The sequence below is a fragment of the Dermacentor variabilis genome, chromosome 4, assembly GCF_050947875.1.
Source record: "Dermacentor variabilis isolate Ectoservices chromosome 4, ASM5094787v1, whole genome shotgun sequence".
In the NCBI taxonomy this organism is placed as follows: Eukaryota; Metazoa; Arthropoda; class Arachnida; order Ixodida; family Ixodidae; genus Dermacentor; species Dermacentor variabilis.
The window spans coordinates 86,946,887-87,018,975 of NC_134571.1; positions in this window are offsets into that span (position 1 = coordinate 86,946,887).

A 72,089-nucleotide genomic window follows, 5' to 3' on the forward strand; every position below is an offset into this window, starting at 1 on the left:
CATAGCTCTTAGGCAGCGTGGTAAACCACCCTCGAGAACACCAGGCAGAAATGAACTTCCCAATGAAACTCACTCATCAGGGTGACGTCCAAGCAGGTGGCGACGGATAAGCAGACGAGCATCATTGCGTTTTCAGGAAACTTCTGCAAGAATACCGACTCATTTATTCTAGATGCCAGTTGGTGCACCTCTTCATTGCCGTCAATGCCCACGTGTGGCGATATTCATATTGAGGATACTCTGCGATATGCATTACCAGCTATATACTGAGCCACTGCGACGAGTAGCTAAACATTTGCACGGCAAACGATGATGACAGAAGCAACGTTATTAAACAATCTACCGCTCCTCAGATGCAGGTTTACGCCTTGTAAAAATACACGCTTTACTATGACGTTCTTGTGAGCCAATCGTATTTCTCTTGTGTTGCTGTCATTTTGAATGTTTGAAGTTAGAACTATTACTATACTATATAATCACGCATTGTGCATTTTATGCACGTTACCATGTAGTTGCCTCGTACCTAGGGCAGGCGAGGCTGGTCAAGAGGCTGTTATGCACCTTTTCTTCACCAATACCCATCACTTATGCACGCACATGTAATATTGTGGTACAATGTTATCGCTCCGCACACCCTAAAGAAAATACGTGGTCCTTCGGCAACAGCGAACTAAAGAAGCGAAAAAGTGTAGTGTCACACGATTTTCTTATAGCTGAGGGCTCGTATTACAACTTCATGACGGAGCATGGCATTGCAGTTATTAAAATACAACAATTCATATATGTGCAGCGCAAGTTCGTCATTCTTGTGTGATGTTATGTAGCTTTGTGCTTTTATGTATTTGTAGATTGCAACGTTAAATCTTTAACTGGCAGCTCAACATTATTGTTAACCTTAAAAAAACACCTACAAACACTAGACAAAAAATGTTAGTCTGTGGCTTTCAATTTATTTTAATTTATGTACCTGCTCATTATTAATATAATTATCAACAATGGTATTCACAAAAATGTCGACCGGGAGCAGCAGCAGATGTTTTGGTGACAAAACTCGATGACCTCGTCGTTGTCTTCTTAGCGAACGTGGTGGTCACATTATCATTAATGTGAATTTTCTTTTGCTGTGTTTAAGAGAGCTTTTACTTTCTTTTCATAGATGTGCGTCTCAAGATACACATATACCTTGTCAAAGGAAGTACCAAACACAATTTTTCGACCATACATTTTGCCTTTAACCCACTGGTGAACAATATTTTCTACCCACTGTATCTCACTTAGTTTTTCAGAGAAACCCTTTCATATTTCATTTGGTATGTATTTGAACAGCAGGAAGAAGATTTAAAATAACAAAGACATTCTAGGCAGATCTTTGTTATCTTGCCAGTCTCGTCTACAAAACCGTCAGTTCTTTCTTTCCGACCTTATTGAGTGTCTAAACAATATTGGTAAAATATTAACGCAAATGTCTTACTCAAATTGTTCGCAGATTATTGCATTATCTATACCCTCATCAAGAAAAAAGTCAACATTTTCCCATAATAACGCTAACATTGAAGCACCTAAAATTTACACTTGACTGCGCAAATACCTTTGCCTGTTACGCACTGTCCGATTCTACTGCTTTATTTTGGCAACACATCGTTTGGGACAGGAAGTGAATCGGTCTTAATGTCTTTCAGTTTACACTGTATAGCAAAGACGCTGCCATAATATAGTGACGTCATGTATAATTAATTGCGCGACTGAGTAGTGGCAGTGGCTCAGAAAGCAACCACTTCTTGAATTTGGCACTTCGCGCGCTCGGTTTCTGCTTTCTCCGGTGCGGCAACTAATGACCTGTCGGCTGTTCAACACTGGCGTTAATGCATCCGTTGTGCGACAAACTGCGCCTCGCTTGTTTACTTACGCTCGTACGAAGACTGCTTTATTCTTATCGTGGATGTACTCTTTCATGCACGGTCTAACGCCGGCGTTATTTCGTTCTATGCCCGTCTGCGCGGGTGAACTGAAATAGGAGAAGCTTTCATGGTGCGCGTGTTGGGTAACACGTTGGGTGCCGCTTACTTATTATCAAGGCGTGGGGTAATTAATTCGCACAAGGATGCGACTGGGGCGCCACAATCAACCAAGCTCGTGCGTACTAAGATGATTATACTAAGATGATAATATATATATATATATATATATATATATATATATATATATATATATATATATATATATTATACGTTGAGATAACGAAGCTGGTGAAATGGGCACTTTGTTTCGTTATATCAGAAGTTTGTTTATTTATATTGGTTCTTTGACGCAAAGAAGTACAGTGGCCGAAACAATATTCTTACGGGGTGGGTGCCGCAAAATTGACCGAATTATCGAGCGGCGATGGGAAAAAAAGCATATTTCAACGAGAAACAAAGTAATTTTGTTGAATTTTAGAGTCGGCGAAGAAAGATACTGTTTCGTGCCGTGTGGACGATATCTTCACATCGGTGGTACACTGTAAAAATATTTACGCCCTTAAGGGTGTTTTCTTGTTGCACTGTAACTCCCTTACCGTTAGGGCCTTACAAAAATTTATAGAGGACGACAGCTGAGCTCGAACGAGACGTGCGATAACAAAAGACATTGTTGAAAACTATGTAATCATTCTGACAGCCTTGGGCGCATAGAAACATCCGACAAGAGAGTTCCCTATCTCCACCTGTAAAATTCTCTTGTCGGATATTTCTGTGTGCTCAAGGCTGTCAGAATGATTACATAGTTTTCAACCAAGTCTTTTGTCATCGCACGTCTCGTTAGAGCTCCGCTGTTGTGCTCTATAAATCTTTAAAGGCCCTAACGCTAAGGGTGTTACAGTGCGACAAGAAAACACCCTTAAGGGTGTAAACATTCTTACAGTGTACGGAGCGAAGCAAGCCACGCTTCCGCGTCTACTTCGGCCCGCGGCTGATAGTGTTTCCCCGCGTTGGGACGACGCTATCATGAAAAGTGCCGGCAGCGGGCAGCCAACGCCTCGTCTGCCTTTCGCTTCAACGCGTCTCGGAAACTCGAGATTACGCAACTTACATTACGACATTGTAACGACTACAATGAAATGCCAATGATGGAACGACCACAATGGCCATGACAATTACTTTATGACGGCGGAATAACGATTGAATGACAACGACGGCGTGTTGGCAATGTGATGACGATCTTCGAATCACGATGACGGCGTGACTACGTCGGCGTGATGACAATAGGATGAAGAGGCTGAAATTACGACGATGACAAGACAATGGCGAATCGATGACGATGGCTGACAATGGGATCCCGACGCTAGAATAACAACGACGAAAGGACCATGATGGCGCCACCACGAGAGTATGACCAGATATTTCCTGACGATGACTGTGTGACGAAGACGCCTTTACGACGATGGAAGGACTACGGCATGAAGATAACGGCATGACGACACCGGAATGAGTATGGCGGAATGATAACGATGGAACCACAACGACGGCATGGAGGCGACTGTATGCGAACGACGCAAGGCGGGCTTAGAATGACGACGATGGAACGTCAAAGAAGGAACGGCGATGACGGAATGATAACGACGGGATAATGACAATGAGATAAGGATGTTGGAGTGACGATGACGGTGTGGCGATGTCGGTGTGACCACAATGGCCTGACAGCGACAGTGTAACAGCAATGAAGTAACGATGCTGGAATTGTGACTACGGTATGAATACGACAGAGTATAACGACGCCATGACGACGACTGCGCGAAGATATTGGGATGGCGCCAGAATTACGACGACGGAACGTCCATGACGACATCACGGCGACGGCAACATTTCAGCTGTCGCGACGCGCCAAAACTTTCGCAGACATGAATGAAGTAAAAAGACGAGGAGAAGCCCTGACGTCACTATTTGTGAAGCCTCGGTGACGACGGAAGTTGGCTTTACTCTGCCATCCTGTCGCGGCGGACTCTCCTCTTTTGTTTACATTAATCGCCTCCTGTACGCAACCCCGCCAGGCTGCGTCCCCCCCCCCCTTATTCATCTAATTTCGTAAACGAGACGCATGATATCGTTAACATTGTTACATCTCGTCATCCTACAGTACCTTTATTTTTGCTTGGCGCTTTGAATCTACCGAATATATTATGGAACACCGAATCTCCAACTTTACACCTTCTTCGTCATTAGCCAATGAGTTCTTAGACACGTGCTCTGTCTTTTCATTTTCCCAACTTGTTACTCAACCCACGCGAACTACCGAACTACCTTGTATTAGCATCGCGGCCTGATCTAGTTTCCGACATCACGTATTTACCTGGCTTGAGCGACCATTGGGCACTTTCATCTGACATAAATATTTTGCGACCAAAAACCGGTAAACAATTCAAATCTCAGTAAAACTGCATTTGGGCCTAGTTGGTACATAATTCTGCACTTAACGTCACAGCGCAATCACCTAAGACCAACCACAAAAAGTGCGTGTCGTGTCGTGTCTTATTGTGGTTCGTCTTAGGTGTTTGTGCTGTAACGTTAAGTTCGGAATTCAAGTCTTTTCGAAACTAAAAAAAAATTAAATTATGGGGTTTAACTTGCCAAACCACTTTCTGATTATGAGGCACGCCGTAGTGGAGGACTCCGGAAATTTCGACCACCTGGGGTTCTTTAACGTGCACCTAAATCTAAGTACACGGGTGTTTTCGCATTTCGCCCCGATCGAAATGCGGCCGCCGTGGCCGCGATTCGATCCCGCAACCTCGTGCTCAGCAGCGCAACACCATAGCCACTGAGCAACAACGGTGGGTTCTTTTCGAAACTACGCGAAAGGAAATTTTGAAGCCATCAACGCCGAATTATCTGATTTTCCAGACGTGTTCTTAAACACCTTCGACAGCCGTAGCGTTCAGACCAACTGGAATATGTTTGCTGCAAAAATTGCTGAACTAATAAACAATTACATCCCACTGCGCACTCTTGGATGTAATCAAAACGCTCCATGGTGTAACATCCGTCTCAAGCGCTTATCTAATTAAAAGAAACGTCTGCACAAATCAGCCAAACGTTCACCTCGCATCAACCGGTGGACCAAATACAAACTGGCGGCAGATGAGTATGTAGCCGCACTTAAAGAAGCCAAGGATCACTTTCTTCGTAATACGTTGCCATCAATGCTTAAAACCGGCACCAAGAAATTCTGGCGGGTCATTAACGCAAAGGCGGATGACATCATAACCTTGACTGACAGCTCTGGAAATGTTATTCCAGCTAATGAATGTGCGTCCGCACTTAATGATGTTTTCATGCACAACTTTTCATCAACTAAATGATGTTTTGATGCCCAACTTTTCATCAACTACAGACATTATTCTTCCATCCACGCATGACTACGATTACCAAGCAATGTTTCCCATAATCATTCAACCAGCAGGTGTCGTATTAATTATCTCATCTTTAAATATTTCTTCGGCTCCAGGACACGATTTGATAAACGCGAAATTTTTGAAAAGCACTAGCTGTCACTCTTACATTTTTCTAGAAATGACATTCGAACAGTCGTTAGGCAAGGGTTCTTTGCCTGCGGAATGGAAGGTCGGGAAGGTGATCCCACTCGATAAGTCGGGTGACAAGCATTCTTCATATAACTACCGCCCTATCTCGCTCATTTGCATTCCATGTAATATGTTAGAACATATACTTGCCTCCAATCTTGCTAGCTTTCTTGAAACTAATTCATTCTTTTCACCATCGCAACATGACTTCCGCAAGACATATTCATGTGAAACACAACTAGTTTTATTTACGCATAAACTAAGCGTCATTCTTGACCACTCTTCAACTACCGACTGTACATTTTTAGACTTTTCGAAAGCATTTGACAAAGTGTGCCATAATCTTCTAATGTTTAAGCTGCATCGAATTAACATTAATCCCAGACTGCTTGCATGACTTGAGTGCTTTCTTTCTAACCGTTCACAGTTGTCTTTGCTAATGACTCAAACTCACAGCCAAGCAGAGTACAGTCGGGCGCACCTCAAAGGTCGGTTCTTGGTCCCCTCCCTTTTCTTAATTTACATAAATGATCTAGCCCAGCACCCGCGTACTTAGATTTAGGTGCACGTTAAAGAACCCCAGGTAGTCGAAATTTCCGGAGTCCTCCACTTCGGCGTGCCTCATAATCAGAAAGTGGTTTCGGTACGTAAAACCCCATAATTTAAATGATCTACCCCCTTGAGTTTCATCTAATAGCCATTTATTCGCTGATGATTGCGTAATCTTCAGGGAAATAATATGCGACACATATATATCTTCACCCGCCGTGGTTGCTCAGTGGCTATGGTGTTGGGCTGCTGAGCACGAGGTCGCGGGATCGAATCCCGGCCACGGCGGCCGCATTTCGATGGGGGCGAAATGCGAAAACACCCGTGTGCTTAGATTTAGGTGCACGTTAAAGAACCCCAGGTGGTCAAAATTTCAGGAGTCCTCCACTACGGCGTGCCTCATAATCAGAAAGTGGTTTTGGCACGTAAAACCCCAAATAAAAAAAAATATATATATATATATCTTCTGTTCCATCCGACTTTAACGCTATTTCTACTTGGTGGCAATCATTGTCAATGGAATTAAATATAAAAAAAATGTAAATTTGTGCGCGTGTCCAGAACTTCTAACCACTGTCCTTCATACTACGTTAATAATCTCCCCTGAGACCCTGTTTCATCCTACAAATATCTTGGTATCCATATTACCATGTACGCTTCTTACGTAATTAAAAATGCTAACTGCATGTTGGGATACCTAAAACACAATTTCACTAAGGCACCATTTTCCCTAAAATTAATGCTATACAAGACACCAGCCTGCTCAAACCTTGAGCACGCCGCAGCAGTTTGGAATCCCTTTCAGAAAAAACCTAATTCACTCATTAGAAATGGTACAAAATAACTCTGCTCGTTTCGTTTTTTCTAATTATAATTAAACTGCCAGCACTTCTGTAATGAAATTAAACCTTGATTTGCCATATTTAGCCTCTCGCCGTAAAGGCCTTAGAGTTTCACTTTTTCATGAGATGTTTCATCATCCTTCCATTCGCGATGAACTTATCCCCCCCTCCTCAATACATTTCATCAAGGTTAGATGGTAACAAAGTTGGCCTTTCATTATGCCAAACCGATGTCATGTCTCATTCATTCCTTCCACGTACATCTGCTGAGTGGAACCGCCTACCCGCCTCAACGGCTACTATTGTTGACCATCAGCACTTCATGGCAGTATTAGGTACCATTGTATAAATAGGAGCATTTCATTCATGTTTTTGTACTATCAATTGCATCAATGTCCTGTATTACCGTAACACTGTATTACGGCACTGTATGCACCGTATTTCATTTTATTAACCAGCACTACAAAACACTTGGATAACATCGTGTAACCGAGAGAGCCATCTATTTCTGTACTACTAACCATTTTGCTGCACTGTACATTTTTTCTGTATTTGATGTAACCACTCCCCTCTTTAATGCCCCTGGCCCTGAGGGTACACGAAATAAATAAATAAATAAATAAATAAATAAATAAATAAATAAATAAATAAATAAATGTGTCAGGGAATCGAATTTCTGTGGTACGCGCCACGCGGTGCGAAACAGTACGCGCGTACTCATGCGGATATAGCGCGTTGAACGCGCCCGCTACCCGCGACCATCAGCCCTGAGCGCTCGCGACTTCCGCTGTGCTGTCTGCGTTGCCCCCTGCGGCGCCACCTGTTTGACGAGAGCGCACAACGAATGCAACTTTCTTTTCACCTTTCCCGCGTGTACTGCGTGCCCTGCACTACTCACTCGTATTGACAAGGGATTCGTCGAAGCAGCAACGATACACTGCCGTACGCAGTGATGCGTATAGGGTGCGTATATAGAGTGCCTATCACACAGGCTCTGGCATAGAGGCAACTCAGCGATGCGCAGAGTAGTACCACTTAGCGGTTTTAAAGGGAGCCGACATTGGCGTGACCTCACCGAACACCCTCTGTCAATGTTTCACTTCAACCTGCGGAAGCGCCTTCGGGCGCGCTGCGAAGGTGCTGCGATGGCGCCAAGCTGAACAATCAGTTAAGAAAGGCTCACACTTTAATAGAAGTTGCGTGCAGTAGGAAATGAAATGTCTTGCTTGTTTTTTTTGCCGGTTCCCATCTGAGGCGTGCATTTTTGTTCAAACTACAACATAACGATTTCACGAAGTATTTCGTTTTAGCACGAACAGAAAAAAAGAAAAGAAAGACAGCAACCAAGGAACCTGCTTTCTACGTTTCTGAATCAGAAGCTGGCTTCAGAAGTACCTAGAAAGAAAAAGAAAGAAAAGAAGAAAGAAAGGAGAAAACGACACTCAGCAGAAGTAAATAAAGTGCAAGCTTCCCTCACGTCCTTTAGGATATTTCAAAGCCCTTTGTTGTGTGTACTTTCCCGGCTAGAACTAAAGAGAACTGGCGTGCACTGTGAAGTTTACGCGTCCGTTCTCGAGAGGGAAAATCGTTGTCTTGAATCTCTCCCTCAGTGTCGTGATTTTCGCTGGAGGCACGAGCGCCTGACTCGGCAAAAGGTGCGCCATATTTTACACGCGCCAGTCACTGTAATCAAGCGGAAGTAGGGGCGGAAACTCCAGTACTTCTCCCACGCAAGGACAAATTTGGCTGAGGCACGCTACATTTCCGGTCTGCTTCCTGCAAAGTCACCCGCTAAGCTGACTCCGGGGAACGCAGTATTTTTCTGTCTACGTGCGTCGGTTGTGCGAACTCGCGTCAGTCGTCGGCATTTATACGCAAACTTTGCTGTTCTACCCTCTGTGATGTTTCGTCGCCGCCAGCCGTTCGCTTATTGCAGAGAGAGGGGGAAGGCCCTCGCTTTGTCCTGTGGATACTCCACTTTGCAAGTATACCTTCTCTGTAGTTGCTTACAAAACAAGGAAGGCAACCGTTACAATTCCAGCTGCTTTTGCAAGGCCAGTAATTTTAGGCACTACAGTTTTCCCTCTACACCTCCGATATAAACCCTGAACTGCTGACGGCCTCAGGATCCCCAGCAGGCGAGTGATCCCCTTCAAGCGCCCAAGGGGGCATGGTACACGGAACCAGCTTCGAGGCGGGCCGCCATCTGCTGCACTCCATGCAGCACTCATCAAGGCCACCAAAAACGAGGAGAAAGCGGGGCCTTCCACGTCTCCTCTATGTGAAGAAGCAAATTTGATGAAGAGACCCCGACACGGTGAGGTGAGCACAATCCTATCGACAGACGATGTTGCCGAAGAGATGGACCAGGCATGTTATACGGCTGTCGCGTACGAGAAACAAGGACAAGCTGGAATTCCAGTTGTCTCCCAGCCAACGCAACCTGAGTGTACGCTGTGGAAAGTAAACCCGAACACTCTAGCATCATCGATCGTGTCGACAGCATAAGAAAAGGTCTCCAGTCATCGCCTCAATAAGGATGGCAGGCTTATGGTGAGAGTGTCGTCGCTTACGGCCGCTGATTGCCTGCTTACTGTCACTACGTTAGGAGGGACAGCCATGCAAGCTCGCGTTCAATCTTAGCATTTAACCACTTATGGACGTATTAAAGGTGTCCCTGTTGAGTACGCTGGCAAAGAGTCGCAGGAATACCTCTCGGTACAAGGTGTCCTGTCAGCTCGTAGGCAAGTTTCCTAAATCCCTAACGAGGAAGGAAGCATTACAGAAGCACGTTGAAGATCAGTGATTCTAGAATTCCTCAAGGATTATGGCTTCTAGCGCGAAGTGAAACACGGACACAGAAAGGAGCAGACAGGACGAGCGCTCGTCCGGTCTGCTCCTTTCTGTGTCCGTGTTTCACTTCGCGCTAGAAGCCAAAATCATGTTGCCGTACGAACTCGCCCAACTGTCTATCCTCAAGGATTCTCCGATGTTAAAACGTGCGTTAGTTGGATTCAACAGCTACCCTGTGACTGAGTACGTGGGATCTGCAACGCAATGTTACGACTGCCACGGTCACAGTCATATTGCAATATACTGCAAAAGTACTATGTGCTGCAGGGTATGTGCTGGACCCCATTAAAATAATATTCCACTTCTCGGGCTCAACCACGATGTGCTAGCTGTGGTGGACCTCCTCCGACGTAGTGCGGATGATGCCTGAAGAAAAGAGCAGCTACGGTTTCACATGCAGTCAAACAAGTACAAGGAAAACCCCCATCGCGGCGAGAGCCCCCGCCGAATCCACAGCTGGTATTTACGAGCTCGACGTCTGTAGACCAGAATGCGGTCCCCCCCCCCCCCCCCCCCACCGCGGAGCGACACCGAAAAAAAGCGTTGTCGATTCTGACACACCACAACATGGGAAAACGTTGAGAAAGACCTATGCTTCATCTATTCAGGATTCACGAGAACCTGCCAAGTCTCTGCACAAGACCTCCCAAGACCTAATGTCTAATCAACCTACCACCACACTCCAGAACACCAGGCTAGTTCATATACATGCTTCGCCCTCGACAAGTGAAATTTATATCGCAAATTTGATTGTACCTATGCTATTCAGTGCAATCGAAGCTCCCCTTCGCACTAATCCCGCAGTTAGTAATCTCCCAGAGGTTGAGGCTGTCATGGCTCTTGAGCCCCTAGTGACAGCCTCTTACACGTGAAACCGCATTTATTCATTGAAGCAACGATGACTTCTTCGGGCGCCTCAAGGCCAGCGGTTACGACAAATGGTCGTCTAAAATCCTGTACTATTCTTTAATGGAGTGCCCGAGGTCTGTGTTCAAAGCTCTCTGATTTTCAACACCTTATACGCAATTACAAATTTCCTTTTGTTGTAATATCCTAGTCCCGTGTAGACCAGACCTACCGGATAAGTGGTTATTATTTCCTCCATCCACAGCGGACGAATGGTAATAGCCGGCTACTGGTTGGTGTCCGCAGCGACATTCCTGTAGCCGAGACTGCTGTTTCCCCCCATAATAAAAACGAGTACACCTGCGCAAAAACAATCGTTGGCAAGCAGACGTTTACTCTAATAGCTGCATACTTGGAGCCAAGGGCAGTATTTGATGTGCCAAGACTGCAAAATTTATGCTCAACAGCTGGTCCACACATTATCTGTCGCGACTTTAACGCCCATAACATATTTTGGGGCAGTATGCCCACCCGTGGACGAGGATATAGGCTGGTTAATTTACTCGCACACCATCGCATTGAACCATTGAACGATGGTAGCATTACTTACCTGGCCACGAACCAGCTGCATTGATCTGTCCTTTGTCTCAAGGTCTTTTGTCCGAATGTTTAGCTGTGCGCAGACATCGAGACAAAGGGCAGTGACTACTACCCGATTTCGATATCGGCTTCTGGTTTGCAAATGCCTTCAATAAAGGTAAAAATTTAATGCACAGACTAGGATGCACTTAGAGATACCTCTAGCCGAGGTATCACAGCTGCAACTCGAGACAGCGAACTCGTGCAGACAGTAGCCCATTACTTGAAGAAAACATCGCGTACTACATTCCGCCACACTGATATTCCTACTAATGACGAAGAGTATGAACACCTTAGCGCTATCTGAAGACGTGCGGAGTGGAAAGCACAGCGACCTAAGGACCTTAAGGTCTGCGTGCTTCTCGACGAGCACAGCGTCGAATAAGACGCTATCTCACGAAATTGTGTCGACAACGGTGGAAACATTTCTGCGCGACGCTGGATGTACGTAAACCCGTGGCTGTTATATGGCGTGTCGTCAGACGATTTCGGATGCCAGCCCAGCAGTTATACCCTTTCACCGCGCTCGCATTACACGAAAGACCAACCGTGAAACAAACTGCAGAAGAATAATGTAGGCTTATTTTTGGATCTGGGCATCGTGGTACGTGCAGCGTGTCTTCGGCCGACAGACATCCTCCGCGAACGTCTATGGATACAATGGTCCTCCCCTTCAGCATGGAAGAATTTTCAGCGGCTATATCTGACACCAATAAAAAGTCTGCTCCTGGCCTCGACAAAGTCAGCTATCAAGCTATAGCGCACCTCTTCAACCACTTCCTCCCCCCCCCCCCCCGTCTCCGTCTGCTGGAAATGTACAATACTTCGTGGATAAGTGGTGCAGTGCCTGCCGAATGGTAACTCGCTAAAGTTGTACCTGTCATCAAGCAATGGAAATAGCCGACTAGCTATGCATCTTTGCGACCTATCGCCCTGCTCAGCTGTGTTGGGAACCTAATGGAAAAAATGATTCATAACCGAATGACATGGTTCCTTGAAATGCGAGGCATCTATCCCAAAGAAATAAATGGCTTTCGGCAGAATAGATCAGCACTGGACTACATAATATCCCCGATTTCTTCCATAGAAGAGCATCTAACTACTGGACATATTCCAATCATCATCTTCCTTTACATCAAAGCCGCCTTCGAATCTGTTTTACATCACTCATTTCTTGAGGCTTTTGAAGCTTTAGGCCTTCGAGGACGCCTTTATACATGGCTATACAACCATCTCGAAGGACGGCAGCTTTGTATATTAAGTATAGAAGGTCTTACGTCTTGCTATGCTGTTTAAAAATGACTTCTACCAGGGGCAGTCCTTAGCCCTTTACTATTCAACATCACTCTGCTTAACTTGCAAAAGAGTCTGTCAACTGGGGTACATATCACGCTGTACTATGATGACATCTGTATATAGAGTGGGTCACGATTTCGTCGAGTAACTCAGCAGCGGCTACAGTTAGCGCTTTTCAACATGTCATCGCATCTTAAATGGCGGGGGCTACATATATCACCAGAGAAGAGCGTTGCTATGGCCTTTACTCGCACCCGCATGGAGGGCTATCCACTGAAACAGTGGTCGAGCCTACGGATGGACACATCGCTTTCTTGGTGTCTTGATCTATCGTAACCTCACCAGGACAACGGAAGTGGGAATGCTACGGGGAGAATCTCCGGCGCATCCCAAATTATTAGTTTTCGTGTGGGACCCCGGTGGAGTAGCGACTGTGGGTCCATGGCGATGCCATAGAGATGGTGATGCTTCATAATGCTTATATTGATGGCCTCCTGCGTTATAGCCTTCCTATCATGGAGCGACTGTCCCCAACTAACAAGAAAAGCTTGGAAGCTGCGCGTAACAATAGCCTGCTTGTTTGTTTCAGTCTTCCGAAGGGTTCTTGTATAGTAGCAGTAGCCGAGGCCCACTGTTTAAGTCCTGACCTGCTACGAATACAGGAAACCACCCGCATACATGTAAGGCACGTGGTCCAAAACAAGAATCATTTCTTGAGTTATATCAAAATGCAAAGCAATTCCGGATTCAGGCAAGCTGTTGGCTAAATTCGACTCGCTATCGCCAAACAGGCACCACAGATCATGGCACTACAGTTCCCTCTGTGGATGCTGTGTCCTCTACACATCCGTAAGTACCTCCCTCGAATAGAATGCAAGAAGAACACGCCTCAAGCCGCTATTTGACAGACAGCACTGGCCTACACGAGCGAGAAGTACTCCCCTGCGAAGCACATATTTACTGATGGCTCCTCTATGCAACATAGTTCTTCCTGCGGTATTATTTTCGTTCCTTCCAAAGACCAAACATTTCCATAGCGTTACGAGCGAGTAACGTAATCAACATTCTCTGAGCTGTGCTCGATGAAACAGGTGCTAAAATACGTACTACGGCAACTTCAACAACAGTGGGCAATCTTCACAGACTCGAAAGCAGCACTGCAAAGCCTTTGCACGGAAATCACTAACTCAAGCAATTGCATTTTGGTCCAGGACATAGCATAGCTACACCAGTTGGCATTTGACGGTCGACATGCGATCTCATTTCAGTGGCTTCTAGGCCATTGCGGTATAATAGGTAATGCAAAGGTGGATGAGGAAGCTTGCAAAGGACATGTTCGCATTAAGTTTATAAAAGCGTTCTTCATTAAAAGTGGAGCTGCAGCTTTGGCGAAGCAGTATGCGCTCAGTGAACGGCGTAGAAGATGGTATTCCCATTCAGGCAATTACAAGTTCTTATTCAACATCGACCCAGAAGTGCGGTCAAGGCTACCGCAATGTCTACCACGGCATCAGGAGACCCGCTATCACTGTCAACGACTGAACGTTACATACACGAATAATCTTCTTTTCCGCAATGACCAGACCACAAATTCATGTTATGACAGCAGTGGCGCGGTAGAATCTCTACGGTACATCTTGCTCTAGGGTTCAGCTTCCACACACGAGCGACATCAATATAAGATGAACATGGAAAAGCGCGACCACGGCCCCTTGGCATTGACACGGATGCTGGGTCTCTGACCTTGCTCATCAATGCAGCTCAAAGCCTTGGACTTCTTGCTCTTATATACTGAGTCAATTGGTTTGCTTTCTAAACTACGACTCACGCACTTCTCATCAGGACTGTGATTTTCTTTTCTTTTGCATTTACCGTAGGCATACATCGCATCAGACATTTACCGTACTACTAATAACACCACACGACTTGCATTTTGTTTCTTTTATTTTACTTTTTTTTCTTTTTCCCGCTTTCTTCTAGGCCCTTTCTTCTCCTTCGTCCCACGCCCTGCAGAGTAGCACGTAGGCGAAAATACGCTGGCTAAACACTCTACATTTTCAATAAAGAGATTTCTCGCTCTGTCTGTCTTGCAAATCAGGAGAGCCGAGCCATTGAAGTTCCTACTTTCCAATCCTGCCTCCCTCCCCCCCCCCCCCCCCCTCCCCAGGAATGGTGTAAGTGCACGTCTCTCCTTGGGGGAGTTTGCACGTTTTACTGCAGTAGACCGCCCGATGTGTGCCTTTTTTGCCTTTTTTCTCTCTGAAACTTAGGCTATAGCACCCTCATTCTATTTAATAAAGGTAATCAATCAATCCATATTATCTGCTACAACATTCCCAAGCCGTGGACTTCGACGAGAAAAACGAAATATATCACCAGAACTCTACGACTTTCCAGAATCACAACTTAATGCACGTCATATCTTTTTATCGCCGAACTTTTCATTTTAAGGCGCGATCTTCAAGAAACGCGATGATAGCGCTGGTAACGTGGCCGCTCAGCAATTTTTACGAGAGCTGCAAACTGTGCGGAGCCTATCTGTCAAGTAAACACATCTTGTGTAAGGAGCAGCCCACTTTGGACTTTGGACTTAAAAAAAAAAAAGAAACCACAGCCGAAACCATCTCACGATGAATGTGCACTTTAATGCGATTAGCATTGGATTAATGCAGTGGTACACCTATTGCCACCGCAGAGACGCGTTATGTATGAGTCGTGTATGGAGGCGGGTTGCTCACTCGTGCTTTTCTCTGAACATACCGCGTCATCTAGCGGCGGTGCCAAGGAGTTTACACTTGGCGTGTCCGAACATTGCCTGAAAGTACATTACACAGGTTGACCCACCCTGGTTGCTTAGCGGTTATGGTGCTGCGCTGCTAAGCCCGAGGTCGCGGAGTCGTGCGATATCGGGATCTGGTCCCGGCCAAGGCGGCCACATTTCGATCAGGGCGAAATGCAAAGACACCCGCGTACTTAAATTTACGCGCACGTTAAAGAAACCAAGGTGGTCGAAAGTAATCCAGAGTCCACCACTACGGCGTGCCGCATAATCATATTGTGGTTTTGGCATGTAAAACCGCACAATTTAATTTTAATTTAACTGACAGAAGTTCGATTCCGCCGTGCATCGGAGAAACGTTTCACATTTTTTTGTCATCGAATAGTTTCACATGTCTGGTGACCCAAGCCAGAAAGGTTCATTGAAGAGCGGCACATACCCAAGGTCCCATAGCTAGTAACCCAAGTTGGTCCGACGGTTGGTTTCTCTGAGCACAGCAGCCGAATGCTGTAGCTACCAGTAATCGAAATTATTGGAAAAATTGTTAGATAAAAAGTCTCCCGAAAGCCTCTGAAGTTCGGAAAGGTGCGTCCTAGCTGTCTTGTTATTAGTTTTACTCAATTGTACTAAGCGCACTAAAGGATTAACGAAGATGAACCAGCCCACTTTCTCGCTCTGCTCTATACGGCTCCGCCGGTCATGTAGGGAAGAAACCTCTTCTTTCTGCCTTTTCCCAGGCCGCCGACACTTGCTGTAGTAACTTGATTGGCTCACGGCACGTCAATGGTGCTTCTGCCACGGCAATGACTTTGAAGTCGCACACCGACAATAAAAGCTGTTAAGCAAACATTTAGAAACTCATAAATAACAAGGATAGTGTTTGAGCTACACGGTAACAAAGTTTTGCATCAAAGTACCGACACATTCTCTTATATCGATATGTCGCTCCTCGACCGGGAGCTTTGGCGACTTCCGTCGCACATTGACGATTTCTTTTTTCGTGCTCTAACAGCGTTTATAAAATGCTGAATGTTATTGAGCGGTATTATAAGAAAGTCATGTGTTCACAAACTGAAGGTGTTTCTAGCATCTGAGCAATAAAAAAAAACCACACTCGCTTAAGTATCCTAAGTGATTTGAATGTGTTTGAATGCGAAAGCATTCAAATCTACCTTAATCCAGCTTAATCCACTTTAATCCACCTTAAGTCACCTTACTCTAACTTCACAACGCTACCTTAATTCACCTTGCTCTAATTTGTACCGACACTATCGCATCTTACTCCGTGTCTTTCACCTTAATTCACTTTACTCCACCTTAAGCAACCTTACTCTAACTCGTTCAAGCTTTAATTCATGTTATTTCACTGCAATTGATCTTATTTTCCATTAATTCACATGAATTACTGATAATTAATACTAATTAACGATGCTGCTCCGTTTACTATCTTCTGTATTACTGCAGAGGTCATGCAAGACGCCGATGACGTCACCTCTTCCCCATTGTCTGCGCCGTCACGTCACCAACAGCGCACGCACTAGGCCACACGTTTACTCAGTCAGATGGCTGCGGCGTGACGTGTGCGTGACGCACACGCTGGACCTAGCTTTAATGAGCCGGAACCGCGGAGCCACCGTGGTGTCAGGTAAGCGTTCTCGTCTCGCAACCCGGCGGCAAGTGTTCGATTCCCACCAAGACCGAAACTTGCCCATTTTTCTTTTCAGAGGCATTAATTTACTGCGTTTACAGGAACCTCCCTGAGAAATGGGACGCCAATACGAGCATCTTTTGATGTGTTTTTAATCTTCGCGCAGTCGGCCATTTTCGGTACCATCGCGCGAGATTTTCTGCCTCATGGGATATATCATTCTTTTGCATTAAAATTGACAGCGTCGCAGAGACCGTCGCGTCAGCCGCAGGCTGGGCTGACACCAGCGACAGCTCGAGTCGCTAACAAACGAGGAGCGCACAACTCTCGCGGTATCAAGGAAAAGATAGCGCGACGCTGTTCACTGAACCAATCAGCCCCGCTTTTACAGCAGTGATGTAGTAACGTGCACAACTTTTTCTGGCTGCGACACAGAGCGATATGCACCCGCGTTCGCCTGTAGGCTTAGTTGTTTTTGATAGTTCTTAATGGTCTTTCTTTTTCTTAGCTTCTTAGCTTTCTTTATTTTCACGCAGTACTGTTTGCAAATTACAGGGTGTGGCGCAGCGTCCTCTTAGCCTTATTTATTATATTTTTTCTTCCGTTCTTTTTTTTTCATTCTATACTTGTGGTCGCAGTTCCTGCAAAAATTTACGATTGGGTGATCGGAGTATATGTGGGCGCTGAGAGCTGTGACGCAATTATGCCTCTCAGAAACGACGCCTTTTTGTGCATTCGTTCCTGTCTAAATTGAGGGATGATGATAAATTGCAGCGTGGGATGCGGGAACGGGAACACGAGACTGCGGAGACATGGGTCACCGCTTTGATTTCAAGGCTGCAGCGGTTTCTGGTCGCTGATGATCCAGCAGCGAACGCCGAAATTTTGCAAGATGACGGGGAGCGGGCAAGGTCAGGAAGACTCCAATTCTGGTTGACGTCGAGCCCAACTGAAAAGCATAATTGAATGCGACACCGACGAGAACTTAGCTTATGTCTCGTATGCTTTTTCCTACTTGATGCTTGCCGTATTGCGTGCTTAGAATGTACGATAGTCCCGCTTCTTTTCTTTGCAATGATTGGGCACAGTCACTTAAAGAATAGGCTGTTCGGTAGTGAAATGCGTGCATAACATTCATTATTCAATCTCTCGTACATAAAGACGACGGCGTCATCCCGACGAGACAGTAAGTCTATTATGTACCATGAAGCGGACTGAATACTCTAAAATAGGGCCTGATATTGAATGGCCTATTTGATTTTCCTTATTTGGGCCACCTGCGGTGCAGAAGCTACCGGATGCTCCGGCTTATGCAGCGCAGAATTCGAGCCACACTGTAGTGCCAGTAAGGGCGCCCATGTTCTTCATTTTCAAACAATAAACTTCTGCGCAGTACCTTTAGGCAAAATTCGTTTCGCAGGTGTGTATCTATGAAGCGCACAGACATCTTAATGTAATAGCGCATGATTTTCAGCGGCTTCTTTGATTTTCGTACATTTCTTATATTTTTTTCCTCCCCCATTCTTGTGCAACTAGGTATGTGCCACAGCGACGCAAGTGGCCGTAGAAGTCACAAATGTATTTATCTACATTTTGAACTTCTCACTGTTAACACGTGTCCTCAGCGTTCTTCCCACTACAACCATCAAACATCTTGTCCTCGCGACACTTCCGTGTCAACGTCTGCACAGGGTGCACCCGCGCAAGAAATGCTGTTCGCATCGTGCCACAGCTTATGAAGACGCGGTGCAGAACGTAAACATTATAAGACAATAAGCTTGGGGCTCTGTGCGATGCGTAAACAAAACCATATTGCGTGAGAATAAACGTCGTACTGCATTAATATAAAGGCAATTGTACCCACTGAACTAAGTTATACAGTATTTAATTCACCGCACCACGAACGTTTCCCTTCACATAGGTTCCAATATGCGCATTGGATATGCATAATTTTCATGCATCGTCTGTCTCCGCATTGAAGTTAATTGAAAAGTTTCAAGAAGGCCTCACTCAGCGCTCATTTCAAGGAGCGCCTTGGATCTGCCGTAGATTTTTTTTTCTCTATTTGGAAACAGCATTCGACAGCTGCCCATCGACAGCTGGATGCGTGCAATTGTACGAGTGAGGGAAGGTTAGCGTTTTGTATAAACTGAATCGGTATGCTGAGTTCTGGTACGGGTGCTCTCGGTCCTTTTCTGCTCTGTGTTCCTCCGGACCAGGCTTACGATTGTCCTGTGTGAGCAACAACGTCCCGGCTCTAGTGCAAAGGCGGCAAGAGCGTATTGCGGCTTTACGGGAGGCTTTTAATCTGCTTGTTTTCTGCAAGGAGGAGACGGCGAGTGACCTGATTTTGTCGCCATTGTTGCTTGTTTCTGTTGTTGCCCTCTTGATTGAAGCTTTTTACTTTCGTAGAACTGCCTTAGACCAGGCTGAGAAGGGCAAACAATGAGAAGCAAGAAATTAGCATATTTTTTTTAAAAGTAAAAATTTGTTCTTGGCGATCTTGAATAAGCTTGCAGTTCAAGGCTAAACATAAACAGAAACGAGGAACGACACTGACAGCACTGGCTTCCTACTAATGTTACTCGCTGAAAAAAAATACCTGTATAGGACTATGCAATGAAAGTGCCAAAAATGAAAAGCACAGAAGCATCGGTTTCACCTAATTGCATTACACGCTTGATGCTACTGTTACTTGCACGTCATATCAAGTGTAGCTGTGGTGTTCAAATACATTTAACTCTTTATCGTTGGGCGCAATTGATTATCGACAAAGCTACACAGATATATTGCCATATTGTGCCATCTTGACGGCCTCAATTATTTCTGTTCTGCTTAAAACGTTTCCTTACTAAGTTACAACTTGTTGATTGTATCGATATCACAGTTGCAAAGGCATTGCCACATTGTTCCATCTTGACCGCCTCAATTACTTCTGTTCTGGTTCAAACGTCTGCCTTACTAAGTCATATGTTGTTGATGTGAGCCGAGGAGTTCGCTAGCGCGCACGGCGTGTTCAAATCCCGTGCCGACCGAGAAGAGCCACACCGTATTTCAAAATTACGTTAAGCGACATTAAGGCCTCGACGGTGGCCTCTGCGGTAAAGTGTAGACATCAGAAGTCCCACTAACAGGAAGCACGTCATTCTCTCGGACAGGAAAACGGGATTGCAACAGGTATGCCAGAACATCTGCGCAGCTGTTGTAAGTGGGCGTGCGCGTGTGCTCGCAGTAGTACAGCCCGTCAAACTGTGAGCCTGCCGTCGTTGTCTGCGCTAATCACGAAACAACCTTAAAAAAAAGTGCGCACTAACGCTGCGCGAAAACAACATGGCGCACTCCGCCCCGCTCTGGGAATAATAACAGGATAAAAACAAAGAAAATGTCACAAGGATTCGTGTTCGCTCCTAAATTAGTGCACGTGGGTGTAATAGGCAATTTCCCGCTCCATGTCTGAAATATTCTGTACTGCACCCATTCCAGGAAATGTCGCACGCTGCGAACCACGGCGTTGTTGTAATCGCTGTAGCACTAAATTATGGTAATGAGGCGTCAGTGCATGTGTATACATACTGTTTACACGAGCAACGATGGCGCGAGCGTTAGCGCCAAAGCAGAAAGCCCGTCTTACATCCGTTATCACTCGCACCACGCAGCGCACAGCTACCACCTAAACGCAGAAAAAAAAACGACATGGAATTATAGAAGCTGATGACTAACTCTGGCAGGGAAATGAAAATCGCAAACGGATAAGCTTTCCGACAATAATAGGACATTCCTAAAGTATTTATATATAAGCGCTGCAGGTGGTGATAGTGTGAATAATCAGCCTTGCCTTACTTGATACAATGTTTCGCAACAGTCGGCCGTGGCCAATCTCCGATCTTTAGCGAATATTTGTTTTCGAAATTCTTTAGAATGTCTTCAGAAGTGTTTGGAATGTTAGGAAGAGTAATTCATTCACAGGCAAAGAAAGCCTGCCTGAGGCATAGCTCGCTCTGGCATGATATACGCTACACCCTGGAAAATGGGATTGGGAGGAAAAGGAGTGAAGAGTGGTGTCGAGGAAGCGAAATTTATAGCATATGCGTTCTCCTAGTTTGGACATTCCTAAGGCCTCGTGCCTAGCACAGTGGCTTGTGAAGATAGTCACAGGCCTGCCGCAGCACATCCAGCACAGTCACAGCGTAAGTTGCAGGAGCGGCTCCGAAGGAGCTCCATTTTCAACAGCACGCACTAGAGGGCCTTTGCGGCGAAGTCTTTTACGTCGCTTTCCCGAGAGTGATCCGAACTTTCGAGCCGGCGTCGACAGCGAGCTACGCTTTACAAGTGATGCCCTCTGCACAGCGGTCTGCTGAGGCTGACGTGGCATGATTGTAGCCATGCGTACGTTCTGTGATTCTACGATTTGCTTATTCAGCAGCGATTTCTAGCTTGAGAGGACGCGCCATAAATTGTACCGAAGTGTAGACGCAGGTGTCAAGGCTACACGACGCACATATCCTATCCCTTGACTCATGGTACGGTTATGGTGATGATGTCAGGGTGTCTACCAAGTTGAAATTTCCAAATTTTCTGAGTTTTCCAGGTTTTACCTGAGTGCCTTTGGAAAATTCATGAGTGACACAGAATTTTGTTTTTTTTTTGTCAAGATGGGATGACACGTATGTTAAATATCAAGAAAAAATACTTAATCCAGTTTGAATAGCAAGGAGTAGTGTTTATTTTATTCAAAAAGAAAACAGAAGGGAGGGGTTAGTAAAAGGCACAGCGAATAAAATATCTCCGAAAAATATAGTAAGGGCCATTGCAAATCGAGTCGAACATTTTCAAATACTAATAAATAGAGATGCGCCCAGAAGCAAATATTTTCGGATTCGAGCTATTTCTATCAACTGATAGCAAGCTCATTGGCATGAGGCTCGAACTTTTTCACATGTGAGATTCTCTCTCAGCAGCTGGAAAGTCAATCTCAATAATCTCAGCCCATGCGCAATACCTCAGTGTTGCGTTTCACTGCTTTAAAGACTTTATTTTCGTTTGGATGAGGGACAACCGCCTCTCAACAACAGCCAACATTGTTTTTAAAGCGAAAGCTTTACTGGACGCGAACTTGCGATTTCGCCGTGGCCGTGCTCTGAGCAGGCACATGACGTCACAACACGCACCTCGCCCCGGATATTTCTCTCCCTCTTGCTCTCTAGTCACTACTGCGCATACGCAGTTAGTAGCACCGAGCCACAGGTGTTCCGCCGCTGCCCAGCGCCGCGGCTTTCCGCCGCTACCGTTTGGTATGACGTCTCACCGCGTTCCTCGTCATTGCGCCCGCCTCCGCTCTTTTCGTCAGCTGCGTCGCATGCCTAGTAGCATGTCGGAGGATTGAAAAGGAGAGCTCGCGTGAGCCGTGACCACAGTTGAGGCGACAGTATGGATGGAGACGATTCTGATAAGCAGGAGGAGTCCTGGAATCGACATCGGAAAAAGGTGAAGAGGAAACGAATCGCCCAGGAAACAGACGAACAGCCCGTGGAACGACTGGCTAAGCGCCGCAACTTAGCTAGACAATCACACTATCCTGGACTTGCAATAAACATTAACCAAGGCTAACCATGCTATGCCTTAGCTTTCGCTACATATATCCTGGCATAGCCGAGCTAAGCCACCGCCAATTTTTGTAGCTCAAGCTCCTTCAAAGTGGCGGCAGCACGCTTCCTTTCCCGTTCATTCCTCAATGCGTAGGTACTTTCTGTTCACGTGTTCCTTCCGCCGCGGGTTCGCCCCACGGATCATTTGAAGCATCCTCTTGGTCAGTTGTGCAGTTAACGTCCCATTTTTCGGACTCTCTATGGGCCGCGAAAACGTCCGAAAAAGCTCTGAAGGCTCTGAAGCCTTCAGTACACTTGTTAGGCATATCGGTGCTTGTACTCTGACAGGAGACGGCGTGTGCTCGGCTGTATAATTAAAGAATACATACTGTATGCCGTGACAATTGCCCTTCACACGCTTGATAAGCATCTCCGCAATACTTCGCGTATGCTTCACTGCATAACAGAACTATACTGAGGCAAAGTAGACTTTCAACACCCAGCATCATGCAACGCGTTCTGCTTTCCGAGCTTCGAAGCCAAATGCGAGGATTACAAAGACGGAGCAGGTGCCATTGCTGACAGCGGCGAATTGATTTAATTAAAAACAAGACACCAGACAGCAAGACGCTTAATAGGAACATCGAAGGAGCAGCCTGGCGTTGTCGCGGTGGTGGCGGCTATGGCTGCCAGTGGTTCTGCGTGCGAGAGCGCCGGTTCGAGGCATCGAGATAATCAAAATGGCGGTGATGGTGACTTTGATTGCCGTTTCGGATCTGCGGTCACGGCAAAAAATCCGGAAAATCGGACGGCGAAGGGTTCTTGCGTCCGAAATTTCAGACGTTCTTATACATTGACTCAATGGGTGCACGGTGGTGTCGGGAAGCCGTCCGAATTATCAGGCATGTCCCAAAAATCGGGCGTCGACTGTACACTGCCAACTCATTCAGCAGACGACACGGCATCAAAGTCGATTAGTTACGATTCCTCTATGTAACTCGACCGAGAATTAGTGCGACTTTCGTTCCCTTTGAATAAAATTAAGGCAAATTTTCCCTGATAGAAGCAGAAATTCCCTGAGTTTTCCCTGAGTATTTCCAGGGTACTCAAGGTCACTGAGAATTCCCGGTTTTCCCGGTGGGTAGACATAATTTATTGGTACCCCTTTTATTCGGGGTGGTGACAAATAGTCACCTAGCCTGCTAGAGTTAAGCAGGTCCAGCTGCATGCAACTTACAACTGCTACATGCAACTGCTACAGAGTATGGGACTTGGTTTAATAATATGCAAATGCAATGCAAATTGTGCATGTGTCGACGCTAGGCGGCGCGCAACTCACATCTCGTTACAAGTGGCACGAAACGATGCTAATGATGATGATGACGACGATTATGCGGGTTTATTGGCATCCTCTTTGAAATGGGCGGTGACAAACAGTCACCTAGCCTGCTTGATTTAATTAGGTATGCCATACATCTATTTCATGAATGTATGGCGTCGGCCTGTGGCTTCTTTCTTCCACAAGACAATCTAACCTAATTAAGGTCTATCCCACGTAGTAGGCAGGAGCCTGGCGATCGCTGTGACGGACATCGGACACCGGTGACGGCGGCGGTGGCGACGGAGAACATCGCCACCGGAAACGGCTATTCGAATGAGCCCAGAACAGCTTATGCTGTAAAATGCTATGGGCAACTTTACAATCACGGCCGCGCTCTTTGCGCCCAAGCCAAGAACACAAAACAAAGTCTTTGGATAGTTGTGATAACCCGCCGTGGTTGCTTAGTGGCTATGGTGTTGGGCTGCTAAGCACGACGTCGCGGGATCAAATCCCGGCCGCGGCGGCCGCATTTAGATGGGGTGGAAATGCGAAAACAACCGTGTACTTACATTTAGGTGCACGTTAAGGAACCCCAGGCGGTCTAAATTTCCAGAGTCCCCCACTAGGGCGTGCCTCATAATCAGGAAATGGTTTTGGCACGTAAAACCACACAATTTAATTACTAGTTGTGACATTAGTAAGTTGGGATAGTAGTTGTTGAAAATAAAAAAAAAATTGTGTGCCGTGAACGGGGAGCTCATGTTAAAGGACCCATAGTGGTCAGAATTGGTGCAGGGCCGTCCTCTACGGCGGGTATCATAACCTACTGCAAGATTTCTAGACATTAAACTCCGCAATTTCATTTATTTTTTTGCCGGTTCATATATATGCTTCGGCCGTGATTTATGAAACCGGAATGATAGTATCGCAATGATTAGGAATATGCAAACGTCAATCACGAGAACCAAGGACAAAACTGGTCAATCAGGATGCAGCTACGAACAAAAAGCTTTTGATAATGTGACGTTGAGCCTTTTTCCTCGTCTTCCAGTGCTTTCTCAATTGCTTTCGGTTTTTCCTAAGTATTGCCGACTGCTTCCGGTTGCTTGTTGCAAAAGCACGCGCAGCGAAACCAAGTATGCGCCGACTGAGCACAAAAAATAAATAAATAAATAAAATTAAGGAGGAGCGTTCTGCAATTATGCATCAGGGCTGTCAAATGAAAAGCCGCTTTCTACTATATGCATACATTTTATAATGCAGAGACGGATGAGGTTACATACGCGAACATACGAATAAGTCATAAGCTCGGTGAAATAAGGAGCTTCACTAAAGGAGGTTTTCTATCTCCCTGCAAGGACAGCTGGTCATCCAATGGAGGAAAGATGTCGAGAGAGAAACAGAGCAGAAAGAAAAGAGGAAGGGAGAGAGAGAGAGAGAGAGAGAGAGGAATAGAAAGTACAGATATTTTCTCTCAAACAAAATCGAATGCACTAGCCGCACCAGCAGCAAAAGAAGGAAGACATCGCTGACGTTTCGCCAGCATTCAGCAGCCAGAAACAACAGGAATGGACCGACGAGCTTGAATAAAAGCCCGCTAGTGTGCGACTGCGCTGGGGAATCTTGCAGCGCGAGACGTCCAAGAAAACGGAAGGAAGACGGTCCCTTTCTGGCGTATTCGGTGCATCAAGCTTTACCGAGGCGGTCGCCGTGCCGCTAGTCAGGAAGTTTGAGCACCTGCGTCTCAGCCCCAGCGGCCCGCTGGTAAGGTAAAACAGCGCTCCCTGCCGACGATCATACGAATTGCACAAGAGGGAACGGGCCGCATCCCGGCTGTAAAAAAGGAGACAGAAAAATGTAGTCCGGAACATCTTGATAGCCTCGCAAACAATAGACGCAGACGTGGCCGGGCAGCACAGCTTCGTCCGGCCGACATGCTGGCTCGCTAGCCGCTGCATAATTGGTGAGGCCCTGCGCACTCCCGTGGGGCGGGGAGATCGAAAGGGGGAGCCGAGGAACAGTCCAGTCTTGTTCGCGTGCAGAGTTACGTGCATCGAGAGAGTAGCATAAATATGGGCGAGAGGGAAAAAAAGTTCCAGACGATCTCGAAATGTACTTCTGCTGATGCTGCCACCAGGAAAGCGAGCACATACATTTATTCTGGGCCTCTTGCATTTCCTGATCCGGTCGGGTGCATGCCAGGAAGCAGAACAAATAGCCTTCGGCCACTACTGCGTGCGCGTGAAAACCGAAATTGGATATTTGAGGCATTTCGAAGCACAAAACGCAGGTAATCTAACGTAAATTCAACCACCGCAAGGGAAGGTAGGTGAAATATTACATAAGGCGCTGGTCAGAAACTTGCTGAAGTTATTTAACGGCTGTAAGAAAACAGCATTGTAGGTGAAAAGGTCGGTACCTGCCTCTTAACCTCGCATTATAAGGCTTCCAAGTTACCCCTACTATATTGAAGACAGGCCATTGGAAACACCACACCAAGTGACGCGTTCCGGGAAAATCAAAACTGAACCAAAATGACAACCTTCCTGCAAACAACAGTAGGTGCATGTTCTCCAAGAAACAGCATTACTGTCCTTTTTTAACTCATAAAGAAAGCAAGGAAACGAGTTCAGGGTATCAAGGTGCAGTCCTTCCCTGCCTGTCTGTTCTGACGGGTGTGCTTTTGTTGTTTTTGTTTGCGCCTTTTCCTATAATGGTGCTAGTTTTCATAATGTGTATAGAGGATACATATCAAACATCAGATGCTAGCCAGCATCCGCGTGTATGTCCTTCTATTGCAATCCTGTGCTTTACCGCTGGTTTCCCTAAAGAAATGAGGTATCTGCGTATCGAACTCTGCCCTCGATGTCATCCTTGAATGCCAGTTTCTACGTTGAGGCTCGAGGCATAAGCCTTTTAGCAGCCTATTTCCAATTCGTGGGACTTCTGTGAATAATTCGGAACATCTACGGGACAGACGTAATGCACCCCTCGAAAGTTCCGTAGAGTGCCAGATATTCTTCGCGCGAGAATCCGTGTAACTCGGCGCTGCACCCAACTTTGGACTGGCTTCCTTTGACGATCGTGATTCGTGCTTTTCGGAGCTGCGTACGCAGCTGTACTCACGTGGACGGGGTAAGGATGAGAGGATGAGAGGCACGCGAGGGAAAGGGCAGGAGTGTACGTCGCGGACCAGAAAAAAAGTAATTGTTTCGGGCCGCGCGGACGCCTTTCGTCCCTTCTTCTCCTCCCCCTTCTTATAATATCCTTACCGTTGTTCCCAGATTTTGCTTTTCCTTTCTACAGCACCGCCATTACTGATGGCTCCTATGGGCCTGTGCATGTTTAATGGCGGTGGACTGCGAGAGCTGCCAGTGCGAACAATTGTAACAAATAAATAGAAAAAAGAAGCTTCTGGCATCACGGGATACACTATCAATGCCGATTTCTCTGTGCAGTGCCACCGCTTTACGTGCTTGGCGTTTTTATCGTGTCTTGACGACAAACGCACGTATCGCCATATGTAAAGTCGAAAGCGAATGTCTAGAGACCGCGGTATGAGCAAACAATTTTCATTTCTTCTAGGACAGCCGTGCAACGTGTAATGGCCTGTACGCATTATATTCGTCGCACAGGCTCACCTAAGCTTTACCGCTCGATTTCAGCCTTCATGCTTATACTACAAAGAGAAAAGATTATTTCGCGGCACCTGGCACCCCTGAACTTTTTATCGCGACTGTGCGTAATAGTTTTATTCTACTTTTAGGCCTATTGACCCCATTATGGGCCCATTTAGACCTACATCACGGTTCCCTGTCGAAGATCTATTCCGTCCATAGCATCGCACCATCGAAGAGTCAGCCATTTACGTTTCTTGGCACAACGATAGATGTCGTAGTGCTACAAAACTCCAAATACTCACGAGCGTGAACGTAAACAAGAGTACACGAGCGTTCTTGCACTTCTTCCTCGAATAATGCGGCCGCTGCGGCCATAATCGACCTCGTCCCCTCGAGCTTCGCAGCACGACGCGACAGCCACTGGGATAGCGCGTCGAATCGACTGCCCCATTCCCGCAATGCAAAACACGTGTAGACGGAAAACGAAGTGCAGTAGTGCAAGCATTAGGTTTACCAAAACGTAAGTTATTCCTGCCTAGATATATTTTCTTTCTCGCATTCGTTTTTCGGTGGTGTACATCTGTGCATCAGTATTTACCTACGAAAAAGAAAAAAAAGGAGAACCATAAAGAATCTTCACAACACAAGCTTGACAACCCGTTAATCCCTACCCGTTAATCTACATGTAACAACCAACACTGCGACTTGTGTGCTTATATATATGTTGCTAGGAAGGCGGATGTAGTTTAAGTACACTACAAGATATTACAATTCAAATTAAGACAGGCGCTGGAGCGAAATGTAGATATTCCGGACCCGTTGTTCTCGTGTTTTACTAATCCAACGATCACCGAGCTTATCTTTTTCAATTGCATGGTCTGAAGAATCTACGGTTCGCGTTTTCCGCGTATCATCCTGCTCGTTAAGATTTTATTTCTCTGAAAGAACTGAAGCAATGTTTACAAGAATGGGAAACGAAGATGTTGTTGTCGTTGGTTCATGTTGGGGATGAAATCCATATGCCTTGGGAAATGAGAAAGAAATATTCTTAAGCTGGGAGTCATTGAAAAACCTAACAGAAGTTAAAAGTGTCTTGATTGATTGTTAGGAAGCCTTACACCGATCGATTGTTGGAGACGTTCTTAGTGACAGCTGTTTCACGACACGCTGGAGGCAGAGTTATAAGCAAGCATAGTAAAAATTCCAATTTTTAACACACACACACACACACACACACACACACACACACACACACACACACACACACACACACACACACACACACACACACACACACACACACACACACACACACACACACACACACACACACACACACACACACGCACACGCACACACACACACACACACACGCGCGCGCGCGCTCGCATACGCAAAGAGAGAGACAGAGAAGCAGGCAAACAATTGGAATACAGAGAACACATTGAAATGTTGAGGTTTCTAGCAATTTAGCTTGTCAAAGCGCCATTACAACATGCATGAACATAAATAAAAAGCAGTCGATTACGAACTGCGCCGCGCTCAGAATAAGCAATATCGGAGAGTGCAGTTTGCATTCTCCGAATTCAAGGCACGCGGAAAGATTTGGCACGCAATCGAGTCTTCCTTATAAACACAAATAATAAAATGTTGGTTGCCTACTGTTTCTTGACTTTGTTCAGGACACAGAATAATTTCCTTTGCGCAAACAATGCTTAGTGCGCCTTCAATGTAAAACAATGAAGTTATGGAAATACACTTTTATTTCCTTTACTGAGGGGAAAGTAACGCTCGGGGAAAGTTTATAAATAGCTCGGCTGCACGGGCGTTTCGCGGTTATTGGTTTTTCGCTGAAGAAGCGTTCTTGCGCTCTCCTCCCCCCCCCCCCCCCCCCCCGTTTACTGCATTCGCTCATCCGCGCCTCTGCGTTCGTTATTGCCGCCGCACAGCCCGCAACTTATTTAGCAGATTTTCGTCCCTGTGGGCATCCGGAGCCCATTTGCGAAATTGAACGCTAACGTATGCGCTCGTGTGCACCTATACCGTCTTTTATATTTTTGCTACCCATTTAACGCACAAGAATAGAAGAAAAAGAAAGAAAGAAAGAAAGAAAGAAAGAAAGAAAGAAAGAAAGAAAGAAAGAAAGAAAGAAAGAAAGAAAGGTGACGAGTTGGCGTTGACGTCCAAAATGGCCGCTCAAGAATTCAAATAACGCGGAGCCGTTGCAAGATGAAATCAGTCCACAGCTTTTGAAGGAAGGATTACATCTGGCTGGCGCACATTCTGGCCAGTCGCGTTTTAAAAAAAATTGGAATGTAAAGAAATAGAATAGAACAATGAGAAAATGGAAATTAGGCAGACTATTTAGAAATTCGAAACAAGGAAGGCGCTGAAATTGAGTTGATGGTGGATGCGGTTGAACAATTGCGCGTTGCTAGTGTAGACGACGAAGGAAGCTGCAGAATTATGGATAGTTTCGAGACAGTTCCAGGAACCTTGTCATGGGAAGCAATAAAGTGTCATGCGTGCGAAATTTCCTGACGTTCTGGGAGCGCAGCGGCGTGCTTTGAAAGCAATTGTTCTGCCGCTAAGATCCAGAAATACTCATCAAAATTTCAAGTTTCAGAGTTATGCTGAATTCGCGAGTAACAGTAAAAGGCGTGATGTTTTCACTTGTCTTGAGTATAAAATGAAAAACAAGAAGGAAAGAAAAAGCTTTCTTTTGGGGTTAATCCCGAGCACACGGAGAAGCGTGGAGCAAGAGGAGACAAGTGACCCTGCGATATTGTCAAATCAGTTGGGGCGCTGGGCCGTCTTCGGACGTGATGGCATCTTGCATGACTAGCCGACCTTCGTATGAACCCTGAGAAGGTGCCTTTTATGAATATACTGCGAAAAAAAAGGGCAGTTCAGGTACCGGAGAACACCCGCTACAGATATTTTCTCATTGTCTGTAAGAAGTTGTTCGATTATCACCCGATTCGGCAGGTGGCATCTGTGCTTGTTACAAGCACCTGCTGGTATGAAGGACTGGTTTAACGGAGTTATTGAAGTGTAAATTTCTTTGTTATGATTTGCGCTGCGACGTATACCTCTTTGCGCTTTATGGGATTACGTACCCTACGGCGCCCCTACGCGCTGCACTACAACCCAAACCAAGGTGTCGCTGTTAAAAGTTGTGGTGATGGTTCTTAATTAACAAGTGGCAGCCTTCACAAGCTGATATACGTGAGAAGGAAAGAAGAAACAGAAGTATTCAGTGGAGATTCAGCGGTAAAGGCAAGAGGAATACGTTAGCATTATGTCGCACGTGTTTGAGTTTCCGCCTCCATGGTTTAAACCACGTTCACCACATTGTAAAGTGTTGTTCAGGAACTCACTCGAAGCACGTCCTGTCTCTCTCTCTCTCTCTCTCTCTCTCTCTCTCTCTCTCTCTATATATATATATATATATATATATATATATATATATATATATATATATATATATATATATATATATATATATATATATATATATATATATATATATATCCTGACCTATCCTATCCTATCCTCTCTATACATCTGCTACTTGACCGGCGCTTCGAACTCTTCACACACATACACTTTTTTCACCTTGGCACTCCTAACGCTAACGCATTAAAGATAGTTACGTGTAAAAGTAACTCATCGCGAACGACACGCACGAGAAATCAGACAAGTAACACTGATTTATTTCTCGCAACAAGATTTCGGTGCGCCAAAACAAGAGCTAGCAAAAGCAGAACGTTGAACGGAATGGCAGGCGTTTCCGTAGCCACGAATTCCGGCCCACTTGCTCAATTTCCAGCCGTTCAAAAGAGGAACAGCATAACGTTTACACCTGGCTTTCCTATAAGTAAGTGGCGGCTTTTGTGGAAACCTTCGCTTTATCGTCACGCGGCCTTCTGGCCAACTTACGTACTGTGCCAGTACTTGACGTGGCGAATCCATTCCACCGTGTTAAAGCATGTAGATTTCATGACACGTTGCGACAGTTCTCGTTGGCTGTGCTTGTTGTACACATTCGGGTGTGATGTGTTTATACACGGTCTCAGATACGGCCTTTCGTGCAAGTTCTCTTCGTGTATGCCTATGCACGGCGTCGCACGGTGTTGAGTTCGTAGAAAGGAGCTGTTTTTTGATGTTCTAATCTGAGGCTCCCAAGCAGTGCCGACAATATTGGAGGGAAGAACACACGAATTGAATTTTGAGCGCTAAATAAGCCGGTATGTGGAAGAAACAGTTGCTTAAAAATTAGGTTCGTGAATAAAATTTCTTCCCCCTGTTTTCCAACTCACGCGACTGTGATAGGGATAGGACCCTTTTCTTGCATTTCTATAAGAGTTGGTGGAAATACTTCTTTTCGAATAAAAAGTACTTGTAAGAATGAACACCGTTACGAATGAGCTGAGAAATGAAATTTGAGACGTCCAACATATGATCGTGCGTTCGAAGAGTGGTGAGGATGAAAGAAGAAAGGTTTGAAGGTGAGACGTCTCCTTCAAATGAAGGAACTGGCACATAACACGAAGGACTCTCTGCGGAACACAGTCTAACTACTTAGTTAAAATTTTGAAATCAACATAGCAACACACGCAGTCGGGTTGCACAGGTACGCATCATAGTGTTGTCTTCTTCTTCATCACCTGGCTGTGGCCATTAATAAAGGTAACAATAAAGTATGCAGGAAAGAAGCCCTATATGACCACTTTCATCGCTAATGTATCGCTAACTTTCTAACGGCGACTTTATATCTTGCTTTCGGATGAAATGTATATTTACTAAGCATGCAGCTTCGCGCACGAATTGAGGTCTCTTGTTTAAACGATAAAATGTATCCCTCCATACTGTAGTACGGTACAATCAAGCGCTTTGCAAGGAGTAGATTGCCCCAATGAAACAACCTCGTGATTAAAGAGAGAAAGAAATATAAAAGTAAGCGAAAGACAGGCAGGTTAATTAAGGGATATCTACGGCTGGCTAACCTGTATTGGAATAGGGGAAAGTGCGTACGAGAGATGCGAAAAAGAAGAAGAGAAAGAAGGTAAGAATGAACAACATAAGACTACCTGCGTGGCCACTTAAGATGCATGAGGTATCCCAATTAAGCTAGCATTAAGTATCGTTGATTAAGTTACCATTCAGTGACGGTCGTAAATACCACTAAAAAGAGCGGACACAGAAACAAACAAACGAAAAAAAGCGCACTGATGACCACATGGGCAGCATCACGCTGGATAAATTTTAAAGCATACAACTTGAGACTGAATGGCAGTGAAAGTACAAGTAGAGCATCCATTTTTTTGTATGACATGAAAGTTCCATGCACGACTTCTACGGTATCGTTCGGTACAAGATTGCATGTTCTGCACATTCATTTTTGTACACCTACACAATAATCTATAATGTGGCCGCGGAGGTCGTCTTCAATTCTTTTTTCGTCTCTTGGTTTCTGCGTGCACATATTTGTCAGGCACTCTTTCGTTAAACAAGTACTGACTGTATGCAGTATACACAAAGGTGTTGATTTGGGCTGGTTGGTAAGTTTTTTTACGGAAAACACCGACACAGCCCTTCTGTTATGCTCTCGCTCATCCCTCTGTATTGGACGATTTTCGGTATGGTGCCAATTTTATATACAAGAAAATTTCATTCTTTTTATATTCGCTTTATTGCGTTACATTTTTCCTCTGCCTGAATTTTTCTAGTGAAATATGCGAGTGTGCACATGGACATTGATATGGGCCCACTATAACAAGTAGTAAATCATTTCTTAACAGGATTGATTGATTGAAAACTTTATTATTCCACCGAGCTGGGGTGTCCGCCTTTTAACCTACACGTAGGTAGGGGGGGGGGGGGGGGGGGAGGACGAAGCAGTCCCCGCGCGTTAAGGACGGTGAGTCTTCACGGCCTCAACCGACGCTGGTCGTCTTCAGCCTCGCTCTGGAGCAAGGCCTCCCAGGCTTCTCTACTGTCAATGTTTTCCTTGGCCCCTGGGGAGCCAAGAGGAGTGCTCCCTTGACGTGATCATTGAATGGAAAAAATCCCTGACTAGGACTGCAAAAAAACTGAGAAACAACAACGGAAAGGTAGTGAAATTTGTCCGCTCATGGGGAAGTGAAAAAACCAAAAAAGAGGAGGAGGAGGAATAAACGTTCATTTTCGAAACAGTATGCCGGGATAAGCCCTCGTTCTACTCCAGGATGGAGGTCTCCTTATTTCAGGATTCCTCTGGCCTTCACTGCCTCCTTTGCTCTGGCGACGAGACGTCGTTGTTGATCCAGATCCTCGGAGACGAGCTTGGCTTCCCACATTTTGATGAGGCCTTCGCTTTCTTGTCTGGTGTTAGTCTTTCAGTGAAGGCGATGCGTCCGTGTCTAGATGCTATAGACATTCGAGGATCAGGTGCGCCGAAGTGTCCGGTACGCCGCACATTGGGCAGTGGTATCCTTGAAGCGTTGAGTTGTCTCTGTGCATGAGTATTCCGTAGGTGTAAGTGCTACTCTGCAGCCTTCTGAGTGTGGTACTTTCTTATTCATTGAGATTTGGGTGAGGTGGTGGGCACACCCTGCGTTCCAGCATGTGGTGTTGAAGGATTGCTGAGTAGGTGATGGGTACGGTCCCTGCCACCGCCGACGCAGACCGGGCATCTAGGGAGTAAGAAGGGCCGGCCCGGCAGGTCTGCTCTCGGGCCGCGGTGTGTGCCGTTTCGTGCCCCTCCTGCCCCTCGTGCCCAGGAGCCCACGTCACGCAGGTGTAGGGGATCGGAGTGCTTCAGTGCTTCAATATCTTTAGTGCTTCTGTCGACACACAATCTTTAGCGTAGTTCCTGACAGTTGCTTCAGAATCGGAAAAGATGACAGTTGGGTCCGTGCACGTGCTAGTTGCTACGGCGATCGCCGCCTCTTCTGCAGTCTCAGGGCGCGAACTGTGGCAGACGCTAGCACTCTGCCCTGAGAATCTACGAATCTCAGGGCGTAAGCGTTTCTTTGTGGGCATTTGGCTGCGTCGGTCTATCTGGCGTCCGGATATCGCTTGTGTCTTCGCTGTAGGGCATCTACTCGGGCTTGCCTTCTTTCCTTGTAGTATGTGGTGTGCATGTTGCGTGCAACTGGTGCTGTGCTATGCACAGGGATTCGCGGATCTTTGGAGGAATTTTTTCTTTTCGAACCGTGGTGGCTATAAATGTTTCCCTGTAGCTCAGCCGTTGCACCCTTGATCTTCCGGCGGGCCTGAGCTTCAATCGTCCCCGACCCGCTCGCGATGACTTGTAAAAGGAAAAAAAAAACTTTTGCGGTAGCTGGGGGAAAAAACCGAGATTTCCCAACTCATCTGCACAGTCCATCAATTTGAATTTCGGTTTAACGCCGAGAGGCGCCGCTTAGCTCTCAATTGTTGTTTCATCTTTATAGCTATAGTCCGCCAACTAATATAGGCTGCGCGAAGTTTGTGATTCGTAGGTTAAAAAGTTAGGGGGTTTTACGTGACAAAACCACTTTCTGATTGTGAGGCACGCCGTAGTGGAGGACTCCAGACATTTCGACCACCTGGGGTTCTTAACGTGCGCCTAAATCTAAGTACACGGGTGTTTTCGCATTTCCTCCCCATCGAAATGCGGCCGCCGCGGCCGGGATCACGGCGGCTGGAACCTAACACCATTCGTAGGTTAAAATTCGCGAGCTGTTTGTTTGGTGCGGCTGGGTGCTTTTTTTTTAAGCTGCACCAAGTTTTTGAAACATTGCCAATGGCAGATAGCACAATTCTAACCCTTGGTCTAAATTACTTGGTGAGGCGGCCGTTACCTCTACGAGAAGTCAAAATCAAATCCTCTTCTAGGTCCACCGTAAGAGCGTGACAAAGTCGCATGATCATGTATTCGTGCGTGCACGTAGCCAACGTATAGCACCAAAAGACGAGTTGTCTCTCGGTGTAGAACGCGGCTCATCAAAAAAGACGGAAGCGCGAACGCATTTGTATCGATCGAAAAGGAAGAACTGTGGAGCCCGCAAAAAGAAAAAAAGAAAGAAATCGAACTTGCAGTCTTCCTTTTCGCCTCGCTGCTTGGCTCGGCTGCTACCTTTCACCATGCGCGGCCTCGCAGGAGGCACTTGTTCTGTAATCGGCTTCTGGGTGCGCGGCGCCTCACAACGCATTGTCTCGCGAAGATTGCAAGGCTCTTCCAGCCCCGGTCTTAGGTTGAAAAAAAAAGAGAAAAAATAAAATGGCTTTCGAGTCGAGCAGACGACGCACGCCTTTTCACGCCAAATTTAACTTTAGCTTCGCGGTGAAAGGAAGCGACCTGCAAATCTGCGCCTGACGATCGTGGACGAGCGAGAAAGAAATGTTCTTATTTTGTAACCTCAGTGGGAAATGCCAGTTGAGGGAAATAAATCCCTTAGATCGGATTCCTTTCCCCTCGCGTCAGACGCAGTTGCATAGAGCTGTAGCCCCTTGCGCCCGCAACTGAGCAACAGCGAGCTGGGAACAACGCTTCTTGCAAGTAACGTGGCTTCGCGGTGTGGCTGTGGCGTCTTGCCCTTGTCGCACGAGGTTGCGGGTTCGATTCTCAGCAGCAACGGACGCATCCCGGTTTTCAAAAATGCTTGTCTGCCGAGATTTAGGTGTACGATAAAAAAGAAAGCGCAGGTGACCAATAGCAAGATCCCAAGCGATGGGTTTGGAGCGCGAAAGCCGTTATGCATTTCAAACGCTGTTTCACGCAGCGTAGGGGCGTTTGGTCGCAATGTTTAATCAGAGAGAGAAAAGCGCGCGTCAAGGAGACTTTTCAAAAATGTTCTCAATGTGTACGCTGCTGCGCAACAAATAAGGGGAAATGGCTTTTACACGCTCTTATTAGTATCGAAGTGAGGGCAAGCCTCCTGATCATCCAGTGAATTGTCTTAGGTCATCGTAATCATCATCAGCCTATTTTTGTCTCCACTGCAGGACGAAGGCCTCTGCCAGTGATCTTAAATTACCCATATTTTGCGCTGGCTGATTCAAACCTGCATCTGCAAATTTCATAATTTCATCCCCCCACCAAATCTTCTGCAATCTTCGACGGCGCTTCCCTTCCCTTGGCACCAAGCGTATGTTGAGCGGGCTGGCTTTAAGAAGGGATATTCTACAATGGATCACGTCCGCGTCATCAATCAGGTAATTGTTAAATCGGTGCAGTACATTAAATGTGCCTAGATGACTTTGAGAGATTATGAGAGAGAGAGCAAGGTAAAGGAAAGACAGCGAGGTTAACCAGAGATTATCTCCTGTTGGCTACCAGGAAGAAAACACACACACACACACACAGACACACACACAGACACACACACACACACACACACACACACACACACACACACACACACACACACACACACACACACACACACACACACACACACACACACACACACACACACACACACACACACACACACACACACACACACACACACACACACACACACGCACGCACGCACACACACACACACACACACACACACACACGCACGCACGCACACACGCACACACACACACACACACACACACACACACGCACGCACGAACACACACACACACACACGCACACACACACGCACACACACACACACACGCGCACACACACACACGCGCGTGCGCGCACTACAAAACTATAGTGTTACATTGTGTTCCATAGTGTCAACGTCCCACTGATACATTCTACGTCACATGGTGTACAGTCTCAACTTTTCCAACTTGTCACACAGTCCGGTGTCCCTTAAACAACGCAAGAGTACCTTCACAGCGGCTCGCACATTTTGTCCGGTGCAGCATCAATGAAAATCAATTGCAACAAACGATTAGGGACCTTAACTGTCAAGGATTACGTACCAAGCTTGCCGCTCTTAGAAAGAAAAGTGCACAATGATTGCCGGATTCGGCCAGCACTAATACAGGGTGTTTCGGCGAATACTTTCAAATGTTTTCTAGAATTGCCTGTGGCATATAGCACAATGCTAGTCCATCAGCTGCGTGATCGTTTCGCTGCATACGCAGAAGTCAGATGGTCGGCTATTGAACATTCCGATCAGAAAAGAGTACGCATTTCAATATGCTACTTCAAGCGATAGACGGACTAGAAGGGTGCAGTCACGTTGTTGAGGGTCGGACGGAATACGGAGCTGTAAATTAGGGTCTAGGGTATAAAGAAGTTGTAAAGTCGGATGAGTTACATTGAAGGAATGATAGGTTACATGCAAGCGCGAAAACATTTTGCACTTCGTTGGCTCTCAAAATAAGGATGGCAACGCAGTTGACGTCGTCATGGGCAGATCGGGCAGCTGCGTCCGCTTGATGATTGGCACGCAAGCCACATTGACTAGGTAACTATTGACATATTATATCGCGTCCTTCGTCAACTACTCGGTCTGATATATCACCGACGAGCTGCCCATGTGATCCATGAGGTAGTGCTGAGAGTAAACTCTGGAGGGTTGCTATGGAATCACAGGAGACTGACCATGGATGGGGTGGCTCCTCCTGAATGCAATTGAGGGCTACCAGTTCAGCAGCTATCGTTGAGGGCACATGCGACGTTATTTAGCTGTATTTTGATGGATCTTGCTGGAATCACCACTGTCGCAGTTGAACTTGTTAGGTGTTACTGAGCCATCGATGAAAACATGTACGCGGCCGCTTTGCACCTGATGTAAGGGGTCTAATGGGGCATGCTGCAAGGCAAACAACGGTATGTTGGCTTTCTTCATGATTCCTGGGATGGATAGACGTATTTCAGGTTTTAGGTGAAATAGAGAGCAAATGATAAATGAATGGCAGAAAGGTTAACCCGGACTAAGGCTTTAGGTGAGGATGTTCTTAATGCAGGCATGTAATTCGATGCCAACGAGGTACGATTGGCGGCAATTATACGACTGAAAGTTGTCTGTGGCATTTCGGCAGCTAAAGAAGCAAGATTGTGAGGAGGGAGTCGGGAAACGTGCCGAATATGCACCCTAAGAGCGCTGATGGCCGTGAACGTTGATATCGAGTGATCTCGCGCTATGACAATCCTTGCCGCTGTAGATGCACACTTCGGAAGACTGAGACACGTCCTTAGGGCTTGGGTTTGTAGTCCCTGGAGTACGCATAGGTTTGTTTGAAAATGCTTTTGATTCAGTAGAAGTACCAACAGTAATTGAGGCATTGCGTATTCGAGGAGTACAGGAGCCGTAAGTGAATATCTTGAGAAATATCTACAGAGACCACACAGATACCTTGTTTCTTCGAAACAAAAGTATTAAATTGCGTATCAATAAATGGGTCAAGCAACGAGAGAGTCTCTACAATGCTATTCACTACATGCTTAGAAGAAGTATTCAAGCTATGAGACTGGGAATTCTTAGGAGAGAAGACCTACAACGGATATCTCAACAACCACCGGTTTACAGTTGACATTGTCCTGTTTGAAGTGATCTCATGCTACGCTCGAGTGGATGTCAGGTATCATATTCTTGAAATTCGGATAGCAGCTTTACGAACAGTACTATATTTTGTTTTATCTGCATAGCATACTTTGCTTGAAAAGTGTGTTGATGTGCTTCATTTGGTAAACGTTGCGAATACCAGATAACAGGGCAGGTGCGCTACAATATAGCAGAGACAATCACATTTTTCTAGTGCCACCAGTCTTTAGTGTTCCTATCCGTTACCTGCTCAGTCTCGCACGCTCGCTCATATTCATCTCGACGATTGTTTACAGCTTTAATACATCACAAGGAGCAAGCAATGTAATAGGAGGATATTTGCGGCGAACCAATTGACCAGCGCATCTTGTGTTCTTCCCTAATATTTTCTAAACGAGAGCTCCGGTGAGAGTGTCTTGTGCTAATGTGTGTTTCTATTTTCTCTTGACTTGCAGAAGAGCTTAAGAAAACTACTTTTACAGCCGTAAAGGCTTTCAATATAAGAGGGGTCAGCGCCCCGGAATGCATTATAAATATATTCTTTTTCTGGGTTCCCGTCTTGCCAGTCATCTCAGATATAGACCGTTCATTCATTCTTTTGATTTACTCGTTCGCGTTGGCTCAGTTATGAAAAACATTTTCCGGCGCAGAAAGGGAACAACAGTGAAATAGACGAGGCAAAGCGGAACGCTGACTATCGAGTTACGCCTACTGTTGTATTCCTCAACAGACATAACCCATAATCACAGAGGGAAAGGATGACACATGAAAGCACGCGTCTGTGTTTTTTTCTGCATCGAGTCTTGCAGAATACACTGCACGCGCGTAGAAAATAAATGAAAGTTTCTTTTGTGACAGGGAAGCGCACGCAGAACGGAGAATCTACATCTATCCAAGTCCAGTGATCTCACTTGCTTCTATATTGCTAGTCAGCGTGTCGCTACTTATCCGCAAAACAGTTGCTTCATCGAATCTCTGAGAGCACTACCACTGTACTGTTTCGGCGCTGTAAAGTAGGCCCTCCACTGCCTTATTTATTTATATTTAAAGCTATGGGTGTGGTGACTACAATTATGGGGCGCACGTTCTGCTCCCTAATTTGATCCCTTCGGATATTCATATTAAGAAAACTTAATATAAAAAAAAATACACTAATGACGCCAGTAACTTTATCTAAAAGGCAAGGATATTCTTTTAGCATCAAAACTTAGAGAATAGTTCGGCTGACGTGAACACGTGAAAATTTTCAAGTAAATTCTTGCTCGGAGCAGCTTACATTATTCACCGTCCGAAACCCACCTTGAAAGCGGAAGCGCGATGGTCAGACGTTCTTCTCGAATACTGTCAATTATTCGGATTAATTTCCGTGTGTATTCGGTTAAATGGCTCTCTGGAGCCGTCCTTTTGATTCCTCGCTCGTTCCCGTTCATATAAACTGAATATGACAAAAATGAGCGTAAGCCTTAGAAACAGAAAAAAAAAGAACTCAATAAAAATTGAGTAGGCTGTACCAGAAATGCAGCCGCAATGCGGGACCTGAAACGCCTTGTACGTGGTGCAGATGGTGTACGGGCACTAGGGCACAGAGATCAAGCAAATACACAAGTTATATTTATTCGCGAATTAGAAATGTTACTTGCCTAACTTATGTTACAAGTATATTGTTTTTTTCCTTCTTTTTCTTTCATATTTCGCACTCGGTTCCCCCTTCTCTGGTACGCAGTAGCCAGCTGGAGATATCCCCAAGTTAACCTCCCTGTCTTTGCTTTTATCTCTCCCTCTTTCTCTCTCTCTGTATGGGGCGTCTTACGTTCGAATATTGCAATCGTGTTCGCTCTCGATCCGTAGTGGTCGCGCTTATTTTGCAAAGGGTGTTTGGGCACAAAGGTAAATGCAGTTTTTTAAAGACTTTGTTAAATAACTTTATAAACGCGTTTCCAGGCAAAAAGAAAAAGAAAGGAATGATATATGAGCAGCTTTCTTCTCTGTCATGTTTGTCATCATGGTGCGTAACACACAGTGCGCCAAACCAACACGTATTTCATACATTGTCGAACGCTATAAAGTATTATCCCATACACGAGGCAAATCTCGCCTGCACCACGCTTTATACCGCCCGGGTCCACATAAAAGTAGTATGTCCAATGTGCACTGTTGCTATGCCTAACGGTCAGGCTGTCGCCAAGCAGCAAGTTGTGGCTCATGAAGCCATACGAGCGGGCAAGCGAAGACAACATTAAAGACAGTTCGCCTCTCCACAAAACCGCGGCTGCCTCTTCTAAAGCCATCAGAGGCACCACCGCGATCGTGATAGCAGCATGGTCAGAGTGTCCCAGCGTGGCTAATGAATAGTGTTTTGTAAAGCCACGAAATGTTTTCGTACTGTTCGTAACTGCTGCTTCATTTACGGTTTTTCGGCATAACTGCAAGTTAACACAGCGGGGTAACCAACCACAATGGGAATTCCGGGAATGACCTTGCGGACGAAATGGCAAAATTGGCTCGTGAACGCGCCAAAAGCTGCATCACTATTGTGTTAAATGGCAAAAAAAAGGGAAAAGAAAGAAGCACCTCGAAAAACAAACGACGATTTCTAGTCAATACACTCAGTTCAAGAAGTACGACTATCACCCGGACTAAGCTTTTGCTCCTAATAAAGTCCTTCGCTCACTCTCTCTCACTCTTGGTGAAATAACCGCATGTTACGAAGCAATCATATTAAGGTGAAATGAGCCGAAAAAAGAAAGTAGTTATCGCCGAACGCAGACTGATTGCCTCCAGTGTTCAGTGCGCACTATACAAGCATTTGGCGGTGGGCCCAAACTCCCAATGGAGAGAAAAATTCCTCGCGGTCGTTACCAGAAACAGGATTCAGTCATGCACGTAAGAAGGAGAGCTCGTTTATAAGGCGCCGATAGGACGCACTTCCGGCGGGAACCAACTTCCGGTACGACGATCGAAGGGAACGTATCTTTTAATGCTTCGCCTTCTCCCACATTTCCTCTCCTGCGATCCACAAATTCTGCTGCGGAATCAATTGCTACAAGCTGTTTTTGTTAGATTATTGTTGCTTCATATGACGCAATTTTTCAGGGCTTCTACTACAACGAGATCGTAACAAAAATATATATACAGAGAGAGAGCGAGACAGATAGCGTAACCCTCTGAGCCACGGAAAAATGCCGCTGATGTGGCCGATCATTTGTTACCGAAATGATCATAAACCCTCTTTGAGCCCACATAGCGAGATGGTTGTTACCTCGTTCCAGTCATAAAGAAAAGAGTAAGTATCTGTGGTTGCAACTCTGGAGGCTACTAAGAGAAATTAAAAAAAAGAAAGAAGGAAAAAAGAAGGGTGCTCGTAATCAGAAGTAGTAGCCTCGACAAAAGTGGTGCAGTGCCACGGGCTGAACTTTAGTTTGATCCTCATCTTTTTTTGGTATCTTTTATTAGTATGCACACTCTACTATATAACTCACGTCACAACGAGAATCGATCGGCGTTTAACCGCTTCTCTGTTTCACGAACCTACGTTTTAGTCTCGTGCCATTTTTCTAGCCATGTTGAAAATTTTTTTACGGCTTGTAACGATGCTCCTGTACCCTCAAGAAATTAAGCCGAGACATCTTGGTCGAGAATTGCCACATCAACGTCTCGGCGCAGCTATAGCCGATTTATTTTTTTCCGAGCACGTTCTTGTCGGGTGCTTCTTAGCCACATCGACTTCAAACCGGCATTTGCCTGATGGAACAAGAAACGTTGTGCGTCTATAGCTCCAGCGTACGCCTCTTCTTCTTTTTTTTATTTCTGAAAGCTTGTTACGTGCGTTATCATGATGCGGTTGCCTTGCGGTCTTTGTAAAAGGTTTCTAGATGTTGTATATAACAGTCACTTTTTTCTGTTTCAGTCATATAGTAGGAGAACGCCCCAAATACATGCATTTAAACATAAAGTTTCCTTACACAATTTTTGAGTTAAGTCCAGTGTATGTGCGGGGACAAGGTGGCCCGAGGGAAAATTGACGTCGATGACGACAGCGGTCGTTGTCAGCGCAAAGGAATGGACGGACGGACAAGGAAAGCTCCCTTGCGTGCACTTAGCTGCATATACTGTCATTGCTAGAAGGAGTGCGGTTCAGCTAAGTGAGACGTGCGTAAGGCTCACATGAAAATAGGCAAATTCTTTCTCGGGAGCTATCACCTCAACGGCACCCAGGTCGAGTTCATCCTGGTTATTTCAAGGTTTATCATTGTAATCAAGACGTAAAGCCCTAAGTTAAATATTTCTCACGAATGTGGGAGCATATATATTATATTCGTGTATCGTGGAGTTTGCTGTATCCCTGCGCCACTTAGTATCTGTGTAGTGTATTCGAGTTTCTGCGTAGGATGCCATTAGCTTAGAGATAACAACGAACGTTTGCCACTAAGACATTCGTATCATTGCAAGCAGTTTTATTTTGAAAGGTAGGTACGCCATTATATTGAGTAGCGTGGATGGGTCATAAATTGACAAAATATAAAGGAAAAAAAATGCCCAATTGAACAATTTGGGACAGGGAGTATTTAACAACAAACATGTTGTAACAAATAAACATGTTGTGCGTGCACCGCCAGTTTATCGAGCTCGGTTTCCTTTTGTTCTTTGCATTCTTTTTGTGTGTAAGCCTGTCTGGTTACCTAGACTTCCTGGACGACGCTGAAAATATACCGCTCAATTTCTACTAAATGCGAGCATATTTATGAGCATAACAGCCAAAAGGGTTATATGCATTATGAAAAATAATTTCGCACTTTCTTCCTTTCTTTCTTGTTTGTTATGAATGTTACACCGAATCAGTTACTTCAACAAACACCCCCGGCCCTTTATTAGCGTCTCCCACATTTTCTGCTTACTCTGCCTTGCTAAAGAAAAGAGAAACAAAAATTGTCGGATCCTTTAGCCGAGTCAAAATAACTCACGTTTCGTATGACATGGCTGACACCGCTCCCCCCTTCGCCCCCCCCCCCCCCCCCATCAGCAGCTTTTGGCGCTAAGTTCTCGCGTAAATGGGCGCCTGCACCCTTGATTTATCCTAAAGCAGTCTCCGCAGGGGGCCTACGCCTTCTGTTGCGAAGTGATAGGGAGAACGGGGTTTCTAACCGTTCATTACACGGCGCGCTTTCACTCTCACACTTGAGTGAGAGTACAGAGTGTTCTCGCTTAACTTCAGTGTGCCTCTGTTACGAACCCTCACTTCTGTCTAGCGAGCGAGCCTCTGTAATGAACTATTTCCTCGTCTGCTCGCTCAACTGGCGCCTAAGTCGAGAGCGTGGGTTGAAAGTAACCACGACTAATGGCGCGCCGCAGTCCACAAAGTGCATAACTCTGCTGTCGTGTCGCACTGCTGCTTTGCGGACGGACACCCGCGTTAAGTTGCAATAAATGTCTCCCTGAGTACATCTGCTTAAAATAAACTGTTGTATAAGATCATCTGGGATTACACAGCATTCTTAAATGACTCACATAAGAATTTGGATCCCATGGGAAGTTGAAAAACGCTTGTTTGCGGTGTGTAAGGGAGGAAAGGAAAGCTCAATAAAATACGAATGTTTGTTGCAAGCAACGGATGGCATGCAAGGAAATGACACTGTAGTTCAACAGGAAATGCTTCAATTCCTTCCATAGCTCTCCGAGTTCACGAGGAATGATTACGAATAATAGCCAAAGCCAGAGCGAAGGACAGGACCGGCCGAGAGGTGAATGAGACGAGACGCAAGTGTATGGTTTGCCCCCATGCGCTATAATTGCCGTAAACTGAAATGCAAATGAGGGCGCCTGGTGCACGTGGACATCACCAAGTATAATGACGTGAGGATGTCGCCATTAACATGTTTTGTTCTCCATGTTCGCTTGTATAACACTTACGTGACACATCCTCAAGCATGCGCCGACGAAATGTTGCCTACTTTTATAAAGGTACTGTTTAAACTTGCCTTTGCCGGGTATATACATGTAAAATGGCGTTTTTATTTTTACAGACATTGCTGAAAAGACAGTTGTGGGCGCAGTTATGTACATTTTAATGAATTACTAAATGGTGCGTGCTCCATCGGCATGAGTTGTTCATTATCTGACGTGTCATTTTATACAAACTATCACTGGCGCCTTTATTCTTTGGCACACTTCCCTGTAATGATCAGACCATAGTTTTAACATCGAAAAAATCACTCCATAGGTGGCAGTGCACTTTTGATTATGCATCACAACAAAGGCACAACAATGCAAAATGAGCTGTTTCCCGTATTTACTCGTTGTAGCTGCCGTGACACGGTAGCTGCGTATTCTAAGGTTTGCTTTATTATTTCCTTCAATAACAACCAACGTTTGAAGCGCACTTCGTTGAAACCGAGCAAGTGTGGTTGTTAGAATGACAACATGTAAAGTTACAGACTCTTCTTTCGCGACTATTACTCGTCGTTATTACCTGCATTGATTTTACTGTACTGTTGTACTACTTTTATGTCAACTGTGCGTCTTGTAACTGCTGCGGCAACAGAGAGAACATGTGAAAATAAGGCACCTTCCTTATTTGTGGTTCGCTCGTAAAAAAAGACAGCCGGAAAAACAGGACAACGTGTGCCCAAATCTCCAACTATCTTACACGTATACGTTATCCGTAGTATTTTGCTAGTGTTCTTGAACTAGGTATTGGCCCGCATTATTGGAAATTTCATGACATTTCCGAGAACCAAAAGCAGATAGCGCTGGCTGGAATTCGACCAGACGGACCTAGAATGCACATTGAAACCTACTAATTTCTACCAAAAAGCAGAAACATCATGCAAAAGTTAGAATGGTTTGCAACTTATCGACATTGCAGGTACACACACTCATTTCTTTATATGTAAAAAAAAAAATTGACTCTTTCTCTCTTTTCCCTGTGCAGGGTAACTAACCGGGCTCAGCCTGGTTAACCTCACTATCTTTACCTTGCCACCTCTCTTTCTCTGTCTCTATATGCTGTGCCTGGCTAAATGAAGTAATCTGTATTCGTTTACAATATCCGCAGATAACTTGAACGGTATCTGTTGCAGTCAGTTAAAGCATTCGATTAGGATGAAAGTCACTCGTACTCTAAACCCTATATAATTATGCAAGCAGTTATTATGGTATTAGAGTTACCTTGTTATCAATAGCAACTAAAATTTCAATATTTGCTATAATTTCCTGATTTGCCTCTGAGCGCCCCCCCCCCCCCCCAATTCGATCCTCCCTCTCTAAGAAGTCGAATTTGGAATTAAAACGTTTTAATAACGGTTCTCATTAACAACCTATTAATAAAACGCAATGAAAGGGAGAACTGATGCCCGTTTTGGCCTCTGCAAAAGTGACTCGATGTAATCTGTGCCCTTTACTGACGGCTGTGCTGGTGTTGCTAAAGGCGGGGACAGGTCGGCAGAACTGGCCGAGGATTACGGCGCCCGAGCCTCTCTTTCCGGGTCACGGAGGCGTGTTAACATCAGCCCATCAATTCAGTCTCGCAGAAATTGGAGCAGTAAGCGCGACCGCCATTTGCGCGGTATTCACGCTCCTACTGAAGAAGCAAACTCTTCGGCACGCGCATGAGGAAATCGTATTGTTATTACTTTTTCCAGGTGCCTCTGTATGTACTGGGAAATATCAGCCACGTGTAATCAGTTGCAGTTTGCGGTTGCGTGTAGGTTGCGTGACCTGTTCTTGCGCCACGGAGAGGAGCGCTTGATCCGTTTGGATGCGTCCACACACAGTGTTTGTTGCAGAATAGTGCTTAGCCTCTTGTATACGGGCAAACTTACTGCACGCCATTTTGGTGCTGCGTGACGAGGTATCCGAGCGGAAAAGATGAATTGCAGTCGTGTGGTATGGCGTGCTCGATGTAGATGTGAAGTACGCAGCATAACCATTTGAGCAACCGAACACCGCAGAGATAGCGCTTGCGTGAACGCGTTTCGCCACACAGTCGAAGAAACGCGCATATATATATATATATATATATGCATGTGCGTGTGTGCGCGCGCACGCGTGCTCGTTTTGCAACGAGGCGTTCCGGGTTCAATTCCTACCCAGACCACAATTTACCAAACTTTATTTTTAAGGCTATTGATTTACTTTGCTTAACCTCCCTGACAAATCTCACGTCCATCCGATCATCTTGGACGTGTTTTCACTCTTTGCGATTTCGACCATTTTTGTTACCATCACTCGGTAGCGACGCCGACGACGCCGGATTTTCGCGTAATGGGACACATAATGCTTGCGCATTAAAACGGGGCGCGTCAGATGCTTTGTTGCCGGCTGCTAAGCGCCGACCCTGCCAACGTGTTTAAAAGCGTTTCGGGAGGCGGGCGGGGCTAAGTTTACCCGCGCCTTGACTGCCGGCTGGACCAGCCAGCTCGCTCGGCCCGCAAGGCTTGCGTTTACGTGTGCCCAAGACGTGCGAATCAGACTTGCCGATTGAATATGTTTTTTGTTGGGATGCTATAGGCGGTCCCACTCGATTGAAATCCTGGCCAGTGCTGAGAGAAGAGGAAAACTTCAGGCCAAGGACCTTACAGAGACATTTCTTTAATTAGAGACAGTCAGGAAACATAGAAAAGGCGATTGCCTCCTGGAGGTGCTCGAAATCATTAGTTCTCGTTGGTGAGACGCATATTCTAACAACTTTACCAGAAAGATCTCTATCTTTTCTTTCATTGTACCGCTCCATGAAAATTCCATAGAAGTGACGGAATATTAGGACCATCTTATGTTTCTCGACGCGTTTGTGGCGAAGGAATTAAAAACTACAGAAATGCAGTTTGGCGTATAGGGAGCACTGGAATGGCAAGCCACTTGGAATGTGCAGCCAGATTCTTGGTGTAATGAATAATAAATCAAAAGCACTTCTCAGAGAAAAGATTGGCGAATGAGCTGTGTTTTCAACTATGGTCTGTTTTAATGCAAGTATTTCTTTCCCCGATTCTATACTTTTTTATCACTTGCCATTCAATTCCGGCCGATCCCGATGATAAACGTGGGGGGAGAATCGCTCGAACCTCTGATGAAGACGGAAAAAGGATGACATTGGAATATATTCGTTCTAATATGTCGGCTATTGGTGCAAACACATAGTAAACGACATAAAGACATTGTAAAGTGCTTGCGCAAAAACCATTTCTCAGCAGAAACACTAACACCCTTCGGCCATCGCCATTATCTCTCGTTCACCCTCAACAGAGAACCATCATGTAGTTTCCTTAATTTTTGGCCTTTATCAATAATTATTAGGAATTCGTCTTCGTTCTTGTCCTGCTACTATCATTCGTAAATGGGCAACATTTAACTCTCTAAAAGCATTTGCAGCAAAATAAAAATTAAATCTTGATAACACTGATTGCTGGATTTATGGACTCCCAAAGCCACACAGAAGCTATAAGAGACAGGGCAGTTAAACTCTCCGTATAGATTTTGACCTCGTAGGGCAACTTAAGAGCACCTGAGCTTTAAAGAGTGCGCGTTTTGTCGTCAAAAATGACCTTGAACTTGAGAGAGAGAGAGAGAGAGAGAGAGAGAGAGAGAGAGAGAGAGAGAGAGAGAGAGAGAGCAATGAGACAAAAGGGAGGGTGGTCAACCAGACGATCGTCAGGTGTGCTACCCTACACTGGGAGTAAAAGAAAGAGGGAACAGAAAGAGGAAAATAGGTAGAGATCGTGAGAATCAGCCCTGCGCGCACACAGCAGGACACACAGCAGTATTACAATCGGTCACTGAGGCCGGCGTTCCTCAAAACCTGCAGGGGCACGTGAATAGCTTTCTGCGCCATCGACAGATGTGGCCAGGGTCCAATACTTTTTGTTTGAGAAAACGTTCTCGTGTAGGAGTCTAGTCAGCTTAGCCTGGTCTGTAAAGATCAGCGCCGGACGTCATATTGAGGGAAATTGCACAAAATATATTCGATGGTTTCATAAGAACTACAGGTGTCGTACAGTGCTGTGTCAGCCATTCCAAGTCTGAAGCAACAGGCAACAGAGTAGTTGCATCTTCGTTGGAGAGGCTAGTTGGCACTGGGAGCCGTAACAAAAGCTCCTGGGTACCTAGGCGACAATTAGATACGCTCGGAGAGCTCCAGAAAGCTTGTGTCATTGTGCGGGCAAGCAAACGAAGTTCTCTGGTAGCGTCAGTCCCTGCTAATGGAATTGAAATTGTGAGAGTGCCTTGGTGGGCAGATCGGGTGGTCTTGTCAGCAAGGTAGTTACCGACAATGCCACAAAGACCTGAAAGCTATAGAAAATGACATCGTGCCTTTTTTTCAAAAGCTTACTGGTTACCTTATCTTATTTCAGATATGTTTGGCTTATATGTACCATTACAGTTTGACACTCTTAAAAGCTGCTTTTCAGTCACAAGACACGACCTATCTTTCTGCTCGTTGGTCAGTGACATAGCTTACAATAAACTGGATGGAGGGCTACATGTTCTGGTGCCGCAAATGTTGATATGGGCGACATCTTGAATTTCATTGTGACCCGTTTCGATGGATTGACAACAGCGGTTGCTGAGCTCGTAGGGGAGGTCTAAATATCAGTATAAATGTGCACGGGGTTTCTGTATGTTTTATACAATGATAGCAGCGTCCTCTGCGTCAAAGCCACTGAGGAATGATTTTCTTAGTACACCTGGAATATTACACCGTTTAGTACACCGTTATTACAGCGTTTGACGCTGTCACAGACACGAAAGGAGTAATGAACGCCTTGCCGGTAGCGCATAAGCTGATCGCATATTTTCATGGTGAGCGTCGTTGATGAGCCGCAAATAAGTAGGTCGGGTTCGCTGTACCGGCAGCGATGCAAATTGATGGTCGGAAATCCCTGAAAAATGGCGAATGCGTGCTCTGAGCGAGTCTTCTTCTACGTGAGTTGCGAGCAGATTACGTCTGGCGATCAAACTTTTGCTGATGTTGGGGTACATCGCAGTAAACATAAACATGTGCATAATGTTTGACCTTGTGTGCCCTCCAGAGCGTGAATGTTGATATTGCATGTGCTTGATAAAAGTGCCAGATTGTAACGAAGCAGCCCCAAGCCCAGTGCTCTGCACAGGTGCAACATGGAGTTTACAGGTGCCGCCTCAAGTTTCCTCATAGCGGAATTTCAACCAGCTGAACAATACCAGAAACTTATTCTTCATATAAACGAAGTGTGGACTCCATGAAAGGTTGCGGTCAGTGACGACGTCGACGAAGCGGTGCGTTTAATATAAAACACTGCTTGGCCGGTAAATGAAACCGGATACGAGGACATAGACTTCCTTGTAAAGGCGATTGACGCGCACTCCGGTGTGTCATCTCGCACTATGACATGAGACACCGTAACGGTTGCCGCCCGGTGGAGCGTTGCCCGCACCTGAGGTCCAGTCACCACAGAGGCCGAGATCCAAATGTCATCGGCGTACTTAGTTGCATAGGTGAACTGTCCGCGGATAGCATTCAGCAAGGGCTCTGATAGCGATGTGGAGCAATATGGCGCACAGCACCACCCCTCGGGACTCTTTGGTGGATGTAGTGGGCCTAATTCGGGTGATCCTCAGTTTCCAGGAAACAGCAACTCTCAGTTAAATAGTCATGTGTCCATCGATACATGCGACCGCCAAGTCCCCACAGCCTCCAGTGCACTAAGAATGGTTTCATGGGCAGCGTTATGGTATACACCTTTGACATTGGGAAAGAAAAGCACTATACTGATAGGCGCGTCAGTCTTCCTTGCTCTGGGCAACCGATAAGATCGATCGCGTCGTCAATGGAAGAGCGCCCTCACCGAAACCCACGATGGCGTGAGAATATGTGTTAAAGCGTTCGAAATAACACATCAGGCGAGCAAGAACAATTCTTTATATCCCTTCGCCTACACACCTGTAATGTGTGATCAGATAACAGGACAACAAGTCGAACGGAGACTTACCAAATTTTATAATGGGGATCCAGCGGCTTAGTTTTCATCGTTGAGGAATGACACCGTCGTTCCAAGATTGAGTGTAGTAACTGAGCAGCTCACCACGTGCCGCTTGTGCCAGGTGGCAAATGACCATGTACGTGATGCCATCTTGTTCCAATGACGACGAACGCCTGTAGGTCGCCGAAGCAGCGCCAAGTTCCTCGGACGAAAGAGGCAGGCTCATTTCTTGTACGCGTTCCTCAGCGACGATGCTCAGAGATGCATGATGGTAAGCATAGCGCTTGGAACCAATGCGCAGAAATCTTCCGTCACAAGTTCCGAATGACGTTCACGTAGCAGAGATGGGAGGCCTTTGACGTGGGCATGAACGAAGACCCCTCACTGTTCTCCGCATTTGTAACAGTGGTTTCCGAAGGTTGAGGGGCTGGCAGAATGGCTTCCAACACTGGTCTTGCAGTTTCTACATGCGGCGCAAAAGTTCCTTTGGCATACGTCGTGCAGTTATGAGTTCCGGAATCCACTTCGTGCGTAATACTTTCTTTCCGCCTGGCAACGAATAACACTCAGACTCTCTAGTTTTGTATCAAATTCTGTTCGCCTTGGTAACATTGTAAGCGAACACATAAAACGTTTTTATGGCCTCTGCAATGTGATCTTCTGTTTAGTACGAAAGATCTCTGCATGCGTTGTCCATATGTTTCTTATACTTTAACGAATCGACTGTAGGCCATACAACACAGCAGGATCCATCAACTTCTTGGAAAATGGTCGCTTCCGTGCGTTTCTAGGTCCGTAAGCTGTTGTACTCTCAGAATGAAGTCCTGCGACATCAAAGTCAAGTCAAGGCAGCTGCTATATGTCAGTCCTCGCAAATATGTAGCGCTGTCATCATTAACAAAACACAAATCATGATCGGATGCAAAGGCATTCCTGCCTTTAGAGTCAGTTTTGATGCTTCCCCACAGGTGGTGAGTCACCTGTAATTACCCAAGGACCAGTAGTCTTTGTGAGTGTTTTCAAGCCTCTTGCAGCCAAAGCTACCATGCTCGATTTACGTCGTCGTCGTCGTCGTCGTCGTCATCGTAATCATCATCAGCCTATTTATCTCCACTGCAGGATGAAGGCCTCTCCTTGCGATCTCCAACTACCCCTGTCATGCGCCAACTAATTCCCACTAGCGCCCGCGAATTTGCTAATTTCATTGCTCCACCTATACTGCCGTCCCCCACTGCGTTTCCCTTCTCTTGGTGCCCATTCTGTAACCCTAATGGTCCAACGGTTACCAAACCTGCGCATTACATGACCTGCCCAGCTCCATTTATTTCTCTTAATGTCCATTGTAACATCGGCTCTACCCGTTTGCTCTCTGATCCAAACCGCTGTCTTTCTGTCTCTTAACTTTATGCCTAGCATTCTTCGTTCCATCGCTCTTTGCACGGTCCTTAATTTGGTCTAAAGCTTCTTTCTCAATCTCCAAGTCTGCCCCATATGTCAGCACCGGTAAACTGCACTGATTGTACACCTTTCTTTTCAATGATAATGGTAATCTTTGACTCAGGAGCTGACAATGTCTGCCGTATGCAATCCAACCCATTTTTATTATTTTATGAATTTCTTTCTCATGATCAGGGTGCCCTGTGATTAGCTGACCTAGATAAACGTACTCCTTGACAGCCTCTAGAGGCTGACTGGCGGTCCTGAACTCTTGTTCCCTTGCTCGGCTATTCATAATTATCTATGTCTTGTACATATTAATCTTCAAATCAAATGAAATGAAATCAAATCAGGTTTATTCATTAAAAAAAAAGAAAACCCCAGTCTTACACTCCTCGGTTAAGGTCCTCAATCATTGAACCCCACTCTTACACTCTCTCTGTTAAGGTCCTCAATCATTTGTTGTAACTCGCCTGCAGTGCTGCTGAATAGAACATAGTCATCGGCAAACTGAAGGTTACTGAGATATTCGCCGCTGATCCTTACTCCTACGCTTCCTACGCCTTACATCGCCAAGTTTAATGGCTTGAATACTTCTCGCAAACACGCAGTGAATAGCATTGGAGAGATTGTGTCTCCCTGTCTGACCCCTTTCTTTATAGGTGCCTTTCTACTTTTCTAGTATAGAATTAAGGTAGCTGTGGAATCTCTGCAGATATTTTACAAGGTATTTACTTAAGCTGTCTGTACTCCTTGATTGCGCAATGCCTCTATGACTGCTGGTATCTCTAGTGAATTAAATGCCTTTTCGTAATCTATGAAAGCCATATAGAGAGGCTTATTGTACTATGCGGATTTCCCGATTACTTGATCAATGACATGGATGTGATCCATTGTAGAGTAGCCCTTCCTGAAGCCAGCCTGTTCCCATGGTTGCCTAAAGTCCAGTGTTGCCCTTATTCTATTGGAGGTTATTTTGGTGAATGTTTTATATAAAACTGGGAGCAAGCTAATGGGCCTATTATTTTGCAATTCTTTAACGTCTCCCTCTTTGTGGATTAATATACTGGTTGCATTCTTCCAGATTTCTGGGACCCTTGCAGTCGATAGATACCTCGTATAAAGACCCGCCAGTTTTTCAAGCATTACGTCTCCTCCATCTTTGATAAAATCGACTGTTGTTTTATCTTCTGTCGCTCTTCCTCGTTTCATGTCTTGTAAGGCCCTTCTCACCTCATCGCTACTTATAAGAGGAGTTTCTGTGTCCTGTTCATTACTGTTTCTCATGGAGGTATCCTGACTCCTCTGGGTACTGTACAGGTAGGTGCAGAATTCTTCCGCTACTTTTACTAGAACTTCTAGATTGCTGATGATATTATCCTGCTTATATTTCAGTGCATGCTTCTTGGTTTGTCCTATGCCAAGTTTCCTTCTAACTGATTTCAGACTGCGTCCGTTTTTTACGGCTTCTTCTTCTTCTTCTTCTTCTTTATTGATTTATTTAAGACAATGAACAGATTGTCTTAGGGGACACGGCTAAAGGCAAACATTTGCCTGACTAGGCCGTGCCACCCGTACATTGGCAGCAACATGGCAGTGGCAGGCTTTCAGGAGGTCACACATGAAATTATAGTACACATTTTCAACACTTCAGTACACAATTCGCGTAAGAAGAAAGAAAAAATATTAAAGTTTATACAGTTTTCTAAAAAATTGAAGCACAACAACAACAGGAAAAAAGAAGCATGTACGAAATTTTTCATACCTGTAGTTTACACAGTTTTCTAAAAACAACAACAAGAAACATGTACAAAATTTTCGATACCTGAAGTTGAACATGTCTATTAGTCTTCGGATAGTAACAATTCTTTTACCGTTTTCTTAAAGTTTTGCTTTGAAATTCCAGAATTTAGCAGGTCCAATACCAAGGGGTAGTCGTTTAGAAGGTTAGGAAGTTGAACTGCTAGTTTTTGATCTCCGTATTTTGTTCTGCAACGGGGTTTTCCTATCAGAGTTTTCCTGAGGTTGTAGCTTGTCGTTTTGCCATGGTATTTACTTCGGAAGGAACATTTGTCTTCCCAGAATTGCCGTGAAATTTCGAGGAATAATTTGTAAGTGTGAAGTTTTGATACTGTTAATATTTTATATTTGTTATAGTATGGTTTAGTGGTATCAGTACGTTCTAAGTTACCTATCGCGCGCAGTGCGCGGTTTTGGAGTGTTTGAATTGATTTTAAGTTAGTTTGTATAGTGGTTGACCAAACTAGAAAACAATAAGTTAATCGAGAATGTATAAGCACGTTGTAAACATAACGCTTCACATTTATCGGTAGCAAATATCGCAACCTATTTAGCACACCGACAGCACGAGCAATATTTTTTCTAAGAACATCTTTCTAAGAACATTTTTTCTAAGAACATCAGTCTTTCTCGCCTTATAGTTTCGAATATCGCTTAGTTTCGTCTTGTTGATTAGTTTTGACAGTTCCGTGAATTCTATCTTATCTCTTGAGTTCGACACTTTCATTCTTAGTCGTTTCTTTATTGGGTCCTCTGTTACTTGGGAGAGGTTGCCTACCGGTTGCCTTGGTGCCTTGCCTCCCACTTCAATTGCTGCCTCTGATTTACAGGTGACTACAGGTGAGTTGCTGCCTATACCTGTCTATTTACGTAGGCACCGTTAAGTGGCAAGGGCACGTTGTTCTTCTTTACATAGAGGCATACGTACTGGTTGTCGTCATGAGACTCTGGAGCACGTGCGACGTATGTAAAATCAGTGGGAATGTCGATGACTCCCAAATGTGGAGGACACAAAGCATTCGCATCCGGGCAATCTAATCAAAGCTAATGCATTTGTTTCAGAAATGACCAGTATGAATAGGCGATTTGTATAAGCAAATTGGCGAAACTCTGAGGGACTTCACCCTCGGGCATTCTATTTTAAGATCACAGCCTTTCTGACATAAGTGCGAAAAGAGGGAAGTGGAATGCTCGCGAGCACTGAACTAAGAGCATCCAGCACTTGCAGAACACTTCGGGCTGACGGAGTCCGCAGCTCCCTAGAGAGCATGCGAATGATATCCATAAGAGGCCGAAGTACCGCTAATGTTTGTCGATCTTCTTCAGGCAATTTTTCTGAAACCGAAGCTGTGTTCTACTTCATCGAAACGTGCTGTGTCTCTTGAAGTCGTTGTGTCTTTGGATGTGGCTTGGGCATTGGCATTGGCTTTAGCTTTGGCAGTGCAGGTTCATTATATACTATCCGGTGTGTCCCTGACCTAAGAGTTTGATTCCGCAGCACGTGATCCAGGGGCAGAGGAGCAGGTGTGCTATTCACAAAGGTATCAACGTTTTTTGAAGTCCGACGGCGTCGGGAGCATCGCTTTCTAACGGCAGCAACAAATATTCGACAAGCCAATCCAATGTTATCTCGACATCCACTTCAAAAGTGCCTTTTCCTTCTTTATCTTAGGGCAATACTTCGATGCAGCGCTATGAGAACCAAGGCAGTTAGGTTGTTTGAGAACCATAGCTGGTCAAGAGTATGCACATTGGGGCTCGGTGCAGCGGGAGCAAATTCTCGTGTTCTCGCGCACGGCGCTTAAGTGTTTGAGCTTCATGCACTGACGGCATTGAAATTCCCTTGGGATAAATGGTTTTACGGGGTCTCTAAAGGAGACTACCTTGACGCGTGAGAGTAGGGATTGACCTTTGAATTTTAACTTCCTACAGCGGGATGTGTCGAGACGAGACACGGGAATTACGGCATCGCCATCAACATCTGGCTTCACAAGAATCGACAAGTCTGCGCTGGAGATGGAGGCGTCTGCGTCGTAGATGACGCCAGTAGTGGAACCACTGTCCAGAGGGATCTACCAGCGGATGTTCATGCCACCGAGCCCGGTAGTTTGCTCAAAGTGCCCAGCGCAGTCTCACGCGCAGTCTCAATAGCCAGGTCATTTTATCAGGGGTTGACTCTGACGTTCGTGACTTGATTTGGCGCCATCACTTTGAGGAACACAAGGACAGACTGTCTATTGAGTCGCCTCAGGTTGTCGGCAGCTAGCTCTGGGATAGGAATAATTCTACTATCCCCAGTATTTCGAGTTGGTCCTGCAGTCATGTGCGTGAAGACAGTTAGGCCCTAGTGTTCCTTGGCTTCGCCTTGCGGCTGCGCCGAAGTTCAAAGTCGTCATCGGAGAATTCCTTACTGCTGGGTGAGTAGACACGGCTGTCCTCGCTGCCCGCGTCATTCTAGAGGCCAGTGCGCTCCCTGAATGCAGCGGCCACTGACGACGGCATCTCTGGCGAAGGCGCTGGTACATTAACCTGCATCGGCGCTAGCAACCAAGCCGAGAACGAGTGATGTAGAATTAAATTAAGAAAAATAGTGGAGCCGTAGTCAAAAACGTTCTGAAGCAACGACACTTCCTTGAATTAGAACTTTAGCCTAAATCTAGCGGACAACCTCCCTTGAGTTCAAGTCCCACCGGAATGCGTCTGCCGCGTCTTGGAATAGGATTCACGACCTCGTAGCTTGCAACAGAAGGCCATAGCAACCGAGCTACCATTGCGGGAAAGCACAGCTAAGAAAGAAAGTAATAAAGACAAAAGCGAGAAGGCCTGGCGTGAAGACAGGCGCATGTACGCACACCCCGGGTCCAAAGCCGCGTGATATATGCGTGCCCGGCGCCGGCACCCATAGCTCGGCCAGCCTCTCACAGCACTCTTATCAGCCCTCGCTCAGGCTCCGCTCTTTGCCGGATAAGCGCAGTCAATAGCTTCTTCGAGAAGAGTCCAGCTCCCTCACGCTGGAATCACTTGGCCCCTGATTCCTTCGGGGAGAACAGGCTGATGGTTGTATATGGAAGACGGGGGGTGGCCGCGAATGGAGTGTAGCGTATCTCCTCAAACATGAATGCGCCGCTCGAAACGAGTTGCTTTGAGTCGAAGCAAGGAATGCAGATTGCTATTTTCTTCACTGCGCCCTGCATCACCTTCTTCCCTCTTTTCCAATTCCAGCAAGGATCTGTCCTCGAAGTACTTTTGTGTCTATAGTAGTTCTTATTCTTAGACGGCTATTTTAGGCAGCAAACCTTTTGACTCTACCTTATTTTTTCCATCCCATATCAGAAAAGACATTTACTTAACACACGAGAAAAGCGGTGACTCACTCACATTGCTTCCATATGGTAGAGAATAAATAGCAACATTGAGAAATAAGGCCTTAACGTTCACTGCTTCAGAAGCGATGAAATTCGCAAGGCATCGGAGGGAAATAAGTCTCGCAAAAGCCTTCCAGTGCACCGCCGTATGGAGGACGCAAGAGGATCGAGGAACGGTTGTCTTTCGCCATCATGTTTGCTGTTGTATGTTCCCACAGGGTTCCTACGGAACGGGATGACATAGCCTTCTCGTAATGTTTGCGAAACCTCTGCTTGAGCACGTGCAGAACTATTGAGCAAAGACCATCGGTAGGGTTTGGCGATGTCCGCTGCTTAAAATTGGGAACGAAATTCACAAATTTCTTGCTTTAACTTTTGAGTTTTACGTGCCAGAGTCACATTATGAGGCATGCGGTAGTGAGGGACTGCGGATAAATTTGGCCGCCTGGGATTCTCTGACGCCCACGCAAGTGCGCGGTACACGGGCGTTTTCGCATTTAACCTCCATCAAAATGCGGCCCCCCGGCCTGATTTCGATCCTGTAGCCTCGGGCTTAGCATTGCAACGCCAAAGCTACTATGCCAGAATGGTGCGTAAGTTTTTTGTTCGTAAACGTTGTTTTCCCTTAACCGGCTGCTTTCGATAAGAATAAGTTGGCCATCATGATTGAATAACGCCTGCTCTTACGAGTAGCACTAATGCATAGGAACTCTTTTCCCCCCTTTTTTTATTATGGACCTGAAAGTGGAGCTTAAAATCGCAGTTCTTCTTTTCGTGCTAGGAAGTTATCCTGAACTCATGCCTTTTATAAACTATTGTAGTTGCAAGGAAATAACATCGAATCGCTCCATCGCCATCGAATCATGACACTGAAGGAGACGATTGAGAAGGTGAACAGCCCTCAAAACGTAAAAATGGTAATGAAGAGCGTGACTGCTTCCCTATTTTGGAGCTTTATTAGCACACAGACACAGGGATATGTAATTACAGTAGAGTATTGGTAAACGGAAATCACTTAAGGGAGCGTCGCTTAAACTCAACAACTGCCTCTAAATTGGTTGCTTCTTTATTTGGCTAATGCGAAAAAGAGACCTTTAGTTAATAGGAACAAAAACTTTAGAAAACTACTTTCCGACGGGAACACAGAGCAAGCACTAAACAACTTTTTTTCAGAAAAAAAGAAGTAGGATCTCGAACTTTTTGTGACACCTACCTTCTATTCAGACAGTAGTCCTTAAATATAGGTGGCAAAGACAAAAGTCGGCAAAAGCTATATATATATATATATATATATATATATATATAGCATATGTCCCGGATTAGTGATGTGGCTCCCCTCGACCCTTTGCTAAACATCACTGCAATGCACCAGCGTTACTCGATAGCCAGGATTAAACCAATGGTATTTCAAAAGATCGCGCGAATATGAACGACTTTCAGTTATCAACGTCACGGTTTTTTTTTTTACCCGCCGTGGTTGCTCAGTGACTATAGTGTTGGGCTACTGAGCACGAGGTCGCGCGATCGAATGGCGGCCACGGCGGCCGCATTTCGATCGGGGCGAAATGCGAAAACATCCGTGTACTTAGATTTAGGTTCGACCCCAGGTGGTCGAAATTTCCGGGGTCCTCCACTACGGCTTGCCTCATAATCAGAAGGTGGTTTTGGGACGTAAAACGACATAGTTTATTATTATTATTAACGTCACAGGGGTGTTCTCTTCTAATACCATACGCCTTTGGCGGTACGTAGTCGTAACTTTACTGCTGCGTTATAGCGAGTGCTTCACCTCTCCGTGCTTTAATCTTTTTTTGAGGCATTAATCAAATTGAGGCATTGAGTAAGGGGGTGGTACACAGAAGATACATAATACATGACATGCATAAAACAGTAGCAGTTACATAAGACAGTGGTAGCTACAACCAAGGTGGAAAATAATTAATTCACGAATCATTAGTAAAAAACATAATATAGTAACAAGGGACTAATTACGCCGAGGATTTTTCAATCTAGTCATGTAATTAACAAGACCAGAGTATTATACAGTATTAAAGTGCCAGTGTCGAGTTCTTTTCCTTCGTCCTTGTCTGTTTTGCGCTGTTAATTTATTTCCGAAACAGTATTAAAAAATTTTAAAAACAATACTAACGCGACATAGCGATACAACCGTAAACTAGCGACATAACGGTACGAACGCGATAATAAGGTGCAAAACATAGCGAAAGTACAAGAAGGCAGGGTGCGACAACCGTAAATCCTCACGTTTTATTAGTCACATAGTCGGTCAAGACGTCACAGAACTAATCGTACTTGGACAGGCATGCGATGCTATCCACGAGTTAATTCCAAAACCTGACGGCACGACGACGATCAGAGCAATGAAGTGCATGTGTAAACCCGTAAATTCGGGCGTAGCTGAATTGATTATGAATCCCGTGTTACGTGGAGTAGAGTCGTTTCAAGCATGCTGGTGTTCGAGTTGAGTGAATGAATTCGTGAAACAGTCTTAAAAGGGCGTGGCGAGTGATAAAGGATTGCAATGAAAGTTTAAGTTTCATTGTTGTTACACTGGACTGATATGTAATCATTTAAAATCATTTAAAATGAAGCGGCTTGCCTTGTTCTGAATCCGTTCTAGCATTTCAATCAAGTATTTCTGGTGAGCGGACGATATGGAAGACGCGTACTCAAGTTGGGGAGGAACGAGAGTTAGACAAGCTAGCTTGCGAACATTATAAGAGATATTTCTTAAGTTGCGTCGCAAGTATCCGAACGATTTCGAGGCGTTAGCTGAAATGTACGTGATGTATTCTGACTAAGAAAGATTCGACGTAATAGAACTCCTGCATACTTAAATTGTGTAGCCATTTCAAGAGTGTAATTATTAATATGGTAAGGATACCGCGAAGTGTCGGTCTCCAGGTAAACGACATAGCTTTGCATTTTGAGGTATTTATTGTCATTAGCCATTTATTGCACCAGCTAATTTGTTCAAGATTTTGTCAAAAAACGAAATGATCATAGGAACTTTTATTTGGGCGATAAACTATGCAGTCGTTGGTGAATATTTTTATAGTGGAGGAGACATTGTAGAGTAGGTCGTTAATAAAGATCAGAAAACGCAAGGGACCGAAGACGCTGCCCTGTGGTACACCAGAAGAAACATTTGTTACGGAGGAAAAGTAGTTATTTGCAATAGTAAACTGCTGAAGATTAGATACAAAGGTACGGAGCCATGACAAGGTAACACAGTCCAATTTTAGTGCGGAGAGTTTAGATATTAGGCGACAGTGTTGGCGACACGGTTGAATGCCTTCAAAAAATCAAGAAAGAAGCAATAAATTTGTAAGTTATAATTCAAGTTAGTCTGTAGAGCCGTTGTAAATGTAAGTAACTGTATCTCGCAGGAGATGGCCTTCCTAAAACCATGTTTGTCATGAAAAAAAAAGAATTTTCGAACCTCAAAGTGTCTGTAAACCTGCTAAGCAATAATACGTTCGAGCAACTTACAGGAAATGCATTTCAAGGAGATGGGATCATAATCTTCACAAAACTTTCTATTGCCATTTTGAAATACTGGTAAAAATATTGCCATATTCCAGTCGGTGGGAAGCCGCAAAATCATAAGTGATCGTCTGAATATGTGAAATAGAATTTTGCTTGATACTGCTATGGTATTCTTTAAAATCCTTGCGTTTATATAGAGACCGGTGCCCGGGATGGCAAAAACATGCTGGATAATTCAATAAAGTTATTACCAAGCAATACATCTACACTGCTTGAAAATGACACCTTAAAGTCATTTATGAGATAAGTAAGTCCCTCCAAAGTACTTCAATATATTCCATGTATTGTTGGCTGAACTCTGAAACACATGGTATATCTGAAGTGTCCTCCTGCAGGCTGAAGAATGAATTAAAAGCCGACGAACATTCGCTGTCTGGAATAGGAATATTGCTGCGGTTTTGTAAGGACGCCTGATGGGATTCATTGTTAGGCGTTGTTACTTTGCAAAAACTTGGCTGGATTGTTTTTTACTAGCTCAGGAAGATCAGAAAATATTTCTCTTTAGGTTTACCTAAATCAGAGCAGTACGATTGAAGATAAGCTTTGTAGTTCTTCCACGAAGCTGATGTGCGAGCTCGCTTAGCGTTTTCAAACGTTTTTTTTTCTTCTTATTCGTCATGCGCTGAAGCTTGTTAGTAACCCAAGGGTTTAAGTTATCGTTCCTTAAAAGTACGTCTTTTTGGGTGAGTTGGTCACAATTCATCTTGGGTGCTAGGAGCGAACACGCGCGCCTAGTTCGCGCCTAGTACCAAAGATGTATCGTTCCTTATATTAACGAATGGAACATACCTGTCTACTAACGCGCGCAGTGTATTTTTAAACAGTAACTAGCTTTCTTCTACGGATCTATTGTAAAATGATGGCCACATGGAGTTTACGGAAAAACTTCCAAGTTATGATATTATTGTTTTATAATTACTCTCAATATAATCACGAATTTGCTTTCTCGTTACACGGGTAACTGGTGGCGTTGTGTTTACTGTTATTTGGAGATGGTGGTCGCTGAAACCATCCAAGTATTTTATGGGACCTATAGTTTAAAGTGCAGTACCAAGAAGAAGGTCAAGAACATTGACACCACGTGTACGTTTCGTAACAGCTTGAAATAGATTGAAATCTAAAGATTGTCACTGAAACAACACTCTACAGTATTTTTCAATTAACTTTAGCAATTAAATTAATGTATGACATGACGGTGCTGATGCCATGGCAAGTTTAAACCGACAAACTCTTACAGAGCAGACTTCCCCACGTTTTTTCTTCAGACGAAAAGAATCAGCAAAAGAACAGGGAAATATTGCAGCTACCTGAAGTGGGGCATGGAGTTGAGGAAAAATAAATGCCAGAGAGACGTAAAGCATTATCTACCAGCTGACCCTGCTCTTCCTATGCGCCACATATTCTGCGTGATAACAGTGACGAAGCGATGCGCACACTCTATGTTACCAGTCAACAACCAAAGGTGAGAGCAGTCCTTTTCATAGAGAAGTGAAGCTTCAAAAGCGCAAAGCCACGCATTTCTGCTAGATCTTTTCCGTTTTCGCAGTGCCATGCTTTAACTGCGTCCTGTAGCTCTCCCTATGCATGCGTCGAAGAAAGCATGGCCACTCTGTTTTTTTAAGGCTACGCGCTCATTGGATAGACGGCTACGTCGCACTTTAACACGGTCATGGCGCGAACTTCCTAGTGAGTGTTAAAAGAAGTGTTGATCCTAAAACCCATGCTCTCGCCCTAACGAGCTGTGCATAGCCACACCATCAGTAATTAGTCGAAGTACAAAGAAATACAGCTTTTCTACAAGGTGCACTTTTCTCTCCCAAGGCAAAGGACCACGCTCGAGAAGTGAATGCAGTGGATGAGTGCGGGAGGATTGATGGTTGACTTTATACGCAAGCCCAGTAAACACACCACGGCGTTACACCGCTGACAGAAAGAGACCACGTGTGGGAGGGAAAGGAACGTCGAGCAGTACGGGAACTCCTGGTCGCTTCGCGCCACCGAGCACACTCTCGTCGTGGTAAGAAACGTCCCTGCAATGGTTAGTGCGGTTAGTGCGCTGTAAACCTAACTAAAGAATGACTGCTATGCCGAAAACAACCAGAAGGGTAAAGCAGGAAAAACTCTCGCGAATGCGAAGGACGTAAAGCGTGCTCTAAAACCGTAAAGAACTGTGTGCGCAAACCTTAAATGGCAAAAAAGAATTAATCAGGGAGTTCTTCACAGAGTGAATCGTTGAGCAGAACAGCCAGATGAGAGAGAGAGAGAGAGAGAGAGAGAGAATGAAGAGGAAAGGCAGGGAGGTTAACCAGATATGAGTCTCCGGTTTGCTACCCTACACTGGGGATGGGGGATAGAACGGTAATTCAGAACTGCATGCATAAATGGGGACGAATTTACTTCGATGATGCAGGCACCAAACTACATTTCGACGAGTGTATACTCACATGGCTTGTTAACACGACGAACATCACGTGGCTCTTGAAGATAAACAGGGAGAAAAAAGCAGGAAATGCAGGGAGATCAGCAAAGCGCACGTCTGGTTGGCCACCAAGCGCAGGTATCAGGGGGGTTAAAGGTTGAAAAGAAAGAAAGGAATGAAGGAAGGAAACAGTGAAAACACCGACGGTGTCGCTTGTCCTGAGCTTCATATTGAAGCGCGATGAGGTCTGTCGACTTTTGGGGATGCATTAATGCAGCATTTTTTTTTTGTGTCGCTTGTGGCTGGATGCGGTATTTGCAAAGACCTGTTCGTTTTTTAGTTGGGATTAGTGACCTACCACCGTGTCTTTTGACCACAGAAGTCTATTGACCATCTACCCAGTTGTCCCCGCTATGAATATAACTGCCTTGCACCTCGAACCACGTAGACGTGGACTCAAGGTCAATCACAGTTGCAATAGTACTTAGACTGTGGCCACGTGCTGTTAGAGAAAAAATAAATGCCGCATTGTTAATGAAGGAAGCGTATATATTTGATGCGGAAGAGAATTTGAGTCATTACGGTGTAAAGTTCTAGTGCGAGACAGGAATTACAGGAAGGGCAATCTTATTATTTTGCTTCGGAAAGAAGAAAATATCAGATGAAGAAATATATCAATGCGCGAATGAAAACGATGTGGATGCCTAGTTCCGAGTGCTGTTATGTCTCGCGAGACAATAGAAGAATGTGCGGAATTTGATGTCGGAGAAGGTTTTGTATAGAGTACGCAGGCAATTTGGAAGATTACAATACTTACATAAGCCTTGTGATAAGCCACGGTATTAAAGCAAGGAAAGACATAAGACATGTATGCCCATGTCTGCTACATTTGTGGGCCCAAATAATTTTTAAAGTTTCACTAAAATGCCCTATTCGTATAAATTTAATCTTGTAAATATGTACTGGTTGCGTTTTTGGCATTACCATTTTTGACACAATGATATATGTTTGCAAAGTAAGCTATGCAATATAAGGCACTGCCGGAAATAAAATTAGAGAAGCATTTTAAATAATAATATGGTTACTTACACGGATTAAAAATCGCTTTACATGGCGAGGAGAGCTACATAAGAACGTGATTGGTTTACTCAATGCAACAGATCAAATTTTGTGCACGTCGGTTAAGGACAACAGAAACCATAATCCAAAGCCAGCTTTAGTTCCTGTTTGGATCATTTAGCTGTTTGTCTTCATAATCTCTCTCGTAGCGTGCTTGCTTATATAGACTTGCTGAAAAAGCATTTCATTCTCACGCTCGAATCTCGTGTAAAGATTCTGCGGCTCAGCTTTCACCAAGAAATCATCTTTTCTAACATTACAAGCAGTAATCTTATTTCCTTTGCAACGTTAAGAATGAACAGCTGAAAAATGGTAGAAAAAGAAACGACGTCCCGCTGTCTACTAACGTTAGCGATGTGGGAACTTAAATGATTGTTGATAGATGTTGTTAGGATCGTAAATTTTTGAATACGGGAACGAAAACGTGGCGATCTGTACAATTTAGGAAGGACGGCATAGCGCTCCTAATATTAATGCCAGAAACCAATGACGTTGAGCTTCACATTGTTTTACCACAACTTCTGCGAAGGTAAAGTCTTAGCAAAGTATATATTCGCTAGTTTCGCTTGACTCTTAGTAGATAAAGGGAAACCTAACAAATAATGAGCTGAAGCTAATGCTTGCAGACGCTTCTTTTTGACGTGAAACGTCGTTGATTTCTGTTAGCACAAGGGAGTCGCTTGCTAAAACCGTATGCAACGTATCATGCATGTTTACAATGAGCTGCAACGAAAACCTGCGATGCTAACATTCGTTACACCTTTACAACCATATTTCCCACTAGCCTTGCTTTGGTATCGTTCTGTAGAGGAAATAAGACATCACTCGATCATGCATGAATCGCGTGCACATGGCGCTGTTAGCACGCCGCGCATGACACAATCGGAGCTAAATTTAGCCTGTTGCTCGGCGTTCAGAGATGCATAGCTCGGCAGTACGTTTGTCGACAGTCACGCGAGCAGCTCACTCTGCCATAGTAGACACAATCAATCAAACTGAAACCCATGTGCATTGGCAGTTATAAGGCTTACAAGTGCGGTGATTTGTTGCAAAATTTTCTGGTTGCTCAGCCACTGCGTCTGCGCTTTCAACACGCGCGGTCCAGAAATGGCGTGAAGAGACTGGGGCTGCAACATATAAGAGTTGCCATCTACGTCAGCCGCTCTTGGCCTTGGCAGGCCCACCATGAAAAGGGAGCGAGCAAGATTGGAAGATTAGACCATAGGACCCCCACCAGCTGTATCATAAGGTAAGCATACAAGCTTTGTAGTGTGTGAATAAATGTCGCTCGTCTATCTGTTAACGTCATTTCTGTAGCCTATGACGCCCATACACACTTAGCAGCAGGTACAAGACGTTTGACGTGCCCTACTGCTGCTGTGTGCCCAAAATAGCCTACCCAATTTGTGAGTTTCTTAAAAATGTTTTTGTACAAAACACAAGGCGTGAGTCTCTTTCGTCACTTAATACTTGCGAGCGCAGGACACACCGATGACGCGCCAGCCAGCTTGAATTGACGTGAGCGGTTACCGTTGTTATGAAAAAAACTCTGGGTTTAGCATCGGCAGATTTCTTGCAATTAGGCGTTGTTCAGGTGAAAAATAAAAGTAGAATTGCACTTTGTGTTCAGCGTGCGGTACGTGTAGTGGTGAAGCGCGTTTTCTTTTCTGTGACAAACCTAGCAGCGTTCCCAACGTTCTAAAATTGCTGAATATTGTTCTCAATAAGAAATCAAAAGTAAAAGTTAGCATATGATTTTAGTATAATCACAATGATTTCAACTCAGCAAGGGTGTGAGAAATTGTGTTTATCTATACTAACTACGTCTCCAGAGGTGGCCTGATGGTGTACTGTTTTTTAAATTTCATTACACAGATTGAATTCCTTCCCCTCAATTATTTCACCCCACTATGTGCGCCACGTTGGGCCTTTGGTGTGAGCACCTGCACACTACGCTACAAGAACGATTTAATACGGAAATGTGAGAGTGGAAGCAGCGTTTCGTGTTTTTTTGCACGCTGAGTTCGTTATGAAATTTTGAACGCACATTCAGCTCCCTTCTACAGCACACGCGAATGCTGGTAGCCCTTCTTCAAAACCAACAGAACACACAAAGGCACATCTGCGTGGCACGACTTCTTAAAGGAGTAATTTGCAAAGATTGTCTCTTACTGAAGTTCGCGGGCTGAGTGTATGGCTAGTTAAGCGCGAATGTTGTAGTTTTCACGTTCTTTTTAATATGTTGACTAGGCCATATTTACAAATAAGTCGAAGTTTTTTATTTACCTCGTTAAAATTGCGCTCCGAGATTTCCTCTCTTTCTTCAGCATTTTAATGATCACGCGGTATCTATACCATCATTCCTTATGGCATGCTTTACGTCCAGCGTCCCTTTCTTTTGAAATAAAAATGAGTAGTCATTGTATTGTTACCAATTAGGGTGAAGTGTCTCAACGATGTCTGCCATATTTCCGCGTTTTTGGGTGTGGCCGTTCCCAAGTTCATACTGCTTCGTCACTTCAAACTGCTATATTCCAATGTTCTCATTCAGGCATTCATGTATGGCCCGACTAAATCGCAAATGAATTGTGGTGAAGGCTGTTCGGTGAGTTCAACGAGTCTGTTTGGGGCATCAAAGAACTACATATTTATATTGTAGTCGTGTTCTCGTGATATGTAACGAGGCGTCATCCCACTTTAATCACGCAACTGTAATGGACCTTAGGTAAGCGAAAAAGCATCACGTGAAACCTATTGACATCATGGCTTTTCACCCCATGCGACAAAACGATCATCATCAACTCCATTTCATTTCTTCCCTTTCCATGCTATATTGTTTCGTCGTCGGGGACTTCTATGAGGTGATCCCTATAACTCCACCGATGGCTCTTTACTCTCGCCGCACAAAAAAAAGCTTCCATAGAGTTGAGCCGACGCACGCATGCTCGTATAATCTCGAGGCCTTTCGAAACAACAACACCGCCAAGCCAAATAGGGTGCCGGCGTCTTCCCAAGATCTCCTGCGGGGAATTCCCTTCCTCTATCCACTCGCCAGTAAGCTCAAAGACTCCAATGACCGGCCCAGCTATAGAGACTCTCTCGCTAAGCCATGATTTATTCCCCTGAAGGGTCACTCGATCCACGTTCTCATCGCCGTCCCTTCTGGGAGACGACGCTCGACGGCTATCCCATTTCTCTGTTGTGTTCTTCTTTATTGGATCTCCTTTTTCTCTTTCTTTCACCGCGGCATAGTCACAGCACTGGGCAATACGTACAGTCCTAAACAAGAGATATGCAGAGGGGACTGATACGGCGGCCGTATTCGGGAATCAGTGGCTTGGCCTGCCGTTCTTCAATATAGCTACCGAGACTGTAGTTGATCGGCCGACACAAGGCGCATCCCATTCACAGTCAACAGAATATCCAGCGTTGCGCTCCAACGACCCTCTTGAAGAGTACACCGACTTGGCCCTCCTTCCTTCACGGGCCCACATTTCTTTTTGTCCAGTTAAACTGAGCGTATTTCAATGTTTTCGATGCATTGAGTGCATGTCTTGCATATACACTAGCCGAGAGACTGCGTTTGCTTTCTTTAGGCGGTGTTTTTGTCCCTTTACACGTGCTTCACTCGCCCATTCCTCTTGCGCTGTAGTTAGTTTGCTATGTCTCTCGCGAGCCATTTGTGGTTTTAGGCGTGAGGAAATAGGGATTTCATAGCTGTTCGTGGTAACGCGTATTTTCCTAACAGGTGAGAGCGAAGATGAGAAGGGGTGTGACGACTGGCGTCATTCGTTTTCCATTCTCGATTAGAGCCATTTTCTCTTCTGCCCCCGCTTTTCTTCACTTGGTGCTGAAAATAGTGGCGTAAGGAACGTTATCTTACCTCCTGATTCTCCGCCGATACGCCAGACCGGGTTGCATCATTTCACCAGGAATTGTCCAGCCAACCCAATCGGCGCTATGGCTGCGCGATGGTAGAGCGAAAAAAAAAATATGAATTACTTTTTTTCCACAAACTGAGTAATGGGAAATTCACGCATTTATCGCCTCTTATGTTAACCACTTCTACGGCTTAGGTAGTGGCCATGGCAATACTTTCTGTTTTTAGGTCAGCTTTCGTGTTCTATAGGAAACGTTGAGAACGTCCACACCCTATACAGTGAGCGGCAACGTCACTTGAGGTAACAGTTCTACTGATGTTACAGGGCGAATGCAAAAGTTAAAAATTAAATTATGGGGTTTCACGTGCCAAAACCACTTTCTGATTATGAGGCACGCCGTAGTGGAGGACTCCGGAAATTCCGACCACCTGGGGTTCTTTCACGTGCACCTAAATCTAATTACCATGGGTGTTTTCGCATTTGGCCCCATCGAAATTCAGCCGCCGGGGCCGGGATTCAATCCCGCTACCTCGTGCTCAGCAACCCAACTCCATAGCCACTGAGCAACCACGGGGGGTGAATGCGAAAGTTCATTCTACTGTATGCATGTCTGGCTAACTAACACTGTACCACTCCTTGATTTTTTGCCACAGCTTTCTAACATTACATTTCCCTGTATATTTGAAACACATACTTTATTATTCGTCAATGTTCAGAAAAGTAAAGCGATAGGTACATTGTGCTCGATATATACTGTACTGTATACAACTAAGTAAAAAAAAGCGATACTTGATTGCCGGACAAACGGCCTCTCACAGAGTATACATTTATAGGATATGACTCGTGCTGGAAGTGTAAAACTGCTCCAGCCACGATATCGCGTATGTTAAATACATGGATTGCTGTCAGATTTAACTTCATGCTGTCTGAACAGAACATTTGATAACAATGTTTGGTGGCACTCAAGGTGAGGATTCGTGAGAGTCCGTCTCTGCTTGAAGAATGAAGCGCAAGGTGGCCAAACTGTGCAACTAAGCTGAAGACGAGGTGTACTTCATCATTCAGCTACCTGATGCCTAACTTCTGACGAGAGGCACCGTGCCAAGAGTGCACAGCAGAAAACGCAACTGTTGATGAACTACTAGAAAACTGTTTATTTGGAGTTTTTCACCGCCTTTGCTGAAGTTAGCCTACTTTTGCATACGCGATGATGTGAGTGTCCGTCGGTGAGTTTTTTATCTAAATTTTGCAGCATCCTATTGGAATACACAAGGGCGGCCCTCGCGCGAGTAATTACGGCATATGCATATGTGAATGCAGGCCTGCATTCTTACAAGTTGGTCTAAAGTTGCATCGGTTATGAGTTGAAATATTGCTTGGATAAGAAAAAAAGCTCAAACTTACGCCGTCAAGCATTCAGAATGAGAACGGGTGATGTTTGGCTCTGTTGTCGACGAATGATAGGTGCACAAGTTCGCCGCATACAGCGCAAAGGTCTGGGTATTTCTTAGGTATACTTTGTGGCGCAATATACATTTGTTGGCTTGTATTCCTTGGTATGTTTGGCTATGTCTGGGTATGGTAGGTTGTGTAACTCTAATGTTATTTCGCATTGTGCAGTGACCATGCATCGCTTCATTGGTTCGGGATCTAAGCCAAACAGGGATTAATGTCTTGCACATCCCTCCAACACTCAGAGACAATAGGATTACGGCGCGTACGCCGACCCAAGCTCCGGGGATTACTGTCTATGCCAGACCACTGTTGACAGAAGAAAAAGAAAGAAAAGACAAAAAAAGAACTGGGGGAAGCTAGCACACAATGGAATTAACGCGTTGACAGAAAATCTCACGAACAGCGGTAGACTGTACCGCTGAAGGGCCTTTATCAGGCCGTGCGAGTCCCAAGCCAAAGACCTGCGATTGATATTAGAGTTACCAGGAAGGCTTCCGCCAAGCAGCCTCAAAAATGCTTCAATATGGAAAGCACACAGCTGGCAGATTTTTTTTTACTTAAAGTAAAATATATCTAGGCTTCTACATAGGTTGCAACACCAATACAAATTTAATTCCCCTCCCCACGTGTAGGGTAGCAAACTGGACTCAGTCTGGTTAACCTCCCTGCCTTTCCGTCTTCCCTTCTCTCTCTCTCTCTCTAAGGGCAGTGAGCTCACGCTGACTTCCAGATATGTGCGTTCACTGTCATTTGGCACACGAGTTGTCAATGGTCTGTATACGAGTAATAGTTAAAAAACAAACGGTAACCGTGCCAAACTTGATCGTATAGATTGCGACGACGATATGATGAAACACACATCGCGACGCTGACGGTAAGCGAATGCAGTCGCCTAATGTGAGGAATATTGCCAAAAAGCTGTCCGCTATGCCTTCTTGCTGTTATACCTACATCGCCGTATTTATCTACATGCATTTGTCACGTGCAATGCGCATGTCATGCGAAAGCCGCACCCATATGCCATGCGGCTACGTTTGCCATGCATGCGCCATGCGTAGGAAATTGGGCGCAGCGGGAGACACTTAAACAAACGGGTTGTCATACATTTCTTTCTTAGTTATGTGTGCGCGCCCATTCAAAGCATTCTAAACATTTTCGTTTACCATTTCCATTTTATCTGCGAGACCGTGAAGGATACCTAAAGTAGGCTACAGGCATCCACGTTGCTGACGTGGTCGTGAGTTTTACCGAACAAGTCTCATTATTTCAGCAACAAAACATCGAAAACGAGTTGAGATAGGCTGATGCATGTCCTCTACGCTTAGCAAAGAGACTATAGTTTATCAAATGTCCAGTAATACCTCAAATGCATATACTGGCTATTCTGCCCATTAAGGCTTACTCCGTGTTAACTGAACAAGACGTGCAACGACTTCGTTTATTCTTTGGGCAGTGAAAAAAGAAATGGAGCAGAATGCAAGGGCTTATGCAGTACGCAAACACAATTTATAACAGTGCCTTAGAGGGGGAACGCTAACGTCTCTCTGATATTTTGCATAGCGTTTTCAGAAGGGGTTACGAGTGTATAACTTTTAAGCCACACAGCTGGCATTGTAACGCCTCGTATAAGCGGGCAATAAACAACTAAGATCACGCTTACACAGGACTTCCTGCTGGTGAGGTCGGCAGACTAAATATTCTTGTTTGGGTGCGAATGTGTTAGAAAATGTAAGCTTTCAGACAACAGCATTACAAACGCTTATACTCTTCGAGCAAAGCTGCACGCCTGCTACCGAGCGAGCATGTATACCGTATATCAACATTATCGTAAAACAGCATGGATGAATGCGGGGCATACGTTACATTTAAGCCTACTTAAGCCGAGTTAAACAGCACGCGCGCTGTTTTCTAAACGGTAAACAAAGAGAAGGACACAGAGATAGAGAAGACTGCATTGCTGATGATTCCAGCGTCTCTTACACTTGCTGTCTTTCTCAAGGCTGATATTAGCAGCAACTAAATGAACTGTTACGCTCGAAACTATGAAGTAAGCCTCCTGCTAATCTGTGTGGCTGTAAAGCGACAGAAGTTCTAC